This window comes from Numenius arquata, chromosome 10 (assembly GCF_964106895.1).
Source record: "Numenius arquata chromosome 10, bNumArq3.hap1.1, whole genome shotgun sequence".
Classification (NCBI taxonomy): domain Eukaryota; kingdom Metazoa; phylum Chordata; class Aves; order Charadriiformes; family Scolopacidae; genus Numenius; species Numenius arquata.
Genome location: NC_133585.1, coordinates 19,768,063 through 19,840,151, shown reverse-complemented (window position 1 = coordinate 19,840,151; position 72,089 = coordinate 19,768,063). Strand labels below are relative to the sequence as shown.

Below are 72,089 nucleotides of genomic sequence, written 5' to 3'. Positions count from 1 at the left end.
ATTCTTCCTGGGTCTTATCTGTGCCATTTCAGCTCTGGTGGCACTTCTGCTGAGCTAACTACTAACCATTGAAGAAAACAAGCTGAAACAGGCAAGCTTCATGTCTTGAGATAAAAAAAAAAAAGAAAATAATATACTGCTTAGTTGAAACACAGTGCTAAGCTCAGCATGTTGAATTTTACAAGGATTTTCAATTGGCATTTTACATTGCTTTAATATTGAGCCCCTTCTTTCATACGGATCACAAAGCCGTTAGTGTTCGGCAGGAATCTGTACTTCCAAAGAAATCACACTGCCTCTCAATTGTTTTAACAAGCAGTCATAAAAGCTAGCAAAATGAGAATAAGCATTACCAAAGGTTTGCTGACATGACACCATGACACACAGCAGCCTTCTTGCACTGAGATGCATAGACCCCATTCGGTGCAACATCTTTTCAGCAACAGCCTCTCAATATATCACATATACAATGTCAAAATGGCTGTCCCGATCACTACTACCCCTTTACAGACTATTTAATTTTTCTGTCAGTCATCATCTTCGTTAGGAGGTATGGCTGCATGCTCCTCAGTACACAGAGCTCCCCAATATATTGAGCAGAGGCTACAAGAGACATAATCACAGCAAGCCAGAGCTCCAGCAACATGTCCAGCTTGACCACGGGACAATAAAACAAAACACTACACAAAAATGAAGCACTGTTTTTTCCAGAGATTTGGGTTCATGAGCGCTTCTTGTACAGCAGAGTCTTGCATGCATGCAGGAACATGTGTGCATACATCCACATACAACAGGATGCATGCTCCACATGCAAAAGGCATCAGCATAACAAGGATGGACTTTTCGGGCTCATCCACCAAAGGGCTATCAGGGAAGTGAGAAGCCTGCAAATGGGCGTTTTCACTAAGCAACAAAAAGGCCTTCAGCTGCTGTAACCTACTTAATACCATCACAACAGCCATTTTCCACCCAAAATTATTTGGTCAATTCAGCCATAATTTACATATTGAGGTAAGCAACAGTATGGATGGGCATATTAAGTTGTCATATATACGCACATAGCATTTTGGATTGTCTGTGTGCCTCTGAAAGGCTGTGCAAGTGGAAACATGGAGAATCAGGGAAGAGAGAGAGGCTGGGAATCCTCATGCACTTACACACGGAGCAGAGAAAGCCCAGGGGGGACAACCCCCTGACACTTGGCATCCGAGACCCCCTTCTACAGTCACTGCAGGAAGGAGATAGGAGTGGGACTCCCTGCTGTCCCCACCTGCCACAGCACACAAATACCCTTTTAAAATAACCTTCATGAAAATACAGTTGCTGAAGACAAAAATCCATCAAGCTGTAGTATCTAACAGTACTCCAGCCCCAAGTTCCACCTTTTGGCATTCCAGCAAGAGAAATAGTTTCTAACACCAGCTCTGCTCTAAGAGCAGGATCCTAAATTTATGAGACGATTAGGTGTCAGCAGGTCCTACAAGACACTGTCCTACAAGAGAAACCTCTCAGTCTTAATACCTTAGCATCACATATTTAGTCCTCAACGTTAGATTATACATCTTTAAGTGAGAAAAAGTAATCAATCATTCCTGTTCCAGCCTCCGTAACACATTTGGCTCTTGAATCCCTTTTCTGTTTTTTTAACCCATTAGGTAAATTACTGAATTTATGAGAGTTAGGCTAAGCAAAAGCTAGTGATTGGTGAAACTAAGCGCAACCAGGTATAGGCTTTGCAGTGTAGAGAAGTCTAGCAAAAGGCAGCATCGCTCAAAGATTACAGAAATCTGCTGTGGTAACATGCCATATGTCATGAACTTAGATGCATCAAGGGCAAGGGTACAGGCCTTTAGGAAAAGAGTGAGATTTCTATGATACAGAGCAAAGCAGCACACAAAAAGCCCCGATGCGTTTATCAGGTAGTTTAGGGCCTTTTTAAAAGGCTCATCTATAGAGCCATCTCTGCTTTAAAGATCTGATCCCAAAGGCACTTTATGGCATTTTATTTTGTTACAATAAACGTTGCTAAATATTGCCCACTGTTTTAATATTCTTACAGTTTCACATTGTTTACATACACATGGCACTGCAGAAATATGAAATCTGAATCTGGGTAGCTCAATACTGATTGGCATCTAGATATTCACATCTAGTTTGAGGGGCATTTTCTTTACCCTGCTCCGCGTGGTAGGAGGGATGTTTTTGTTTGCTTGTTTTAAAGCAGATATGAATCTCACTGGCTCCTGCTTAAGTAGGCTGTGTATACTTCAAGTAAGGTATAGTAAGGACTTAAGTGTGCATGGCACATCCATTTGTAGCTTCTGAGCAGCAAGAAGCCAACACAAACCTGTGGCTCAGTAATGGCCCTTCCAGGGTGTATTTCAAATATACAAACACACAGAGTGCTCCATTAGCTGCTTGCACCAAACCACTGCACTGGAGAAGAGAAAGGCACACATGCTCCCCTGGCAAAGACCACAGCATACATCAGGGAGGAGGGCACCCCTCAAAAGGCTCTTAGAAGCACCAAAGCCAAACATGAGTCTGCAGGAATGCCGAAGCTCCACTGCAATGAGCAGAAGTGTCCAGCTCTCTTCTTGCAACAGCCATGCATGCAGTACGATCCTTATGCCACCTTAAAACAGGAAATTGTACAATATGTGTAAGGGCCACAACTTTCTGACAGTGACCCTGGGTTAGCTCACATAATAGCCTACTTGGTACTCTACCCAGGCAGCTCTCCTACTTGCATGCGCTGTAACAAGTCCTTCCAATCTACTTTCAGCTTTGGCCAGTTTTAAAGCAGGTCTGAATCCTCAGGGAGCATGCAGCTGCATAGGACTCTCACTTCCTCTTTTCAGAAGGGGAAGCGAGCCAACATAGCTACTCAAAAAGTGAGTAACAAAATATGAACTTCAGAAAGCAAGAAGAAAAAGCCCACAGTTACTAGCCTTGCAACCTTAGGAAATCATGCTTTGTGTTGCAGCCTGGATTGGATGAGAACCGCTGAAGGATTTTCAGCACTCTGGAAATAAAAAGTTCAGGTGTTAGTGCAATTCTAACATAACAAGGAAATTGCAGACCCCAGACAAAATGCCTGTAACCACCTGGTAAAGTTTCTAACACATGCACAAAAGCTATCTTGTATCAGTTTTTCACTTACTAATTAGTATGTGGAGCACTTTGATCTCCTCACATTAAAATAGAATACTTGAGCATAGCAGTACGCCTGATATAGCCTACAGCACAACCATGAGAGGGTAAAGTCTTCCATTTCAAAGTATCATTATTTTAAAATACATTCTTTGGCACAAACACTAAGTGCCAGCCACAGTCCCACCAGAATATCTGAAAATGTGATCGTGCCAAAAATAGTAGAAGTCTACACTTCCAACAGGTTCACACTGGGTGAACCTTTGCAGTGTTAACAGGCAATTCACTCTAACTGCTTCAAAGCACGCTTTATCATCACGATTTGTTGTGCTGTGACAACATGCAGCACTTGGATTCTAGAGTTTCCTGTGATTTTTTGAGGGTAGACACATAAAGAAGAAATAACCAATGCTCTACCCTGAAAGCACATATAAGCAAAGACTGAGCTAAAAGACACAGAAGCATGCATGAGGAGATGAGGACACTCCAGAATTCATGTTATTTGAGGGACAGAAATACTGAGCCTCCTGCTAGGAAGTACTTTTCTGACATTCCTGGCTCAGAGATTAGAGATCTTTCCTGAAACATGATATGAAAAGCATTTTCTTTGAGATCGCTTCCACAGGCAGATGCCTCACATAAGATTCGTGCCAACTTTGGGCTCTAAGCTGCTCCTTCGGTGCCATTGCAGTGGCTTGCCCAGCTGCAAGGCACAGCTGTGAATACAAGCCTCCCCATCCCAGGGAGGCTGCTGTAGGTCCCTTTCAGGGGGATGAAAGCCAGTTCCCAGGAGGTGACATGGCAGCAGCACGTTGGCTACCAACACATTCAGCCTTAGTCCTCAACTGAAAAAGCAGAGAGCTGGCACATGGCTCTCGTGTGTACTGCACTATAGCACAGTCCAAGGAAATGTTAATGAAGATCATTTTGTTTCTCCCTTGGGATTTCCACAGGGAGGCAAGGCTTAGCTGACAGATGAGCACTTAAGATAGATACTTTTTACAGCATACTATCAGCATAAATACCAGCATCTCCAAGTAACTAAACTGGACTTGCACCTTTCAGAATGGTTTGGGTTGAGGGTTTTTGTGGGTTTTGTTTCTGGGTTTTTTTTTTCCCTAATAAAAAGTACAACCATAAAAGGCATAAAGTTCCACTTAATCTTTATAGCAGGGTAATCAATGCCTGCTCGTTATTACAGGGCAAGAGAGAAAAAGGGAAATAAACACATTGTCTGCAGAGTCCTACCATTGACATTTAATTGATTTCTTTGAAAAAAAAGTCTCAGTGGTCAGTCTGCACAGATAGCCATTTACAGTAATGCATTTCAACCTAGGCATGTCTTAGCTTCCTAGCAACAAACTGACTTAAAATACTCATAGTGGAAAAGGTCTTCAACAGGTTGGGTTTTCTGAGCATCTTGATTTTTCTGTGGTTCTTTGCGAGGCAGAGAACAATTCAAGCAATATTCTGCTGAAGTTATTCTGAGGCTGCCTACATCTGCACGGAACCACAAATCGTATTATTAGTATAGAAGTTATGATTTCTGGTACAAAGTACATCTCCTGCTGCATGCAGTGACAGTTTCTTCACGTACTTCCAGCCCAAACACATTGGAGGGAGACTCCCCAATTTCCACCCAAACTCAACGAGACTTTAGGACACTAATGCAAATAAAAGTGCTTAGATATAGCCATAGTATAGGGAATAAAACCCACTCAAGCTCTAAATAAGCAACAGACATGTTGCTTATGGAACCGCTTTTACAAATCTTACTATCGAAAGTTGAACTTTCAGAACAATATCAATGTAATTAGGAATAACATTCTCATAGTCTTTTTTTCCTAATAGTTCTTTGACCTCCCTAACAGGTTGTTAAAGGAATTGTACCCAAGATCATCTTATTCAAGATATTACAGCAGTAATCTTCCTTACAAAGTTAATTAGCTTCTTATATCTATCTAAATATGGGACTGATACCTACCTTTAAATACCCCATTATAGTTACTCGTCTTTCAGCAAGAAGTTCTGTGAAAGCAACAAACACAGTTTCTCTGCCATCATTCTTTCCTTTAGCTAACCCATGAGATGCACTAAGGTACAGACAGCAGTAGCACACATACCCAGAAGTATTACTATAGAAGCATGTATCCAAATTTTAAGGAACAATATAAGATTGCTTGTTGGGAGAAAAAGAATTACAAGTCAGTACCTTGCAGGCAATCTTCCTTTAAACACCTAAAGCCGCAGCAGCCGTAACAGCAGCCACTTCACATCCATTACTGCCCACCTTAAGAACCAAATGACACCAAAGACCCACACTGCAACACTCCTGGGATACTAAATCTTCAAATCCAGCAGGTTCCCTGAGGCAGGCAAGCAGCACACCAGGCTGTAGACACTGCTTTTTCCTCAGCATAAGGGGAAGCTTGGAGTTGTTATTCACAGATCACAGGGAGCTCAAGAGTTGTCCAATGCGCCTCATACTAATTAGATTCCTGGGTATGCTTATGCAAAGTACAGAAGTGGCCAAGAAAAATCTCATCTGGCCTGTAGTATCCAGAGAAGGAAAAACTCTCTATTATAACATCCTCCCTTTACAGGTAAGGGCATAGGGCGAGTCTGCACCTAGTCATCCTTTTTACCTGGTAAGAGTAGCAGATGATGCAGCCCTGAAATGCTACTCCTCTGAAACACATATTCACTATTCCAACAGTGTTTTTCACCATTAATTTCGCTGGGTCAGTTTGTGGAACAGATATTCCAATAGTTTACGTATCCAGGAGCTGCAACACTAAAAATCACTAGGATTTACCTGTGGGATTTAGTGATTTTCAGTACCTAAATAACTTCTATGGCAATACAAATCCTGGTAAAACACAAAAGCATCTGGAGTATACATGCACCTTCAGAGGAAATAGTTTCAGTGAGGTATAGTTACTCATTTGACAAACTAACTCGGCACAAAAAAAAAAAAAACCTCTGACTTAATGCTATCATCTTCACTAGTAGGCACAGACTTGTGTCAAAGGGAAGACTATTCTGTTTGTAGTTTTGGAAGGAGATAGATTCATTCAGGCAATTGCATGAACTGGATAACTATCCCAAGCGTTGGGACTCAGATGTGATATAGCATCTTCCATCAAGACATACATCTAACACAGTGCTGTTCAGGAAGCACTTTCAGTACTTGCTACTGCTGTGGAGAGACTCAGATTTATAATAAACACCAGTTAGAGGGAACACCAATTTTGCTTCTCTCCAAAGGGCCACTCCATAACTTTGGAGTGAATCATCTCATTGCACTTTATGTGCAGACAGGATCCCACATTACTACCAAGAGCTGCAGTGAACGTCTGTAATGGCTCACTCAGAAAGAGTCAGAATACCAATTTAACTGGTTTTGTTAACCAAGGGAAATAGAGATCTAGCCTACTAGCACAACAGCTTGGAAAACTGAAATAAGGCAGGAACTTCTGATAATCATATTCTGGACTGTCAGTCTGATTAATACCTTTCAGTTTGTATTTAACTCTAACTGGGAAGCTACTTGGTGAACGGTTGGTGTAAATATGCCTTTGAGGTCACTATTTGTGAGCAATGGAGAAATCTTCAGTTATACCACTGAAATCTCATTACTTTTTCACAACATCCTGTGTTCAGTATGTGCCTGTTTGGGATTTCATTTTCTTTGCACTAAAAGTCTCCTAGGGAGTCCTTCAAAGACTTAAGAGATTATTTTTCGTCATTTTATTGATAACAAGCAAGCATTCAGTCTTCAAAAAAAAAAATTCCTGTTAGCAATGCTGCAATAAATGGATATGGGGTAGAGCTACAGTGGGCATTGCAAGGGCACACTCTCCTGTGCCAGCTAGAGTCACCTCCAGGGCCACTTGGCTTTGGCTGCAGCTCCTTAACCATGCACAGCAGGTACATATGGAAACAGCCTGCACTAAAAAAACATAGCCCAGCTCATCCCAAACACTTCTTCCTCCAGACAGAGGAAGACCCAGAAGGCCAGCAGAATAGTCTCAAAAGCAGCGTTTTTACAGCAAGTAAAGGAAAGTACCTATCTTCCTACCACGGCAAAAGAGTTTCACTGAGTTTGGAGGATCTCAGAAGATCACAATGGCTCCCACCAACTCAACAGAACCATGGTGTATGTGAGTGCACATCCTTTAGAAATAGTCAACTCGTTACAAACATCAAGGCACAAGCACTTCTGAATATATGCAAAGTACCCTTTCAGAGCACTTGCTACAATTCTCCACAGGTCTGTAGAACAATACAAATTACTTCTATACTTGCACTAATGGCTTAAAAGCCAAGAGCCCACCACTAAAATGAAAGCCAGCTTGATTCAGGCAGTGAAGATATAACTTTGCCAAGAAGTTCAAGATACAAGTCTTAAAATAGTTTCATTGCTTCAGGTTATGTGGGTTTTTTTTTTATGGATTGCTGCCCACATTTCCATGTGGATTAAAAAAAGGCAGAAGGACAACAGGAAAAAAAGCAAGCTCACAAAACGACACTGCACATGGCCTTTCCTTAACACACTCTGCCACGCAGACTGACTCAAAATCAGTAAGTGAAGTCCGCAAGGGCAGACAGAGCTGCACTTTTGTACTAATCAGCCCCAGGTGCCCTGACAGCTCCAGCACAGTCCCTTCACATCTGTCAGGCCACTCAGGGAAATTTAGAAATGAAAGAATTTGCACAAGAAGCAATTGTAAAAGTTCAGGGGAGGGGGGGGAAGGGGGAGGCTGGTCTTCCCTCCTGCTCATGGAGCTCCAAAAGCTTTTTAGTCCTTCCTTCCAGGTAGGGTGACACTTCCACCCATCAACACCCCCTACATATCCTTCATCAGGGATTTCACAGTGGGATTTCCTTACTGCCATCCTCAGCAGCTTCACTGCTGATGCTTATTTTTTAGCTCTTCCTTGCTTCCCAGCCTGACCACCTCAGCTTGATAACAGCAGGCAGCTCTACCACCTCATCACTAACTCTGTGCACTGTTTCACCTTTTTTCAGTCTTCTCAGGTTTTCCCTGCTGACCCTTCTTATCCCCTCTTATTCAATAGCACACTTTTCAAGGCATAAAATCTGCCTAATGAATATGAGCAGAGCCAAGAGCCAAAATTAGTAGCTTTATTCTGGAAATAATACTGCTACAAAAAACTCCCAGAGCACTCAGACCCTCAGGCTACATCTCCTAGTGATATTTCCTACAGTAGCTGTCAGAAAGGCTGCTCTGTGCTTTATGGAGAGCCTGTTCCGTGGTACAGAAAGACCCCAGCAGTAAAATGGCTTTTAAATCTCAGGCTCCCACAGCAGGAAAGGGCTGGTAACAAACAGTAGATGATAGCTAGCTCCTGAGTGGGCATCTTCTGTCTTAATACAAGAAACTGCATTAGTTTTTCCAGGGAACGTTTTCTCTCCTCCAAACTGGAGGCGACAATATCACTTCCATCTTGGTATAATATGAATTTCATAGAGGCTGGGGAACGACCAACATGCCCAAGTCACACAGCCCTTCCTAAAGCCACATCGCCTGCATTATGCTGGTCCCACGTAATAAAGCTCCATCTGGCCCAACTCACCACCAGAACATGGATTTATGTCTGCTGGCAGCAGATGCCAACACCAGGCTGGTCCAGTTCCCCCCTGCCCTGTTCCAAATAAAGCATTCTTTTCAAGTTAAAAATCTCCGCTTCAAGAAACTCAGATTCCAATTTTATTTTCACAACAGCACATAAGCTTGCTTAGTTCCTTACCCACAGTTATTTATTTGCTTTTTAAGTCACAACAAACCAGCTTTTAAAATTTATTTTTTTCAAAACCCACTTCTGATGAGGTATCTAGCTTTCTCTTGTCAATAACACAAAAGTGTCCAGATTTAGTTGTGCCAGTACGCAGTACATCATTATGGAGAGGTAGGCTTGAGTCTAACAGAGTCCCATCTTCTTCACTCATATCTAGCAATTAGCAAATCTAAAACTGTTAAAAACACCATCTTTTGTGAGTGAGCCTTTCCACACCTGCATTCATCCACAGGATGCTGCAGCACAGCTGAGTTTAACTATTAAACTTCTCTATTAGTACAGCCCCATAGCTCTCCTGGCTAATACCTGGTTAGTCCTGGCTGCAAGAACACTCAAGTTGGTTCCAAATGCTCTTTTGCAGGACACCACACCACCAAGCCTCTTCCAAATCTCTGCTGCTGCCCTTGACTCCCCCACTGCATAGCAGGCTGCTTTTCAAAAAATAATTCTTTATATGAAGAACACTACTGCCAGCTTATCAAAAATGGCACCAAAGAGTGTCACCTCCATCTTATCCTCTACAGCTTCCCTGTGCATTTTAAAGATTATTTATTTCTATGACAAAAGCGTCTGCAGTTCCCGGCCAACATCTTGAATGAATGCACACTCTCCAGCAGGCTGGCCCCAATACAAAGAAACACAGTCTAAATACACAAGGCACAGGATGAAAGGAGAAAGAAACACAGAGGTGTGAGGTCAACAGCAAAACCAGGGACAAAGCCATCTCTCTCGAGTCATGCACGAGTGCCCTTATCAGCATAGCACTCCTTTGCTTCGTGAATCAAAGGCCTCTCTGGACTGCATGTGTCCTGCTCAGGGAATTTAGTTATTTGTTTCTATATTCCATCCTGCCACAATTTGTATATCACTGACCTCTTCCTACCCTTCACTTCAAAACAAACACAATTTTCACGGTACCAAAATCTCCTCCTCCCACACTCACCTGATATCTTCCTACAAGGACAGTGACCTCTTGTCTCTGTTGTCTCTGTCAGTACTGTTAGATCATCCTCCTTCAGGAGGACTTGCATCTACTTTGTATTCCAGCAATTTTACTTTAACATTGCAGTTTATTTAATTCATATAGAATACTGGAATATTTTATGAAAAAAAGTTAATAAAAATAAATGTTCACAAAAACAATTGGAAATACTATTTGAAGGCTAATGAAAGGTTTCAGTTACTCTATGGTTTTCTACAGATTTGCCAACCAGCATTTAGAAACAGTCCTACCCGAGACCAGTCACAGGAGAAGGTCCCTGAAACTCTCAGCCCATTACCAACAAAACTCCTCCAGGTTTGGGAAGGAACACACACCATAGCACGTGTTGACACTGTGCTTAATCTTTCATCAGCATTAAGTTTGGACAACTACTAAATACTTCACGCTAACCTACCCCCCACCTTTTGCAGCAGACTGTGGGTGCTGATGGGCTATTTCTGGGACACCACTGGAAATTCATCTCTGAAACTACATGCAGGAAGTCACTGGCAAATTCACCATCTCCAGTGAAAGACGCACTCCGCCAGGGACAGAGATCCCACAACCTTTTGCGTAAGCAGAAGTGACAATGGAACTTTTTTGTGGCCCTTCTTGAAAACAGTCCCAAGCAGAGCTATGGGAAGGTCCCATTACTTGAGTACCTGCTCTTACTTCTGACATGGCTATAAGGAAAGCCCATCAGAAACAGGGAGGGACAAGGTGATGTGTAACAAAGCAGGAGGAATGGGGTACAGACAAGGGACCTGTGCCCAGAAGTGCCAGGGGCCCTAGGAATGACCTTGGAAATCACTGCCTACAGCGCCAGAGCAAGCTCACACACAGCCAGGTAACATTTAACTTCACCAGCCCTGTCTTCTTATAAATCGTACATAAAGCTGGATTCAGACTCATTTGCAGTTCCAGCACCCACACGAGGGTTTCTCAACAAGCTTTCTCCTATTTCATTCATGACCACTATTCATCACCACAGCACATCTCATTTCCCCAACGTGACAAAAAAAAAAAAGCACCAATTAGCAGTGGTAAGTAATCCACCACGGCAACAGGTGAGACAGGATCTCAAAAGTATATCACCATCAGGGAGACCTCGGTACTGGTACTAAGTAGGTACTGACTGCACCTGCCTAGACCATGAGTCCACAGTAGCCAGACCTGCCCATTGCAGGGTCAAGTTTTACCATCACAAATCTGAAAAGGTTCTTACCTTTGCAGTTATTTATTTTTCAAAAAAACAGAAATTGAGAAAAAAAAAACCACACCAACCAAACACAAAACTAACCACAATTCATTAAGAGATTTGAAATGAGAGAATTTAATCCTTTAAAATTCATAATCCTACTTTGGAGAACAGGATGAATCTCAGCTTTCAGAGAACAATTAAAAAAAAAAATTGTACAGGATCTTTACTTTCATTTTCTGTTAAAAAAAAAAAAATTGAACACTCTGGCTGCTTTAACTCCGGTTTGCCATTTAATATTTTTTCCTCTCAATGTATCCCTATATAAGTGAGAAGAATAAGCAAATAATTTCACTGAAATCACTTTCAGGTACATTAAATTCTTACTTACATAGCTACATTTATAGAATCTACTTTGTTAGCATCAAGCAAGCAGATTCTCAAGCCAGCAACCCATACAGCTAACAGTATCTTATTGTAAAACATAATTTTGCACGATTCAATTACAAAGCTGTTGGTATAGATTAATTCGAGTATATGATATCTCCTTCATTTCTGCAATGCTTGTCTGTCTTCATAAGCTTTTAACATCAATGTTATCCACATTATCATTAATATTATCCACATTATCATTTCACAACACTTTCTACTGTTATTAACTAGAAGTGCTACTATTTATTTTTGTGGACGATAGAGCCAGTCACTTTTATCTGTCTTTATTTCCTTAAAAGGAAAGCCAAAACTGGGAAGCCTTAGCTTAGCAGTAACACCCGACCCAATTCCCAGTGCTGGAAATAATCACACAGAAAAAGCAAATTGTACTTGTTTTAGATAAAGTCTCTGTACATAGAGTAACTACAGAGTTTTTATAGTTTTTTAAGAAATTACTTTCCTGTCCTTCAGCTGTAAAACTCAGTTCAGCTGATGCCACCAAGCAGAGCCACAGAATACACTCAGGTTTTCATGACAGCACCTTAAACGGAGCAACACCACATTATATTAAAAACAGTGGGATCCCAAAGCAGGCACTCCCTTGCAAAGGTTCACATTTGGACAGGCTTTTCTAACCTTTTTCTTTAGTTTTGGTTCGGCTTTGACAGAGGTTTGCAGGGGCTGGACAGCAACATTCATTGATAGGCAAAAGATAATATTGCACAAGTGTTTCCATCAACCAGATATAGCTGTCTTTCAAAGCAACAACACATCTCCTCACACTGTGACTAAGAGTACCCACCTTTGCTGCTGGGCAATAGCAGAGTACATCACTCCAGCTACTGCTCCCCCCGTGTCAACCTGAACCTTTTTGCAGGATGATGGTCACAGTTGTTCTCAGGTTGGGACAGGACAGCGACTCTGGGTAACAGCTGCCTCTCCTACATACACCTACTTGAATTGCAATGGATTGTGCATACAACATATAGAAACATACGTATGCATGCTGCATGTCACATGCATCCGTGTTACATACACCTGTCTGTAATGGACAACAGGCCTCATATTTCATTTAAGGTCATTTGATGAGTAGCTTATTCCAGCTACCTTACACAATTTATACTTTGTACTTTGCTTTTTCTTTCTCAGCTCTTCTCCACTACAAAAAAAAAAAATACTTCTCGTATTGTCTGCACAATCAGTATGTCTATAGGTAGACTCCTATAAACACAAGAAGTGTCCAGGTTCATAAGAACTGCACCAAGGAACATCACAAATTGCCTTCTCTGTCCCCCAGGAGACAGACTGCCTTTGTATCAGGTTTCAGCACAGAGAATGAAGCTAAAAGCTTCTCTTCTAGATCACAGAGTTTGTTGGTCTTAAAAGCAACAGCGGCTAGAAACAGCCCACTCGGCTGCCTTTGCCAAGAGACACAGACCTTGGCCCACAATTTAGACTGGGCAGAGTCACCCTTTTGTTACTGGCTAGCATAAAGGCCAGCAGAGCTGCTATACAACTGCAGTGCAAGCAGGCAGCAGCAAGATTTTGAAGTTTTAAAACATAATTTTGTGTAAGCCCTTGTAAGTCCCCCAGCAGTGACACAGCTCTGACGGGAAGCTGCAGATTTGAGCCCCCATACCACTTTCCCTTTGGGGAAAGAGGAGAGAAAAAAGGAAAAGAAAAGGAAAAAAGGGAAGTTACAGCTCCAGACATACTGTGTTTGCTCCACACCTGCCAGCTAACTATTTAATTGTTACATTCCCAGTTCTTGTATTAGAAGAAATGAGGAATGTCCTTCCATCTCATTAAATCCAATGCATGCATGAGGAGCATGGATTACTGGAAAGATTGCTGCTCTTGGTATTAGCAATTTTCAAAGTTTCATTCTGTGACTGAGATTCCTCTGGCATGTTTGATGAGTTTAGCAAACTCGCTCTATACAAAGCTTCCTTTTTTTCTGAGCTTACACAGTTTGTGAAGGAGAGATGCAAGTGCTGTGTCCAAGAGGCGCAGCCGAGATCTGAAGCCCATGCATTGCCCAGCACGTAACCACACAAGGACAGCACCTGCCCTAAGAGGCTACAGTGACTTCAAAGGAAGACAGCAAGAGTCAACATAAGACATATTTACTTTAACTTCATCCTGAAGCCAAACAGCACAACTATTTGATACAGGTTAAATTTTTACAACAGCTTACGCTCGAGAAATAACAATAGCCTCCAGGAACTCCTCCAATAACAGAAATTTGGTTTCAGAAATTTCACGTTAACGTATTAAATATTTCTTCAGAAGGAGAAGCAAGAAGTGACTGTACCATCTGGCTTCTGTCACAACACTAACTGTAGTATTTTTTATTACATATTATGAACCAGGAAACAGTCTGGGATCAACATGAAAATATGTCTTCTGCTTTATAGCAGTTTAAGAAGAGAAATCCAAGTCCTTTGGCCAATTATGCTACCTCCTTTTTATGTTTGCTTTCCTGAAGAGTGATAAAGGACACTTCATTAAACCATCTGGCTGATTGTGGTCCAGTTTAAGTTTAATAAAGGCATGCAGCTAAACCAGAACTTGTACACCTAGGGCATCTTTTTACTGATAAAAACATTATTTAGTAATGTTCAAACTGCTTTTGAAACTTTCACACCTGAATTTTAATGAGCAACTGCAACGAGAATGATATTTGCCAAGTTACAACTTTTATAGATTGACCACTAAGAACAAAAAAAGCCTATTTTTCTGACTAAAATGTCAGAAAACATGTAATTTTTGGAAGTCAGTGACCTAGGATGGTTATTCACCAAGGACAGCAAAGTAAAAGAAAATCTATTTTTGAAGGACAGCATATTTGTATGTGTTTATTCTGGGAAATACGGAATAAGGAGAGGGCATCCATGTGCTAAAAGCCAGCAGCAAATAAAGCCTGTAAGGTCTGACACAGAAACTGGTGAAGCACTACTGACATCTAGTGCTACACCACTGTTTGTTGTCATTGAACTGATACACTTCAGAAGTACCTATTTTTTTCTCATCCAAAAAACAACTCAAAACTAGCTTTGAGACAATCCTAAAATAAAATTTTATTATTTTTAATAGCAACAGGTAAGGGCTTTTCTTTTTCCGTCTTGGTACAGACCCGAAGAACCATTTCATAGTCATGCACTTACAAAGGAGTTGCAGTACCCACTAATATTTGGAAATCTTTCCTTCTGCAAGATGGTGTCACACCTGACATTTTTTCAGCTTGAAAGGTCACGAGGACAGCAGGTAGCAGCTTGCCCATGGTCCTGAACCCTAATTTTACTTGTGCTTGACCTGCCTCAGTCTCGAGCAACAGATGATAACCAGGAAGGTGGTGACAAAGTGCAGGCAAAGCCTGCCAGATCAACACCATGCACCAGTACAAATTAGGGGCTGACCTGCTGGAAAGCAGCTCTGCAGAGAGGAACCTGGAAGTCCTGGAGGACAACAAGTTGCCCATGAGCCAGCAATGTGCCCTTGTGGCCAAGAAGGCCGATGGTCTCCTGGGGTGCATTAAAAAGAGCATGGTTGAGGGAGGTCATCTTCCCCCTCTATTCTGCCCTTGTGGGGCAGCATCTGGAGTACTGTGTCCAGTTCTGAGCTCCCCAGTTCAAGAAAGACAAGGTACTACCAGAGAGAGTCCAGCGGAGGGCTATAAAGATGATACAGGGAATGGAGCATCCCTCTTATGAGGAAGGGCTAAGAGACCTGGAAAAGACTGAGGGGAGATCTCATCAATAATTATCAGTATCTAAGAAGTGGGTGTCAAAATGATGGGGTCAGACTCTTCTCAGTGGTGCCCAGCAACAGGCCAAGGGGCAACAGGCACAAACTGAAACACAGGGCATTCTGTCTCAACATGAGGAAAAACTTCTTTACTTGGAAAGTGACTGAGCACTGGAAGAGGCTGCTCAGAGAGGGTGTGGAGTCTCCTTCTCTGGAGATATTCAAAAGCCACCTGGATGCGTTCCTGTCAAGCCTGCTCTGGGTGACTCTGCTTTGGCTGGGGGACTAGATGACCTCTGAAGGTCCCTTCCAACCCCTACCATTCTGTGATCAGGTATCCCAAAGGTTACATATTTAACGGTGCATGTTCACTTCCCCTTCATTTCCAGCTGTGGAACAGATTTCTGCCACATTGGCCAAGATGAGCTGTACATACAGCATGCAATACACAATTTAATACAGCATATTACCCCTGCTGCTGCTCCCAGAGTGGGGTTCCTCAGGATCCCAAGGGCACTTTTCCCCCCAAATCCCTGCATGGCCAACCCTGCTGACTAGAGACAGTCATTCCCTATTGTCCTTCAGCTCAGCCCACAGCTCCCCTTCGCCAGGGGGAAAACAAACTCCCTGTGAACCAGCCTCAAAGACTGTGGTGAAGACACAGGCCTGAGCCTTGAGGAGCTTCAAATTTACCTCAGAGTAAAAGAGGGTGGCAGAGGCCTGTCCTGAGGAAAGCCTCACAGCTGCTCACCTCAGGTTTGCCTCAGGTACTGCCACTAAAGAACGGTGTGTTCTTCTCTCTCCCCACCCCCCCCCCCAATCGTCTTCCTCACACACCTCACAGGCAGAAAGTGGGTTTAAAACAGTAAGGTTTGGCTTACCTGCAGGGTCAGCTCCGTCCACACAGGGAACGCTGCGACCACCAGGGGCACCCCCCGCGTCCTCTCAGGCGGGCACCTCTGCAAGGAGGGGCCTAGCCACCGGGCGGGAGCCTGCCGGGCCCGGCCCGACCTCTGCGAAAACCTTCCTCAAAACCATTTTCTTCCCCAAAAAAAACAGCCGGAAGTTTTACCTAAAAGGTTTTTGGTGAGAAGTAGCACTACTTCACCAGAAGAAGTAGCAAATTTCTTAACCATGACGCATTTCTGATGGGAAATGGGGAGTCCAAAGCCCAGCTCCTCACAGGCAGGCCCATGCGTGACAGACAACCTGAACCATTCCCTCGCTCATGAGGAAAGAAGAGTCTTTCTGAGCAGACAGCGCACCCTGGAAGAAAGAGATGCCCCAAAATAGGCTCTCCTCAACTATACCAAAAACGCCAGCAGAGAGCAGGACGAGCTGCGGCCTCCCCACCTGCACGGAGAACCACCCAAACACCAGGTCAGCCTCTGACAAGGCCTTTTTTTCCATGTTTCTCACCCCACATTTGAGATTGTATAGCTTCTCAGCAGTTATTTGCCAAACAAAAAAATCCTCCCGGTAGTTTGTAAACATTGCACAGCTAAGAGCTGTCTTTTGTCAGCTTTGTTTTTAACCACGCATACATCTCGGGGGTTTGTGTCTAAGTTTACCCATCCCCTTCTGTAATCACCATCTCAAAAACAGCAGTAACATTCAAAAGCCATGAAAACCCTTTAACAAAAAACAAAACAAAAACAACAACAAAAAAATAAAAACCCCAAACCTGCTGTATACCCTTTTGATTCTCTATTCCAGAAGTTGTTGATATCTAGCACAGAAGACGGAACTGGCTTCATACACTCATGAAAATCACTTAAAGTTGACCAGCAAAGGCACAGGTGAATTCGTCTTGCAAAAACTGCATTTGCAGCTTATAGAAGCACAGGTGAGTAAAACAATTTATTACAGTATCACTCAAAACTACATCCACATTTAAATACCCAACACACAACCTCTTCAAAGCTCAATTTTGGCTGAGGGGAGAAAAAAAAACCCAAACAGAAAGCTATGCTGAAACATTGTACTGACAGCTCCTCCCAGAGTCTCTGTTGCTGGAGCCAACTTCGAAATCCTGCTGCAAGCACCAGCAGAGCTGTAAGTAGCTCTCTTAACTTTTCACCAGGAAGTAGAGGCTTTTCCCAGCTTTACTGATCCCTTACGTACTTTATTCACATATTTAATCCCCAAGACTAACGTTAGCTCCTTCAACCTCCCTCATACAAGAAGCAGAGCAAAAAGGTGTATTTTGCAAGGGAGGACCCACATCAGCTTTTCACCTGTGCGCTATCCAATCCCCACAGACTTCCTCTGGGTGGATTTTAAAGAGAAACCCCCATGCTAAATGCTTAAAGAAAATAAAAACACCTTGTAAGCATTAATCACCCTGCTGTTTCCAACTCCATCAGGAAAGCCAACAGAAAATTGTATTTATCACAAGATGAAAACTAAGTAACGTGAAATAGAAAAGGAAATATTTTGCTTTAAAGTTTTTCTTTTGTGTTTTGCTGTTCCCCCCTCCCCCCCCAAAAAAAAAGCCTAAACACAGGGAAGGCTTTGATGAGGCAGCTGGAGTGTGAAAGGGAGATGGGGAGGATGTAGGAAGATCTCACCTCTGCCAGACAGCACACATCTGTGCCAGGGCACTTTCTTACTTTAGCATTTTGTGCATCGTGGAGCTGCTTTCCTGATGAACTCAGACACTCCACTGCAACATGTCCTCTACAAAATACTTGGTCAGAGAGGATGGCTGACAAGCGACAGGGCATCTTCAGGGCCTCTGTAACCAGTGTAGGGAACCAAAGCAAAGAGAGGAAGTTATTTCATATTTTCCACAGACTTCCAGCAACTTCTTCCCAATAGATTAATAAACACTAAAGAACCAAACTGTAATACCTGCCTGGCTGAGGGCTCTGGAGATTTTAAAGGAGGGGGTTTCTGCTGGTTACTGGATGGGCCATTTGCAGCTGGATCTGAAGCAGCTGTAACCAATATTTGTGCCACTGAATCACCCTAATACAATTCCCTCAACTCAAAAAGAGCTGCCTCCCCCTCCTAGCTGGGAGAGCAGCCTGCCCTGCATGCTCAATGAAGGCAGTTATTGCCAAACAGGTTATTCAACTGCTTCCAGAATAATCCCAGGCATCAGTGCATTTGTGCGCAAAGAGTGGGAACAGGCTCTTCTGTCATTGGAAGCTGTATGTGTCCTGGTACTGACGTAGAAGGGTGCTCTGGAGAGTCTTTGCCTCTCCTCTATTTAATACAAAATAGGTGCTATGGCTATTTCAAGAACAACCGGGAAGGAGTGGTGGGAGGGAAAATAAGAGAGGATCAGAGAAGGAAAGAAAAACAGAAGGACTTTCCAAAGCTGCTTTCAAAAGTGGCCATAACCCAGCCAGGGCTGCTGTAAAGAAAGAAAATAATCAATCCTGTTATTTCAACTTCCACTATTATGCTACTAAATAAATAGAGGGATTTTGAAAAAACAGCATTTTCCTTCTTTTTCCAGAAGTCATCAGGTTAACGTGATGCTCTCAGGCACTTCAGTGAGGTTTCTAGTTGAAGTTGTTATGCACGGCAGGGCTGCTGTGCTTGCAAAGATCATTGCCACTGTCCTCGGAGGCAAGGGAACGTCGCAGGGAACAGCTGGGGCCTTCTTGCTCAAGACCCTCTCTCTCTTGACCCTGGCGGGGCTGCTGGCTATAAGCTTATCTCTAACCTACTTTTAAGGCCCAATGTGTTGAGAAAACTGTGATTAAGAAGCTTTAACAGGAGGGGTGAGAGGATGAAGGCTCAACCTTCATAACTGATGAAGGCTTAGCGATGTTATTTTGCAAAGTACAATAAGCCTCACAGGTTTTAATTTAAAAATACGTGTCTATTACAGCCATGCAGCTGAGGGAATCATGGACTGGTGTCCTTAAAACCACATTTTTTAAGAAAACGCATCGAGATTTGTCAGTAACACATTACACGAAGCCTGTGCAACAGCTTCCCTTGGGAAAGTGCTCCTGCATATTATCAGTAATTAATAATTAGTCCTAAGACTATTTACCACAGCTCCACTGATGGGAACTCTATTCCTTCTCTGCATCTTGTGAAATAATCCCATTAATGCATAGAATGGTTTCTCTAATACACATTTATAAAGCCAAGAGATACGCAGTAGTAAACCTGTCTGGGTCAGGTTTAATGCACTGTCTCTAGCATTTTATTGAGGCAGAGCAGCTCCCTTTATTGTCGGCAGTATCTCAGCTGCTACTGCCAAAGAAAATAGTTGTAGATCTCCAAGCAGGAGAGAGAAATTCAGGGAAGCTTTCGGCAGAGCCCCCATCCCTCCGGCACGAGACAGAGAGCACCTCTAGCACAATGCGAGCTCTGGTTCTCCACAAAATGCTCTCACAATTGACAGTCCAAAATTTTAGCCTTATTTAACCAAATCTCCACTTTAACCCAAATGCCGTGCATGGGACTGACAGCTGTTGTCACTGCCTCCCCAGGTAACCAGAACACTGTTGAAAGTTCCCACTGACATCCCTGAGATAAGCGGATCCAAACCATCTTTAGTAATACCAAACAAAATGCAACAGCTCAAGTTTTCTCTTTTAAAGACGGCTTTAAGGCCAAAGTGGCAGTTTTCCACTTTATCAGGAGTCACATGGAATACATGCAGTGATCCCTGCAGGGAGAGCCAGCATTGGGATTTAAGAACACAGATGAGGTTAAGGGAGCCCTTCTGCAATTCCCAGGCTCTGTTTTAGTGTGAATAAACCTATGATTTCTGTTACTAGCCCATTACGCTGGTATGCTTCACAAGCAACAAACCCTTACTTTTGTTAAACTTCTTTTATCACGATGCACTTTTCTTGAAGGGAAAACTCCCAGTTCCCTGCAAATGCATTCCTCCTCTTCTGCCTGGTTCCCTGCCTCCTTTCTTAAGTTGATTATCCGTTCTGTCTTGATTTCTGTCCCCTGGGAGCTACTTTCATTTAGACAAAGCTAACGTCATTGAGGACCAAGTGGCACCTTCCTTTCCTGCTGACAAAAACAAGTTTTGCATTCTGAAGACCTTCTGATTCACTTCTCAGCCTTCCCACAGCGACTGTCCCGCCAACCACTCTGACACACGGTGCAGGTGCTTTTCTATTGGCAAGTACCCGGTGAGATGGAAGCTTTGAAAATGAAAAAGGGTCAATAAAGAAAGGTAAATCAAGGGCGTACTAAGGACTTCTATGTCTTTGCTGTTCTCCTAGAGGCACGCCGACTTTTACAGCTCACGTGATTAATCGTTTTACTTCTCCAGACAGAGTTTTAATAGTGGTAAAACACTACTGCTTCTAGTCTTGCCCCGAGCAGATGTGAAAGCTGAGCTGTGACAGCCTGGCTGGTTATCAGCCCCCTCCAAGGTACCACCATGGCAGGGGAGAGACCTGGAGCCCTCTTGCTCTAAATGTTGGGTACCAATGTTGAAAATGGACCCAAAAAGCTGTCACGGAGGGGAAGAACTCCTCAATTCTAGCTGATTAAATGCCAACCCATGGTTACAGTCAGTGGGCTGAGGTCTGTAAAAGCCCTGACTAAGGAGGGATGCAGGGGCAGCGTAGCACCAGAGACTTGCTGCCTTCTTCCATTCTTCTCCTTTTTTACAATCATATTTCCCTCTGCAATTGTCCCTCTGCACAAAAGAAAAAGGCCACTGAACAAAAAGTTGACAGCCCTGGAAAGGAGCACGTTTTACATCCCCCAAGGATACCTCTCCCTCAGTGGCTGCACAAAGGTCTAATGCAAATAAAGGCTTCACAGTTAGATTACACTCAGCGGTGAGTAAGCAAATGCTCAATTTAGGTCAAACTTAGGAATTGCCATCAGCTCTAAAATCACTTACGTCAGATCCAAAATTTCAGAGAGCTCTCTAACCTGCTGAAAACCTTCAGGTTGTTTCAGAAGCACCTCCCACAAACTGTGTGAGCTGCTGGGCTTTAATTAGACCAAAAAATCCAGTTACATGCATTTTGATTAGCTTTAAGCATAACTAACGTAATGAAAAGCATGTGTATAGGCCATGATTCTGGTTTAACACACAAAAGCAAAGAGAAGTGCTTGTGCAAACTGCCCAGCTCTTAAGTTTCCTTATAATGCAGTCCATTTTACTAATTTGCAATGATAATTACAAACTCATAAAAATACATCTGTTCACTCAGACTGATTGTAACTCTTGCTTTGATACCTGGATTGCTCTTTTTCCATTTTATTGCTTCCATTTTTTCTCATACAGACCACAAAAACAGTTTAACTTATAAAAGCAATTATTATATGCCTCTTTATTAATTTTAAAACTATGGGTTTAATATTCAAGTTTATTAAAAATCAGATTTAAAAGAGAAGCTGAGGGCCATGCTGTCTATTCACAAGAACATTATTTTTCTTTACTAAGAAGGTTGTACAACACAGTATTAATAATTACTACTTTAGTCTGTGGCAACAACTGTAGTTGAATGGGTTATTCTGGACTTTTGCTACGTGCTGAGGAGGGCAGTGTACTGCTGGAAGAGAGCGTACAGCTGCCTACAATCCAGAGCATCGCGTGGCACTTTACAGGTTAAAAATACTGCTTTTTTTTTTTTTTTCCCCCGGATGGATTTTTGCAGAAAAAACTAAAGAAACAGTGAAGAACTTGAACTAAAACCTTGAAAGACAATAGGGAGTCCTTGAGCTCACCACTTAAAGGGTGGGTGTCAGGAGGATGGGGCCAGTCTTTTTTCAGTGGTGCCCAGGGACAGGACAAGAGGAAATGGGCACAAACTGGAACATAAGAAGTTCCATCTAAACATGAGGAGGAACTTCTTTCCTGTGAGGGTGGCAGAGCCCTGGAAGAGGCTGCCCAGAGAGGTGGTGGAGTCTCCTTCTCTGGAGACATTCCCAACCCGCCTGGACACGTTCCTGTGCAACCTGCTCTGGGTGGACCTGCTTTGGCAGGGGGTTGGACTAGATGATCTCCAGAGGTCCCTTCCAACCATTCTGTGATCTCATGGCATAGGCAGAGGAGAAAGGTGGAAGATGCTCTGACTGCCGGAGCTGGAAAGGAGACATGACCTGGGCGATCTGAGCAGGGTCCCGGGAGATGCATCATCACCAATGTTAAGGTAAAACCATAGTGACTTTAAATGGAGTAAGACCTAACAAAAGGCCGTGTGATTCTGCATGAGGGCCCATCCAGCTCCACTTTCCATCAATATTTTGAAAACCACATGGAGTATTCAAGCTACAGGAGAGCCATTGCTTTTATGGACTTACCTAGTAGCAAACACTCTTTTCTGCTTGGGTCGAATAGAGATCCAGTACAAATTCCCAATGGTTATTGAGTGCTACTGAACAGGATAGTTTTTCTACAGTTACCTCTCCTACCCACAAACTTACGTGAACTGGGATGGCTTTTTGTGTGCAAAAAGGATGCCACTACATCCTAGAGGAGATGCTACTCTAGTTGCAGTCTCTCAGCGTTTGAGAACAAATGGTTTGTGTTGACCAAAGTCCAAGAAGTCCATATTTTCTCTGTAGCTGTTCCTGGTTTGTTTCTGGCTTTTCTTTTAAAAAGCAATTTTGCAAAATTGGTACTTTGGCACAGTCTCCATTTGATAGCTTCCCATCTGCTCGCCCAATTTATATCCACTGAATTTGCTAACAAAATCAAGTTTTTATTGCTAGCCACATTGCAAAGCTGATACAGCTGTGGGAAAATGGGCTGCACTCAATTTCTCCTTACGCTTCATCAACCAAAGCGTGTGCCGATGCTGACTCTTTGCTGGCAGCAGTGGGGACAGACATTGCAGCAGGCGACAGGTTCCCCTCCAAACGCACTGCACAATTCATGGGTATATTTATTTGCTCTGCTGAGGGCCAGAGTAAAGCCTAGAGGTGACGCCAGGAAAATGTGTACTGACTGCAGATATTTTACAGTTTGCGTTCTAGATTACATTTATCCTCAAATCTTGTGGTGACTTAGTCCACAAACTAATATGTTACATTTAGTGGAAGTATACATTTGGGGATGGCAAGAGGGAAGAAAAGTACAAGCAAAGATAGCAGAGCAGCAACAGGAGATGAAGAGAAATGTCTGATATTAAAGGTAAGCCTCCTTAATGGCTCTCTAGCAATCCCATTCCCCTTCCGCAGCCACAATCTTTCACTGCTTCCACTGCGCCCAGAAGAGGCACTTGTCTCTCCCAAAATGAACCAAATCGAGGAAGTCAGGACAGCAGAAAATTAGTAATTTATGTGTCAGATTGGCTTCCAGTGAAGCCCACTTGCTGCAGAAAGCCTCGGCTGAGCTGGAGAGGGCACAGGAACAGATTGCCCAGGGCAAGGCGAGAGCAGAACCATAACGTTTAGCATCCGTTAGCCATTAGTCACGCTTTGTGCGACAGAGAGGGGAAAAAACAAACCTAAGTAGCCGTGGTAGCAAAGCCCCGGAAATAGGCTTTATGGTAAAAGAGCAGTAGGTTCGATCTTCACACAGGGCTGTATCCAAACAGCCGGAACTCCTGCATGGGATTTCCTTCCGGGGGTCTGTGCGGTTCCCCAGCTCCGCCCTGCACCACCCCACATGTAAGTTTTCAGCCAGGTCCACTCCCAGTTACACCAGTTTCCAGCCACATCAGCTCCCGGCCAGGCTTCACCGTGCAGCCGTTCAAACCCTCACCTCGGCACAAGGAAGGAGACAGCAAAGAGACGGGGTGACCCCCGGCTGGGCGATACCCCACTGACAAGTGACTGAGCAGGCAAGAAAGGAGCACGGTTCCGCCTTCACTCTAAACCAACAAGGAAATGGGGGTTTCTTTAGAGAATTCTTTCGTGCACAGCCACCGTTCAGATTTTTTTAAGTGTAAAACCCCCAAGCCCCTAGATCCTCACAAAACTATGCTTCTTGCCTCATTTAACCCATCAGTTGGTTAATTTAATTTAGGTTTTGCATCTGCAAAGCAGTAACTCTGTTGCCCACCTTAACATAGGCAGGAGATTCTTTCATACGCAGCTCAGATTGTGTCCTCTTTGAGGACAACTCACAGGATCCTGCTTTCCAACCCACAGCACAAAGGAAAAGCGTAGCTTTTCCACATTTTCAGGGCTGCCTTCCTTTTCCTGCCCAACTACTCACCCTTTTCTGAAAGGACAAACAGAAAAATCGAATCAGCTTCAACACCCTTAAGCTGTGATTTTCACAGCTTTCCATCAAACAAAATTTTCCTTTACCGTTAAAGGTAATCTTGAGGTTCGATTACTCTGGAGTAGAACCGCCATTTCTTAATTGTTCATCAAGGCCCAAACTGTCCCAAAATTTATGAACATCCCCCCTTTATTATTTTGTGTGTGTGTGTGTCTCAATGAGGAGGGATGGCTTTGTCTTTTCCAATCCCCCTTCCGTTCATAGAAGCGCTTCTTAGCAAGGAAGAAGGTTTTAGGAATAATCCTGGTGGACTGCTATGGAAATCAAATACACTGCTGACCAACAATTCCCATGCAACACACAAAGCATGGACGTGTGTTCAAAAAGCACATTCTGTTTGGGGTTTTGCGTGTGTGGATTTTTTATATTTTTTTTTTCATTTTATAGAGGCGACTCTTGTAGACTAAGTGTTATGGTTTGACAAAACCCATAACAATTTATTGTTGTTTAAACAATTATTCTATCACCCAAGAACCCCTCCCCACCCGGAAAGGGGAATTGGGGAACACAGAGAACCACGAGGGTTGAAATATAAATAGATTTAATAGAATAGGACTAAATAATTAATACTGAAGAACCAGTATTAATCCCGATACTGATATAAGATATACAGGAATTATACTCGGCCAATTCTCTCAGCAGGAAGCTGTGCACTCCCAGCAGGGACAGCAAATGGCCTGGACAACGGACACTGAGCACAACAGCTTCAGGAGGAAGGGAAGGGCTCAGGGCTCCGGCACCGGGGCAAGGAATTGTCTGGACCCGCCGCCATCAAGGGAGAGAGAGCTACGCAGCAAACTTTTCTAATTTATATTGAACGTGACGTTCCTGGTATGAAATAATCGTGTTGGCCAGCCTGGGTCAAGTGCCCAGGCCTCGCTCCTCCTTGTCCCTGCACCTGGCAAGGCTCGAAAACACCGAGACCTTGAATCCCACAGAGCCTGGCTGGCTATAAAGTAAATATTTTCATTAATTCAGACACTAGAGTCTTCTAAAAGTGCCTTTTCCCCCAGCATTAGAAGAAGAGTTAGTCCTGTGTCGTTCAACCCAGGACAACTACGGCAGGTATTCCCAACAAACAATGGCAATGGATGCCATGACAAAAATAAAGCAAAACTTGTAAATCCAAGGTCAACACCCAGTACAGAGCGCACAGAGAAGAAAGAAAGAGGGATTAATCAGTGCAGGGATATTCAAGAAAACTTTCTCAACAATCTTCTTGTATTAAAAAGAAAACAATTATACTTGCAAGTCACTTGCAGAAAATTTTAATAATTTGCCAAATATACAGCTATTAGAATTACCCTAAGTATCACTTATAATTACAAAAGTTGGTAGATAGCATAGTACAATGTTCTATAAAATAAACACATATAATATTAACAACACCCCCTGCAGTCCAATAATGGCAAAAAAATAGCAAATGAAACTACAGACACATACAAATTAGAGGAGATTGAGTGACAGCTTTAGACACTTGAATCAAAGAAAGTGAGACCAGACCAGACGAGATACAATCATCCATCAAGCATAAATCATGTAGAATTTTAGGTTTTAAAAACAATTTAACAACACAACAATCAGGTGCAATTTCACATGCTTTCATTTCGCTTCCAGTACAGTTCCCAGAGTATTAAAGTGCCTTTGTGCACTCTAGTTTCAGGTGCAACACACATCGTATTTGGAAGTTACTTCATAGGTCACTTTTTAAAAAAAAAAAAAAAAAAAAAAAGTATGATAGGTATTGGAACCAACGGACACGATCCAAACTAAGGTCTTTTTCAAGTACCTTTGTTCAGACTATTTGCTGTTTAATGTCATACAACGAACAAATTAAACTCCAATTACACAGGGCCCATCTCCACTAAAGAAAGGCTACAGTGAAAGATATTTCTTGAAGTGTGTTTTCTGCTGTACAACCCTCAGCTTTTCTCATTTTTTTCCCCCTTTCAGTTTCTCCTTTGGATGACGACCTTCTCTGCCGCTTTCATTTATCGACAGCCATGAGCATGGAAAACGGGCAGTATTTGGCCTGTTGCTATGCGGAGTCATGGACTTCACCGATAACATCCTACAACCCTCTGCTGTAACTCGATGAACGGGCACGGCATATTCTCCCTGTGAGGGAACTGAAAACTTGCAGCCTTCGGATCTTGTTCCCTAGCGATCACCTGCACTGCAGAACTGACCAGACCTCCTACTCGGGGCTCCTTAGGAACTTCCACCGCTCCCCGCTACGCTACCTCCTTAAACCCAAATATTCATTGCAGAAAGAAACAAGGAAAGCTTCACGCAGTTTGGCTGTCACTCACCTTTCCCCCAAAATGTCCTCTTCAAAACACAGATAAGGAAGATTTCATAAAACCTATGATCCAGTCTCCCATGGAAGTACGCTCTCCACTAACGTTCCATTCCTACTCTTTCACGGGAAAAAGCACAAGAGGGAAACGGCATTTCCCTCAGTAGTTGAGGCATTTTGCTGGTGTTTTTCAATATCTGCACTTCTAAGAGCAGTTATGGGGCATAAGTCTTTTCACTTTAAATCATTCCACAATGATGCTACAGGAGGTTACCAGCGGCCAGAGCTGAAGAGGGCACTCAGGAAGAAAGCTTACTTGGAGGGGGAAAAAAAAAAAATTAGAAGGGAGGATAAACAACTAGCGATGACTTCAAACAGCAGAAGTGGAAGAACAGAGATTCACATCCACCGTCCTCCTATACTTGATGACACTGCCCATTGTGAAGTGGGAAATTTCATTGGGAAATGGGAAAACAGTTACAGTGATCTGCAATCACTGTAAGCGCCCCCGCAGGTGACGCCTGCCTTTTGCCACTGCCGCTGCTGCCGCCGCACGGGAAAAGGCCCATTTTAAATGCTGCGTGATCCCGGCTCGGATCAGCAAGAGCTCTCTGCAGGTGAGGAAGTTTTACTGGGCCTCTAGATGTATATAATTCGCTCGAGTTACTTAAAATACCACGGGCACTGAAGTATTTCAGTATCAACTCTGCAATCAAACTAAAGGGAATCGGTGATTTCCTGATCTACCGAGTACTTTAGGAATTCTCCATGAAACTGTAGGGTTATAGAAAAGAACAATCGGAGTATGCATTACAGCAGGAAAAAAAAAACAGAAACCAGCACAAGTTTCATTTGAATCACAACTATATGTAAAGTCTCTGGTTTAGTTCATAAAATGATTTGATTAAAATATTTTAAACGTTTCATAATGGTATAATAATTTCCAACGTTACTTATGCAACAAGTTTCACCCATATCCAAAAATACCATATATGTAAATGCTTTTTTATAAAACTTTATACAATTCAAGCTCTCATTAGGTAAGCCTGTACACAATTCTCACAATCACCCAGGTAGAAAGTCTTCGGCAAAGTATATCCTCAGAGATACATGAACGACAACGCTTCCATCAATCTTCCCCTTTGACAATCCATTCTGCTAAATCAAACTCTTATTGCTTAAAATCGAAACAGACAGGTTTCATCAAGGACCGATACACCACACCCTTCTGGGGAAGGGACCCGCTTTCGGTTTTGTTTCACAAATACCTATTTCAGTTTGTTTCAGAAATACCTATAGGCCTTGTTACTGTAAAGATTTCCAGGTAACTGTCACCCGTCCTCTACACTTCATACAGAGAACGAGAGAGACCTCGCTGGGAGGCAGGAGATGGACAGCAAGACATGCCTTCAGTGACCAGCATCTCCCTCTTCATTTTCTAATTAATTCCCTCAGCTGTTTAATGATTTCCGTGAATGCATCTCCAGCTATCACTGAAAGCAATCTGATTAGATACAAGACACCAGAAACACCAATAAAAATGTGCAAGAACGATGTGAATGTAACGCCTTCGCAGGCAGAAATTCACAGTTGGTACTACGCCCAAACACCTCTACCGCAAGCTTTATTTACACAACTTCCAATTAAAAATATTGTTATCTCTCAAGCTACATTTTAAATTAACAGAAATACATCCATAATGACTACTGGTAAAAAAAAAAAAAAAAAAAACATGATAAAGTTATTTTATTTTTTTTTTATTCAAAATATTCTGACAGTTTAACAATATTCCAGGTGCGTTACAAACACTGCCGTAGTCAACACAACAATCAACACTCCAAGAGCATTCAAACACTGAAGACAAATATCTTAAAGCGGAGACAGGAGAATGCGTTTATACTAAGAGCAAACACATCATTTTCCAATAACTGACTTTGAGGCAGATGTCCGATTTCTCCGGCACAAAATGGATTAAAATCCAGAGGAGATGAATTACGGAGGACGAAAATTCAGACCTGTAAATGTTTTCTCCTATATTTTCTATAAAACATTGTGAATTTATCATACAAGGCCACTCCCAGCCTTGGGCTACTCTAGTGTTGACTATTCACGGGATAGAACAACAAAAATCATTAACAAAGAAACCGGCGTCCAAGCAAACAAAACCACAAACTCTTCCTAGAATATGGCTTAAATTAGTTCACAGAGCGTTGGGAATATATTAACTATACGGTGCAATGGAAATACCGGGGAGAAAAAAGAAACACTCTCTTCCTGGTATTTTCACGTCAGCCTTCACCACAATCTGCATAAAATTTTCAACCAAATGATACTGTCCCTCCTGGAAGCGTCTTTTCCCATGCTTCCAAAATACTACGTTACTAACAGATCGCTTTTCATTCTTGAACGTGTTGGCCAATATTAGCTCTAAAGTTTAAACAATATAGTTCTACGCATAATACCCTGTTTCTTTCAATTAACCCAGGTTCTCGAATAGAGCTAAAAATTCAGCTTTATTTAAAACGGGAATATTTGCTTGAAAAAGTATTTCTCTCTTCCCAATATAGAAACCAGATGCCGAATCGAGAACTTGCGAAGGTGTGTACCCAAAGGAGTGCGTAGTGCAGGACACCAGAGAGAGAGAGCAGCAAGGCCACGCCGTCACATTTAAGTCGTAAGTTCGTAAAAGAATTACGTTTCCAATTATCAAATCCATCCTAAAAAATTATACTTCTGGGGCTTGCTTAAAGCATTAAAATCTTGCTCCGTAGATGCCAAGAATCCTCCATCCCATCACTTTTCACAGGGCTGACCTTGCAGGCCTGGTAGGACAGCCGCGTACACGGTGTACAGAAGAGAAACATCAAAAAAACGCTTCGGATACATCATCCTGATCTCAAATATTCCATACGAAAGCTTAAATTTTGCCTGCGAGAAAGAAGGAAGTGGGACAACTTTCAAATTACACCGCTTGCCTGTGTGTCAGTAAAAAAAAATTAAATTTAAAAAAAAAAAAAAAAAAAGAGAGGTGGCTTTAGCCCCGGGTAGGAGAGCCCCAACTCCACTGCCACGAACGGAGGTACGTCTGGTCACTCCAGGGCTGAAGTAGATCTTCTCAGCAAAGGCTCCTTCACCTGTATTGCTCGTCCTTTCCAGTCGGTGCTCCCCAGCAGCGGAAACGTGGAACGCTTCTTGCGAAAACACAAGCGGCAGACAGCTAGAGGAGATCTCTGTAGGCTTACTCAAAATGCTTTGTTTCGATTAGTTTGCTTTTAAAAGCAATGTTTTTGGAGAAGGGCCATCAGAACAAAGGAGTGCGGCATTTCCCTCGGTCACAACATCAGACACTCCGTTAACAAATTGACTTAATCTCCTAAACCAAATTAGTTCCTGGAACATCTCGCGTTTGCATTCTTGCACTCTTTTCTTAGGAACAAACAGTTTCTCTAGTGGTTGTGCAGTTTAAGCCCGTTAACGGTATTTTACTCCAGCATTTTCTTAGCACCTCAACACAAATCACGTTGTAGCTTGTCCGTGGTGAACATCGGCTACAGACAACCACCACGAGGGGAAGTGCCCACAACCGGGGTTGAAAGAACAGCGACGTCATCCCGTGACGTTGAAAAGCACTTTTTCGATACACTGGCTTCCAGGTGAGACTACTGGCTCAGAGGGGGATTTCTCTCCAAGCAGGGTTAACTCCAGTTATTCAAATAAAGTCAACACAAGAGGGCAGTACTGAGGACATCAATCCCGCACCTCAGCGTTTTCAGTCCTTTTTCTAAAAACCTGTTAATGGAGATAACGGCTCAGTGTCAAGGCTAAGTGGGCGAGTGTTATCTACACTGAAGTCATGAGGGAAAACTAACATCACCCTTGCTTATAGTACAGCTGTCCTCCTTGGATTTAAGCCAACTATATACATTTCACCCTACTCATTCACCTCTCTGGCTTAATCTCCAGTATCCTCATCCTTTCACGCTCCCTATTATCAATTATCCCTAACTATCAATTATTTTCCTGAGTGAGATTATAAAAAGTTAAACCCTTCTACCAAAAGTACAAAGACAAATAAAATATAGAACAATACAAACCCAGTTATACAGCGTTACAAGTGCAGAAATTCGTCGGGTTGTTGCTCTTTTATCATTGGCCCCCAGTAAAAACCATAGCAAAGAATTTAGCTATCCAAAATATTTTGAAGTACTGTGATTAAATTCTTCAGCCCGTAAATGTAGCCCTCATCCTTTGTGTTGCTAGGAAACACATGAGCAAAATCAATCATTCGGACTTCCACATTCGCCTTTTCCTTCATCTCTGCTGGCATGTGACAGAAAACTTTTTCCAGTTGGGGTATAACGTTCCCGTTCAGATGCTCCTGCGTAATGCACGCGCTGCTTTTCCACACGTTGCCTTGCTCCAAGTTTTCGACTTTCAGCGAGAGTTGACTGTGGTGCCTCTTGGAATACGCCTTTTTGTGAAGTGCGTAAAATTTGGACAAGCCTTTACTCACAGAGGCCTCAATTTTTCCATTCTCGGTAGAATTTATTACATGAATATTATTATTATACTCCAGTATGTCTCCACCTGATAACAGTCCCTTGGGCACTCCTCTCTTCTCTGCCAAGGTGACGTCACTCAGCCGCACGGTTGTTGCCTGACATGAGCCTTCATAAACGAAGAGCAATGAGCTGGCATAAAAGTTGAGTTGCTTCTGGCCCTCAAACCACTCCAAAATTTTCTGAATCTTCTGAATGCTGGCAGCTATCGCATCTTTCCTCAAGCAGTACCCATTGTGGAAAAACTTGGAGATGCCTGCAAGAAATAGGCACGTTTGGGGATTATTTTCACCTCTGAAATCAAACATTTTTCATATTTCTTTTGGGATGACAACAGATCCCTTGAGATATTCAAGGTGAAGCTCGACGAGGCCCTGGGCAACCTGGTCTAGTTGGGGGTGTCCCTGCTGACTGCGGGGAGGTCGGACTAGATGACCTTTGGAGGTCCCTTCCGGCCTGGACCAATCTATGAATCTATGAATCTCGATTTGAAGAAATACACAGTATTCACACAGTTGCCTTTCAGGGAATTATTAACTAAATCAAAAGCGAATCAAGAAACTCTGATACCTTCAGTCGCCTCACCTGCGTAAGGCCTGCTGTGTAATACTACGCATTGGGCTTCCGATAGAAATGAACTAATCAAGGTATCAAACAGTAGACGAACACGGTTCGTCTGCTCTCCAGATCATTTTAGTAATTTTTGGGCGGGGACCCATTAAACGCTCCAAGGATAAACAAGCTCAAGCAGCTCTTTATCACCCGTGACGGAGCTGACATGTTAGTGCCAGCTCTGGAGAGGGGTGTGTTCGTGTCTGTGTACGTGTCCTTCTATCCCTTGGTGGGGAACAGATGAAGAGACGTCAATTAATGACTAATTTGAAATAGTTATCACCACCAAACAGCTGTATTTTTATTTGTTGTTCGTATCGATCACCGAATTCTGGCACACGAATTCCCTTACCGTCCTTTACTGTTTCCTTTGTCAAGCTCCTTCCGTAGTGCTGGTTTTGCGTCTCGTAGCTGTCAGAAGAGACGTGGTAAACCTGCAAGAAACAAAGAGGTCACTCCACTCATTTCGAACAACCAGTAGAGCTACCAGACACCTTACAGGGGGGCTACAAAATCTTTGGGACCCTTTAGCCCTCCCTTAGCTTTAAGTTCCTTGCCGCGGTCGGCGCTGCCCTCTAGTGCTCTGATCCGCAAAATCCTCCCCCTTCACGTCTTTGGGGCTAAGCTGCGGCTTTCCCGCGTTTCGGAAGACATCATTACGTTGGCAAAAATCAACATACCCATTAGAGGAAAACATTATTTTATTTTTTTTTTTACGGCACCTGAAACTATCGTGCTCCTGCTCGTGTTACTATGGATATTAAATCAGTACGACGTAACGAGCTAAAAAATTCAATGCAATTATTTGGAAGTTCTTAAAACTATAAAAATATTTAGCACGATGGCAAAACGATAAGAAATACTGTGATGTGGCCAGGAAGGCCCAGCTCCATGAGAGACACCTGAAACTATATTAAGATGTTTCAAACGAGGCTATACTCCATAAGTGACAACAGCCGGAGTGAAAGCTCTGTTCCAGCCTTGGTAACAGCACATCAGCTCTTGCCTGAAAGGGAGACAACTCCTACGGGTCCGGTTTTGTCCATAACAGGAATTGTTACCAGCTCAACAACTTAATTCAAAAATGTTTCACATAGAGAGAAAATGTGTCTCTAACTGAAATAATTTCCATAGCAGAAACATGCCAGCCTGCCAGGCCCGAGTCTAACTTGTTTATGAGAGCGCCGACAATTCTTATTTGCAGAAATAATGGTGTTACCAAGCAGGCAGTCGTCTCTGGCAGAAACTTTGTGCTTGGCACTCATTCAGACCACCCAACCCTGCGGCACCCACCCGGCTGCAGCGCCCTGCCCTCCCTTCACCACCCATAAAAAGAGAGGATCCCATGGAAAGCAGATCGGGGTGTGAGGCATCTGCCCCCCAATCCCTCCTTCGCGGTCTTTTTCTTGCTGGAACCCACAGAGACAGGTCCAGAACGGGGAAACATCAACACATAAAAAGGAGTGGTACATGAGCAATAATTAAAAAAAAAAAATCAGAATTCCCTGTTTCGATTACAGCCCCCCACCCTGAAACCTCTCTCTCACCCAAACCACGACGAGCACAATATGAAAACGTAGCTCCGTAACTCCTGCTTCCAAAGCAGCCGGGAAGTCACAGAAGCTTTATTTGAAAAACATAGAAGTCATTAATTTGCAGGTTCCGAAGGAACTTAGATCCTAGGTGTGCAATGAATTAGATGCCTTGCGTTGAAGAGGAGTTAATTCATCTCTGCGTTTAAGAGGCAGTAAATTATTCTGGTTATTCTAAGAAATAGTTGTAATCCTGAATGTTTCCACTCACTTGGTAGCGGAGACACTTCCCACTGTTACGTTACTTAAAGAAACTGATGCCCTGATGCCTGTTAAGTTGCAGAAGAGCACAGCAGAGGCGAGTTGTTCCAAACCAGCATCCAACAAGCGTGATTTCAGTTCCCACGAAGCCCATCGTTTCTCAACTTTTTAAATTTAAAGAGTCACAAGCCAAAGGTAATTAAATAAAGCAAGAATGAAATAAACACATTGCTTAGGAAGAGGATCAAAAGTCTGAGGATCACATCTCGGTTTTCACTGGCTGTGTCTTCCTTATAACAGTATCAAACCTCCTCGGTCGGTCAGTCGGTCCAGCGGCAGCTTCCTCCACGCACCAGCGCTGCGGGCACGCTCCTGAAAGAATCATCTTGTTTCCCAGAACCTTATCTCTTCCCCGTAGGAGCTAACAATTTTTGTGACACGGGCACTTGCACAAAAATACCGATGATTAAGATCTGCAAGCTCATTTTGTTTTCCAAAGAAAGGCTGGAGCAGCACGTAAGGTTCCTGTGCTTCTGAGCCGGGTTTCCCGGGAAGGCGCCCTACCTGTTAGGATTTGCCATCCCCTCCCAAATGGCTTTCGATATAGTCTGAAAATACCCAGGCAGATGGGCACGTTTTGCATTATCGGCGCCATTTTTAACGACACAAAACAGTTGGTGACAAACTACCAAGTCCCACACACGTACCTACGTGTAACGTATATATTTAACTATTTGTGAACAAGCGAGGACTCACAACAACCCGTGTTACCGCTGGGCTTGGCTGCAGACAACAGCGTTAAAAGGCAACACATACAGGTAATCATGAAAGTATTCTCCACGTTAGCCAAAGAGCTGTCTCTTAATACTGTTTCAAGCCTTTTCTCAACTGCGAGGAAGTGACTGTTTGAAACATTCCTGGAAAACCTCAACCAAATACAAACACCTTAAGCCCCATACCGAAAGCGGAAGAACAGAAAACCCGAGGTCAGAGATGATCTCTCATCAGTTCTTGCTTCACCCTCGCCTCTCCCTGCGAAACACGGGGATGGCTGTGCTGTAACACCGGAACACTAAATTTGCCTTGTCTGCAGACTTCTTGCTTCACCGCGCTTTTGTTCACACCGTCACCGCTACCGATTTGCTACTAACCCTTCCCAAAAGGGTATTTGCCTTGGAAGCAACCCTTTTCTGCATCCCCGTTGCTGCAGCCGTCTGTACTAGCCCATTTCTAGCAAAACGACGACAAGTCAAATCTGTAACCTTAAGAGCGGCCAAGAAACAGATAATACAGGAAAATCTCACTCCTTCTCCCCCTGCCACAGCTCGCTACGCGTTTGCTCTGGATTCACAAGGAATTCCACTGTATAGAAACCTCCTTCGATGATGTGCAAAACACCGCTTGCAGGAAAACTCCTGCTTCATCAGTGATTTTCACGTGTTCTTACTACCCCAGACCCGAGCTGTCGCAGCTGACTATGGGGAGGCTCCTCCTCGCGCCTACCAGCAGCCCCCATTCGGTGAGGTTTTTGCATCAGCAGAACTGGGATTCCGCACGCCAAAAAACCCAGCTCATTAACTGCCGAGGGAAATTATCTTCGGACTTTCTCAGCCTGCATTTGGCCTTTGTTTCCCCACCAGGTGTGAAGTTACTGCTGCTCACACACACACAGATTTCTGTACCCTTTTTGCGGTTACTGACAGTTCACCTGACGTCCTTGAAGACAGGGAAACCTCGAGCTAAAATAAAAACGTTGTTCCAGTGTGCTCTTTAAAAAATATAAAAAAAAAATAATAAAAAATCACAACCCTCGCAAGGTCTCCGTGGTGAGATACAGAGTTTGGAAGCCTCGCGACTGCAGCTCTGGGAGGTTAAGCTGAAGACTGGATTCAGAAAAACAAACCTCAAACCTTATGTAAGGTTATTTAGGGGGAATTCAGTCCTGACTTCCATGGTGAGGCAGAAAAATACACACGCTGTTCAAACACTTATCTGGGGCAACTCCCTAACTTCCAGCAAGTATAATTTAAATAGGTATTAATTAAGACCAGCCTGTTCGGGGGAGATACGGCTATCACAAAAATCTCTATTAAATAACTTGCAGACCTCCTTCACATCTGCAAAAAATATTATTAACTAATCCACGTGGATGAAACTGGAAAGAAAGTATTTTGAGGCAGGTCGTACAGCGGGGTACCTGCAGAGCGGAGGCTCACTCCATTGCACGCTCCGAGCTTCCCGAGCACCAGCCAGCGCCTGGGAAGCAGCTTCCCACGGAGCTCCCCGCACATCCCGCCAGGGCGGCCCCAGACCCGCTCTTCTAACAAGGACACGGAGATCAGAGATACACGCTCTGATGCTGAGACATCCAGACTTCATAGATTCATAGATTGGTCCAGGCCAGAAAGGACCTCCAAAGGTCATCTAGTCCGACCTCCCCGCAGTCAGCAGGGACACCCCCAACTAGACCAGGGTGCCCAGGGCCTCGTCGAGCTTCACCTTGACTATCTCAAGGGAAGGGGCCTCAACCACCTCCCTGGGCAACCTGTTCCAGTGTTCCACCACCCTCAGAGTAAAGAACTTGTTCCTAATATCCAATCTAAATCTCCCCTTCTCCAACTTAAAGCCATTGCCCCTCGTCCTGTCACTGCAGGCCTTTGTAAACAGACCCTCCCCAGCCTTCCTGTAGCCCCCCTCAGGTACTGGAAGGCCGCTATGAGGTCTCCCCGGAGCCTCCTTTTCTCCAAGCTGAACAACCCCAGCTCCCTCAGTCTGTCCTCATAGGAGAGGTGCTCCAACCCCCTGGTCATTTTGGTGGCCCTCCTCCGGACCCGCTCCATCAGGTCCATGTCCTTTCTATATTGAGGGCTCCAGACCTGCACACAGTACTCCAGGTGAGGTCTCACCAGAGCAGAGCAAAGTGGCAGAATCACCTCTCTGGATCTGCTGGCAACACTCCTTTGATGCAGCCCAGGATGCGATTGGCCTTATGGGCTGCGAGAGCACATTGCCTGCTCATGTCCAGCTTCTCCTCCATCAACACCCCCAAGTCCCTTCCCTCAGGGCTGCTTTCTGGTACCTCATCCCCCAGGCTGTATTTATACTGAGGATTGTTTCGGCCCAGGTGCAGAACCCTGCACTTGCTTTTGTTGAACCTCATGAGGTTCACCTGGGCCCACCTCTCCAGCCTGTCCAGGTCCCTCTGAATGACATCCCATCCCTCTGGTGTACTGACAACACCACACAGCTTGGTGTCATCTGCAAACTTGCTGATGGTGCTCTCAATCCCTCTGTCTATGTCTTTGATAAAAACCAACTTCAAAGGGCAAAGGGCCGAGCTGTCCGCCTCTCCTAATTTTTCCGTAAATAGACGTAACAGTGTGTTTTACGCTTACGCAGGTGAGAGCAAGCAAGTGTTTAAATATTACACGGAGTTTTCTGTTTACAGCGAGGCACCTCTGCGCTGGTAACTGGCGTCTGAAGGTCAGCACCCACCTGCAGCCGATGGGAGAACCCAGCTGAAAGGGGGGGGGGGGTAAGCAGGCAGCACCCCAGCTAACCCAAGGACACCCACCATCAGGCCACCACCTCGGCAGGGGACAACTCCAGCACCAGACCGAGACTCGCAACTGGGTACCTGTTGCCCAGACCTCATGATTGCCTCTATAGAAATAGATACAGGTTTCCTTCAGGTCTGAAGAACCCAGGTTTCTCTGTGGTCTTGTGATCGCTCCGGGAGCGATCCGCCACAGCAGAAGACTTAAACACTAAGTTTTAACAAGCCTTATTTTTTATTTTTCCAAAAGGAAGCACAACAAGGATTTGAAGAAAAAAAATAACAAAGGGAGAACTTAAATATATTCTCTTATTTGATACTGCTGCTTTACAGCAATGCTCTAATGCTATTACTGCTGCTGAGAGCATGCCCATTTATCTAAATCCATTTCTCTAAACACCCCCCCCCCCTTTTTTTTTTCTTCTGGTTAAAAAAACCCCACAAAAACCTTATGTTGTTGTTGCTAGACTGCGAGTGATAGAAGTACACACGTCCCTGCTTCTGCTGGCTAGGAAATTCAGCACAGGGTGGATGCATCCCTGCTCCCCTGTTTTTAAGACTATACTTATATATTATTCTATCTGTTGTTTCCGCCTCTTTCGCTTCTTTCTTTGTTCTTCTGCTAGTTGACAGAGTGCTTCGTATGATTAAGTATAGGTCCTTACATAAATAAGTTACAGAATGGAATCGTTTTGAAACTAATTCAGTGAAAAGACAGAAAAATAATCTCCTAAATAAAAGAAACGACACTGCACTTCAACGATGAACCATTTAAAAAAAATAGCTAAATACGTGATTTTTGGACTCCCAGAAGTTCCACAGAGCACCTCATTAGAACAGATTTCTTTTATGCCTCTTTTTATGTAATGGGGGGGAGGAGGGGGGGGGGGGCGGGGAAGGGCCACCTCTCATCTCATCCATCACCAGCTTTTTCCTAACATACAGGAAATCTTATCAGCCGTGAGGACACAAGCGGACCAGCTGTCGTACACACGACGAGTGTTTCGTGTAAGGAAAAACTGCTGGGAAAAAAAACCTGCCAGGGGAACCCATCTGCTAGAACTGCCCTAAGAGGATGCCACGAATCTCCTGAACTCTACAAAACAAAGCGCTTCCGAAACACACCCTTCAATCCACTGGTGGATACCGGACTCTGAGGAATTGCTGCCTTCAGTTCCGTCAGAGAGAGGAACAGATGAGCCCAACACGACGGCAAGAACACAAACCAGGGAGCCAAAGCGGGGAGAGAGGAAAGCTGAGGAGGCAGAAGAGCGGAGAGGTAACAGAAGCCAACGCAGAGAAACCAACCAGCGCCACGGTTTACTGCTCTTTTCAACCACTGCAGACATCGTTTCCAGACTTTTTTTTGGGGGTGGGTGTTCCTTATTTGGAGGTGGGGTTTTTTTTTCAGGGCTTTTGGTTGGTTTCTTTCATTCGCTGTAGGTTGTTTTGTTGGTGGTTTGTTTTTTGTTTTTTTTTAGTGTCCTGAGGATTTTCTTTTAGGTTTTGGTTTGTTTTGTCTTTCCTGTTTTCTTAGACATCAAAGCTTGAATTAGATTTACAACTGTAAAAAAAAAAACCCCAAACAGTTCTGGACATTTTTTACCATGGAAGAATATAAACACTAGATGCAGGATTTAATAGTTCGAATATTCCTCCTCTCCTAAATCTTATTAACGTATCAGAGCTTATGAAAATTACCACAATACTAAAAAGCGTTCATAAAGAACCCATAAAATGGACTCAGCTACACTCAATTTTAAAATATCTTGCAGGAACACGTGCTGTAGGTCAGGAAATTCACAGCTTTCACGAGGTACCTGCGTTACTGCATGCAATAGTTCAGAGGCACAAACAATGTATAGTAAACAATGGATTATACTGGTAAAGTTACATAACCACCAATTTGGGCTTTAAAACCACGTTTCGGAAATAATAGGGACTACGTGATATTCCAATCAAGATGTTCTGGAAGGAAAAAGAAAAAAAAAAAAAAAAACACACACACCTGCAGATATCAGGAATTGTGGATTCTGAGCAGATTGCAAATCCGAAAGGAGACCCCAACCCACACATCCTGCTTGTATTCAACAGCACACAAAATACTCTCACACCGCAAAGATATTTCTTATATATTTATACGTCTACTACTGAAACCACGTTGCAACTTACATTTTTGCTAGTGGAACCACACCTTAGTTTTCCAACTTACATCGAAGCTCTCGCTGCTTCCACACCAAATCTATGTCCTCACATCTGTTAAAGAAAGGAACCTCTCCACTAAATACGAAATTAGGGTTTTAACCAATGTTCTTGCAATGACTGTATTTGCTAAATGCATTTCCATGCCCTTTTTCTGTCTGTTCAGTGCATTAAGATGAATATAGTTTAGCACATGCCAAATGCCAGAACCACGTACATCAATCAAAGCTTTGCCAGATAGGAGGCTGGCTTCTTTTAAGGACAAATCATACACATTTTATTTATAAATAGATGACTGCTTATTTACAGCTTTTTTTTATGCACTGGTATCGATGGCTTTTGAGGTAAAAACCGACTATAAATAAATTCTGGGTTAAAAAAATAACCACCTATAACATTTTTGCTTGTGTCTCTTCATGACAGCTTATATGATGTGTGCTTTACAAAAAATAACATAGATAACTACGTTTTCTATTTTTCCTGGCCCTCTCTTGCTCTTCTAAAATAGAAACTTAATAAGCAAGCCCACCTCTGTATTAAAAATAACATTGAACGGGAAGATTAAAACCCAAATCCTCTACTTTCTGATTTGTGTCATCCCATGTTTTGTTCACCAAACACTAGCAAGCTTTATCCAGCAACTCTAACAGTTTAATACCCACCCAGGAGAGTGTTTTTCATCACAACCAGAACCTTGCAAAAATAAAGCAAGCAGACAGGCAGAGAGCACCCCATAATCAAGAGGCAGCAAGCTGAGCAGAGGAAATGCCTGGTGAAATTAAGCGTTTCTAAGTGTGAGAAAATGCCTGGTGAATTTAAGCTTTTCTAAGTGTTGCATGAGAGGAGGAGGAACCTTTTGAATTCTTTTTGGAAAATAAGTTCAACGTGCAATTTGGTACCGAAGGCACAAAACGAATCTCATCTAGTTTTAAACGCCAGCTGGGAAACAGCAATGCTGGGGGGAACCAGCATTATACATACAGTTGGAATTAGGGAATTGAAAGAATTTCTGCAACAGGATAAAGAAACCATTAAATGACAATGCCAGGAACAAGAGTCCCAAGCAAAAATACAGTGGAAGCAAGCACTCAGTCCTTTTGCGCTGTCATGAAACAAAAGAGATGAAGTACATTGTTTTACGCGAGATAAGAAAGGTTACGTGACGACATAAACCAAATCCAGAGCTATAATCTCCAGCCTTCCTTCTCCATCTAAACTGTTGGACTGGTTTTTGACTCGACTCCCACGTTCTCTCTCATAGGCTTACGTAATTACTGCTCATGACCACTATAATTTATAGCTGTAAAAGCTTATCTCAAGACAGAGTTAAGGCTGAGAGCCTAGACAATTAAGTACAAAACATTACAGAGATATTAGAATTATTTCAAACAATGGTGCAATCTGCGTGCCGTCGCTATCTAACGGCAGAGGGGAAGCTTATCAATGTCTTCAGCCATTTATGCTTGTTGATGCAGAGCTTAAGCAGCCCTGGCTTCGTGTGCGCGAGAAGGAAAACAAAAACCTCCTATCAAAAAGAAAATTATTCCTGCGCCAACCATAGCAGAAAAAAGTCCTTTAAATGCATTGCATCAGGAATTCATTACTGCCATCAACAAGTTTGTGTTACTGATCCACAAACATTCCGTGCGGCTTTTCTTTACGTGGAAGTTTAAGTAGCCAATAAACCAATATTGAATCTTCACCTAAGCCCAGGAAATGCAAGGATAGTACGGATGTCTGCAGGGCCTTATCCATCTCCAACTAAGCTTCCAATGGCAGCTGTTCCTCGAGCACGGAAGCATCGATGATGTTTTCTTCTGGTGGAAAGCTTTTTTACATGCAGAACGTAAGCATTTATAACTACACGCATCACCTCTAGGAGCTAACTTACTCTTCCCTAAATAGAAAAATTACATAAAAATTATTTTTATTTTTTAAAAAAAAAATCAAGATGAAAAATTTGGAGAGGATCCAGCTCGTTATTAAATCCTTGCAAAGCCTGGTTCAGCGAGGAAATCTCTGATACAAGCCTAAAGGTCAAAAAAATACTTTGATAATTTGCCATGTGAGAAGAATTAATTGCGGCTACATTCAGTGTTAAATAACTATGATCTGTCCTAACCCCCTTCTTGAACACATATACAGAACCCAGGTGGCAAATAAAATTCCCAGAAGGGACACAGAGAGAAGTTAAATGCTTGTTGTGAACGAGGGCAGTGTTTTGGAACATATTTCACACAATAGTAGATACCAGTACTACCAGCATATGCGGGCAACGCTTTATTTACATAAAACTTAAGAGGATTGTCATTTGCTAGAAAAAACAGACACTGTATCTGGTGGGGGAGAACAGGGCCAGAGAATGAATTGAATTTAAAAACAAAACAAGTCCTTACCCTCATGCCAAGTACCAAAAAGCCAATCTCTTCCATCAGCGGGTACTTGCTGACCTGCTGCTGTATCTTCTCAGCTGAAGCATACGGATCGTAACTTTTCTGACCTATTTTTACATCCATTATGCAAGGCTTATTAAACTTACGGGTCACATCTTCCAGTTTTAGATAGGTATCTGTTAAAAAGACAAAACTTTTATAAACAGTGGATCAAAGCAAAACAATCCTAGAGTTTCTGCTGAGCTTCTGTGGACGAAGGAGAATAATTTAAGGCTTAACATCACATGAGCTCTTTAAGGGTCAAATTTGTCTCTGAACACAGACTAAATCACCGTCACTGACACCCACAAATTCTGTTGGCATTAAATTCTAAATGCTTTATTGTTTAGAAAATTGTACACAATTAAAGTGTGTTAACATTGCACTTGAATTCAAATTATTGCCCAGATGAAATTAATGAGGAGCTTTTATTGAGCCATTAACATATTTCAAATAACATTAATAAGCACATACAAATGCAGGTTATTACGTAGCTGCTTTTGCAATGGAGACGGTGCTTTCTTTCGCTGTGTGAAAGGGCTAGAATTAAAACGGCAATTTTTCTTTGTGTCATTTTAAAAATCAAATTAACATTTCAGAGTCCTACCCTACCGGGGCCGAAACGCATCTCATTTTTCTTCTTTTTATCCCACTCCCCTCTGTACTCATTTCTCACGGCACACCTCTTGGTGAAGACACTCCTCAAATCCTAGGCTGCCTTTCATCCGTTTCCAAAAGTACCTTTGGGAGGGTGGGTGGACCAAAAAAAAACCCCCAAGCTCTTGGAGCGCCTGAAGATTTAAAGCAGTATCTAAAACCTGGTCAAACTGGTTTATGCGTTTCTCCAGTGCAGGCAAGAGACTATTACCAACATGATCTACGGCATTGATTGTCAGAACACAACAAAAAAACCCAAAAAACTTCAGTAACTGCTTGACTTGCAGACAACTCTGCTTGGAGGAAGCTCACACAGATCTCCAGCCCTTGCCAGGACATGGTACGCACCAAGACAACGCATGCCTCCTGCACACCCGCTTCTGCAAATCCACCCCTTCGTAGTCACAAACTTTCATGTAAAGTCTTTACATTAAAAGTTTAAAAACTTTACATTAAAAGTTAGTGACTTCACATTAAAGTTTGGTTTTCTTTTCTTTCAAGTACGGCCTATTCCATGAGTGTATTTCTTTGGCTTTAATATAATCTGAACAAACGAAAACACTGTGTTATTCCCCTGCTACTGCAGCATAATCTAAAACAGGATTGCCAAAGAAAGCAAAACCAGTTCAAGTTTAAAGAGAGAAGAGGGACAAAGCGCCTTGTTTTGATAGCTGCAGACAGGTAACAAAACCAGTTAGAGCCAAGAGAAAGGGAACAAGCAACGTCCCATTTCTACTTAACAAGTAGAAACACTATCTTAAGGATAAGAAATGAACTGAATTTTATTACTTTAGGAAGTCCTACTTAGAGCTTCAGTTTTTACACCATGATGATCGAATGTCCCAATTCCCCAAAGTACGTATGTGTCGGTCTGAAATAGGTTTGGTTTAATCCTTAGATGCCTGCTTTATGTATAAATGGGACTGAACGTGTTGTTAATGTAAAGTCGTTCTCAGGAGAGCATGTCAAACTAATACACTATTGAAAAAATACCCAGTCTTCCTTTAACTCACTGTATCAGCTTGCATTACTTTTCAGTGTCCTTTGGGCTACAGAATCAATCCAGCTACAGCGAAAAGAATTTTTATTATAGAGTAGCTCACCTATAAAACAGGTTCATTAACTACAACTGCAGGGATATCCAAGCTAAAATAACTCATGCTTAACTTTGAGAAGCTCAGAAAATGGCTGCAGTCCTTCACTACCAATTCCAAAATGCTTTGGGTTATGTTACAAGCACCTCCGGACTCAAACTGTTACAAAAACAAAATTATACAAATCGCAAGTTACAACAAACTGTTTAGATGCAATGTTTTTATCAACTGTATAGAGATGTATACAAAGTAGCGTAAAACATCTATTTCCAGAATACAACAAAGAGCAAACTCATAAAACCAACCAGCTTAAAAAGGAGAACTTTTCCCCAAACCCAGCATACTTCCCTTCAGACAACACGCAGGCAAGATCGTCATGCTCTTCCCACGTGAAGCATTTGTAGAGCACCCGTGGTTATCCCCTGTCCTCTGCTCCACTCCTCCAAATCTCTCTTTTTAAGCATACAGCACCAACATTCAGCACCTCCAAAATATTTCATGGTTCTAAATGACTGTCACTTTTTAGTTCACCATCCATTTCAGATCGGTTAAGCTAGAATATCTCCCTTACTGACCTCCTAAAAATGTAACAATTGCTATTTTTAAAAAATTAAGCATTAAAATAACTCAGGAGCTAATGCTAACCCTGGGAAATACTAATTACTTGGCAAAGTCTGAGAATTATCCAGAAATTACTCATCTCGTACTTTTTGGAATTATTATTTAAGCCTTCATGATTAGCTAACTACTAGATCAGAATTAAGACTACGTTGCATCTGTTCAATGCCCACCCCCACTCTCTGAAAGCTTTTTGTCCTTGCAGGGAAAGCAACACCACCATAAATAAAGCCTTACACCAAGTTTTTTTTTCTCATTACAGCTTCAGAAAAAATGCATCAAGCGCTTACACTTCGTTTTTCCTGGCAGTTTGGTTCTTATTTGAATTGGGCTCAAGATCTACGGTCTACTGAAACAGATCCCAAACCTGCAGTACCAGAAGCTATCACAACTTTCAACACTTAACCCCTACAATATCTCAAAGCATTAAGATTAAGGCAAACAAAGCAAGCTTCAGACTCAGGTGCTCTCAGTCTTTGAGGATCTGACCCCCGAGGTCATCAACAAGTCTGCAGCTGAGCCCAAAGAACTAGAGAGCCCTCCTTCCTCATTTTGTTGAGCACAGAAAAAAAAAAGGGGAAAAAAAAGGAAAAAAAAGGAAAAAAAAAACGAAAAAAAAGGAAAAAAAAGAAAAGAGAAAAGAGAAAAGAGAAAAGAGAAAAGAGAAAAGAGAAAAGAGAAAAGAGAAAAGAGAAAAGAGAAAAGAGAAAAGAGAAAAGAGAAAAGAGAAAAGAGAAAAGAGAAAAGAGAAAAGAGAAAAGAGAAAAGAGAAAAGAGAAAAGAGAAAAAAAAAAGAAAAAAAGAGCAGATTTTTCCAGCAGTTCAGATTTTCTAAATTATCATGGAGTACACTGCTAACCCAGCGTGCTTCTAAAAATCATGCCTTAAAATCCCCCGCAGAGAAAAGAATTCGTAAGGATTTTTCCATCTTAGCTTTGGGAGATAATCCTGACTATGTATTTCAAGGATTTAAACAAATCATTCCTCAGAGGCTTGCCCTCCCCTTCTTTATTTTTCAGTAGGAGGGAAGGAGGCTGAAGATGTGGCTGGACGTGTTATTTACATGTTTTATTACAGTCCTGAAGGAGACAAACCAAAAAGACCACCAAAATTTAGCAAGTATGCACGGCATGGACCACTTCAGACTCGGGCACGTACATTCAGTCCTCACTGGAATCAGAAGTGACAAAATAACTTGAGGCATCTGACTACTTCTCACGACGTACAAGACACCCCTCAAAACATACAAATAAGCGGGGAAAAGCCTCAGTTGCTGACCTAAGCCTCCAATTCTCTTCATGTCTACGTGAACCTACTCAAACTCTCAACCCTCTACCCAAGGTAATAAGTATGATGCCGCACATACAAGACACCACTTACCAAGGAGCTGCTCTTCTTCCTTATCTCCTAAATAAAAGAACTTTATATGAAACAAGGATACCAATGGCCATCTTCTCTCTGCCCTGGCAAACCAGGCAAGCTGATGTTCCTCCATACCAACGCTCTAAATATATATATATATAGTTCAGAACGTGCAGCAAGCATAGTCTGGTAACTGATAGATTCTTTAATTTAACTTTTGGTTTTTTAGAAGTCACCTACGTCCAATTTAACAACAATAAGGGATTACTGGGTTCACCACTCAGAGGCTGTCTGAAGCTGTGTCCCCAGAGTCTGTAGAGCAGTGACTGCCAAAGGAAAGATCGGGCTTCTGATGTCAAGACTGCAAAAACCCACAAATAGATCCTCCATCATAAACTTATGTCCTGGGTTGAGAGACACAGGACTAACTTTTCTTCTAATGCTGGGGAAAAGTGCACTTGTAGAAGACTCTAGTGTCTGAATTTGTGAAAATATTTACTTTATAGCCAGCCAGGCTCTCTGGGATTCAAGGTTTTAGTGTTTTCGAGCCTTGCCAGGTGCAGGGACGAGGAGGAGCAAGACCTGGGCATTTGACCCAGGCTGGCCAACAGGGTTATTTCATACCAGGAACGTCACATCCAATATAAATTAGAAAAGTTTGCTGCGGAGCTGGCTCTCTCCCTGATGGTGGCGGGTCCAGACAATTCCTTGCCCCGGTGCCAGAGCCCTGGGCCCTTCCCTTCCTCCTGAAGTCATTGCGCTCCCAGTGTCTGATACTTGCTATCCACTGCTGGAGCGCACGGCTTCCTGCTGATAGAGATGGCTGAGTGTAATTTCTGAATATCTTATATCAGTATCGGGATTAATACTGGTTCTTTAGTATTATTGTTAATTATTTAGTCTTAGTCTATTAAATCTATTTATACTTCAACCCTTGTGTTCCTTTGTGTTCCCCGATTCCCCTTTCCGGGTGGGGAGGGGTCATCAGGCGATAGAATAATTGTCTAACAGCAATAGATTGTTATGGGTTCTCTCAAACCATAACACTTAATAACTAGACACCTTTCTAGCAGCTGGACTCCTTCCTCTAATGTCACTGGAACACACCACAGCAGCTAAGCATATTGTTCCATCTTTTCACCTAGAGCTTAGTCCACAGCTAATCTGGGGACCCATCCCTGATTTCCCCAAAACAGCCTCCCCTTGATCTCCCCTCCTCTGTGCAGTTACTTCCCCTCTTCCTATTTTTCAAAACTTGATCCTCCGCTTTTTACGCGGTCTTAAATGCGGCACTGGTGATTCTTTTCACCTCCGGGGTCCTCTGGAGCCATGTACGGACGAACAAACACAGAGGTTTTCCCCCTCACACCTGGCATTAGCAAAACTGCATCTGGAAAAATACCCGCTAAACAACAGATGACTTCCAAGGTGACCGGCTGCCTCCTTAGCTTTGGATGGACCCAGCGTCCACACGTTCTGCTAAGCTCCGTTATCTCCGACGCACTTCGTTCCTATCCTACACAAAACTCATTAAACTGCAGGTAACAAGAGTTGGCCATGGAGCGTTTTGTTTGAACCCCCGCCACAGCTCTCCGTGAAGAGGGCTCGCAATAGCACGTAGTCGTGCCAAAAAGGAAAACAAAACTAAAAGTTACTCTTCCTTTTAAACAGTTATTCCTACTGGCTACGCCTGGACTACAGGTGGAGACCTGCCAAAATTCAGCCCCGTGGTGCACAGCGCTAGCTAGTGAATTCCCAAGGTAAAGGAGGGGGTGTGTTGAATTACAGTATCTTGGGTTGACCAGGTGTTTTTACATCTTAAGACCCTACTGTGAATAGAAAAAAAAAATAGCTTTGCAGTTTGGAGGGGACATTAAGTGAGGTCCATGACACATAAAATTATGAGGGAAGGAAGAAGACAGCTCCAATAGAGCTATTTGAGTTAGTGCCAAGTACGAAAGCGTGGAGGCAGATCTGAGCCAAGAAAGTGCTGGGTACTACCGCAATCCTGCCTGCATTTCTTTTCCCAGAGTGTAGACAGTATCTTTGGACACCGTCTTAGTCCTCTCTTTGGAAAACAAGTCTATCGAGTGGCAGCATAAGCAAAAGACAGCAGAGGTATATTAAAGGAGCACAGCATCTAGTTTTGGTGCATTTAAATAGATTGGACAGCATCCTTTTATTTCTGTATGTTCCCAAAACTCCATTTCCCCAACATGAGTAAGAAAGAGCAGAAGAAAAACTAGTTTCTGTTTTAAATACATCAATAATACCTGTTTTCTCTTGAAGAGAAAAATCTTCCAATTGTCCTCTAAAACCACCTTTTTCTTCCTGACTCCTAACACATTATACAAACACAAAGTTAAGATACCAGAGCTTTGTTCCATTCCAACCAGTAACAGAGGATGGCAAGCAGAGAGCTCCCCAGCAAGGTACCTGCTGAAAGAACTGCTTTCTCTAATGAAGCATGGCAATGGGATCCAACCTCTGGAGATCCAGCAGCAGATTGAACACCTTAGACCCCGACCTACCCATTTTTCATGGATTATGATGGAATTGTCGGAGTTGGAAGGGACCTCTAGAGATCATCCAGTCCAACTCCCCTGCCAAAGCAGGGTTGCCCAGAGCACATCACTCAGGACGGCATCCAGGCGGGTCTTGAAGATCTCCAGAGAAGGGGAATCCACACCCTCCCTGGGCAGCCTCTTCCAGGGCTCTGGCACCCTCACCGGAAAGAAGTTCTTCCTCATGTTTGAGTGGAACTTCCCATGTTCCAGCTTGTGCCCGTTGCCCCTCGTCCTGTCACTGGGAACCACTGAAAGGAGTCCGGCTCCATCATCCTTCAACCCACCCTTTAGATACTTGTAAGCATTAATTAGGTCTCCCCTCAGCCTTCTCTTCTCCAGGCTAAAGAGCCCCAGCTCTCTCAGCCTTTCCTCATCAGGAAGATGCTCCAATCCCTCCATCATCGCAACTCATACAAATGACTATGCTCCATCTGCCCTGGGAGGAAGAACCCAAGAATCTAATCCAGCCAGAGGACTGCAAACCAGTTGTTACAGGGAACATTATTGGGTTACAAAACAAAACAAAAAAAACCACCCCTATGGAGCTCACAACTGCCAAAAACCAGTCTCCAGAAGATTTTTCCAGGAGGTTTGGATTAACAGATAAAATTAGAACAGTACCATTTGGTGCAGTAGGTGGTGACCAGACACCGAAGTATTTTGGCAGATATTCCCGCAGTTCCAGAAGAATGCTGTCGCAACAGTCGGAGTCATAAACCTGAAATAAATTAGGGAGGGGTGGAGAGATCATCAGTTTAAAACATTCATTTTATACTTCTGATTGTCCCATATTTGTCATTTCTTACAGTCTTTGTTTTCATGTGTTTTAAGATTTCTACTTTACATTTGAAAAACATACAAGATGAAGATGATAATTATCACAGTCCGACAGGAGTGAATGGTATCCTTCCTTTCAAATTTTAAAGTGGAAAAGATGAATCAACTCTAACTAAGAATAATGTATGGCTTAACTTAAATCTAAACTGTAACTGTTAGCATTGAAGCCTATTTAGCAAAACGGGTGTTCTCCCATCCTGGATCCAAGACGGTATAGGATTACTACACTTCATGGTATAGCTTTTAAGTTACATCAGGTAAAGTATACAAGCTCAGACTGGCTAGTGTTTCCTCATTTCCTCCAAAGCTACTCGTCCTGTAACTACACCACACAGACAACATACAAGTCAAATCTATTTCTTTTCATTCTCTTCAATGCTTTCAACATTTTTTTCAACTTCCCTAAGAAAACCAAGAACATTTTGGGAACAGCAGCCGGCTTGTATTCCTGAAGGAGTAATTCTTTGCAGAGTTAAAACCCAGCCTTGGATACTATCTGCTACGGAATCGCATGACTGTCACCAGTCTGCCGCAATGTTGTTAAAAAGGGTTTCAAAACCATTCCCTCGACCAGATTCCCCCCATCCCGCCCCAAGATCTAGCTACAAACATCGGAGATCCGGCGTAGCTGAGCGTGCTCTGGCAGACTGAAAGATCTCCATCCACACAAGCAGAGGTCACGACGATTATTATTGCCTTTAGGAACCATCTCATCCCAATCCCCTTGCAGCTCTCCTGGTTCTGATGCTCTCAGACCCGTGTCCTGTCCCTCAGCCCCGCAGCAATACCCACGGAGGCTGCGTAGGAGTGACCAGGACAAGGGACCGGTGCTGCTTTCGTGTCAGCGGGCAGAGCACGGGACCGCTCTCGCAGCCCGCTGCAAAGTCGGAAGCGATGCAAAAAATTATTGAAGGTGTTAAGAGAGCTCTGCAGAGTTGGCTCAGCCCATTGCTTCACATTGAACCACCGTGGGGTCATATCTTGCGATAGAAACTACAAATACATGCCTTTAGCATTGTAATATTAACACGTTTAGGGAGGAAAAGAATCCCAGACCTGAAGCCCAGCTACTATTCTAGAGCATCAAGGCGAGCCTCGGCTACGATCACCGATGCCGTGTAACTCTAGACAGAGCCTCGTGCAGCAGCAGAATGTTAAAATTAGTCAGTGTGGGTTTGTGCTAAATTTAGGTTTCATCGCAGAAACCTCAAACTGGGCAAACTCAAATCACCAGTGTGCTTCAAACACACGGCGCTGCTCCACAGCCCTTCAGGCACATCCGTGCCGGGGCTCTCCCGGGCTCATACCGGCCGCTATTCCGACACCGTCACTGGGCAGTGACCCAAAAGGCGATACAACCAAATCCACACTGACTTTATGCTAGAGCATTTAATTTGGCCCATTCCTTTAACCAGCCCATAGCATTAACCCCATTTTAAAGATCCTAAGGAGGGGGGCTAAATCCCCAGAGCTCAAACCACACAAGCATGTGCACAGCACGAGGCACAACACAGAGGTACGCCTACCGCCGCACCCTCTACCACCGCTGTTGCTATCTTAAGCACACAAGAGTTGCTGGGTGTGTGTCTTACGAGTCACGCTGTCACATCACAGGGCACTGATCTCTTCCCACACGTCCTGCTTTTGACAAGCTGGCACCCCCTCCGAGGGCTACAGGTAATCATACGCCTAGATGTATTTTTCCTCCACGTTAACACAAGCCGGGACGCCGATATCCTCCTGCTCTAAGACAGAAAACCTTGCTTGTCCCTGGGATCAGCGGCCATCGTGTATTTTTACCTACGCAACGCTTCTTTGCTGAGCCTCAGATGTTGCCAGCAGAAGACACTGGTTTCCTTAGAAGCCTGCAGTGTAGTTTGACCTCGCTAGCTTAAGGAAAGAAATAAAAAAAAAAAAAAAAAAAAATTACAGGTGGGAGAGAAGAGAGAGTGAAAAATTAGCCCCATGCAGGTGCTGAGGCACAGATCCATCCCCTGCTGCCTTTTTAAGAGCTGGCTGTTCCCCACCGTACAGACGGCTGCTTCTGGGTCAGGACTCCAAGCACGGACCGGTGGAATCGCTTCACGCTGTGGGTACTTTCAGACAAGCAGCACAAACCCCAATTTTTGCTTGCTGTGGTAGTTTATTATCACAGCACCTCATAGCCAAGGCGGGGAATAGCATCACAACCAGCACAAATTCTCAACCAGCACAAATTCTCTTTTCCAAGGTGAATTTCAGCAGATCTGAGAGGTAGGGATCATCATACGCGGTATCACAGCCTTTCCATGGCAGCGAGTATATGTATTTAGGGCAAGACAAAGAGGAGAGAGATGGAAGCAAAAAGCGCAGCAGACAAGAAATAGAAACACTGAACGCAACTGAAAAGACAGGCAAACATAATAAGAACTTGTTTGCTTAATTTATTGGCAAAAAAAAAAGTACTCCGAGAAAGTGGCATGTCAGGAGACCACTTCCATTTTTTAAAACAAGACAGTACTCTTGCTTTAACTTGCTTTTTAATTATCAACGTTAGGGTCCAGTACTAAACACTTAACAAGTAACTTTGAGTATGCTCCCGTGTATTTCAAATGGTAGGATACAATAAAGATGTTCAGATAATTTATAATGGGGTATAATAGCCCAAAGTCCAGGGCAAACGGAGAAAAGAGCTCCAGGAGTCTTATCTTCCAAGTAGTCTATCCTTTAATACACTGATATAAGACATTTTAAATGGAGACAAAACTCACAGTAATGCATTGTTCAGTATCATTACCTCAGCCTAACAGAACTAAGTGCATTATTTCTGTCCCTCAAGAGTTATCTTGCTCCCAGAAACAGTAATAAACTCCCCTCCTAAGTTTGACGTAATATATACAAAGCACTTTATTTGACCTTAATACAGACCTCAATCTCAGCCTGTAATGTATTTGCATGTCAAACAAGAATAAGCACTCAGTTAATAAAGATCAGAGGAAGTCATTTGTTGTGGGCAAAGCAACAGAATCGGACATTTCAGGCATTATGCTCGTTAGAGAGGGGCCTCGTAAACAGCACCCACGCCATGGACACTTCTCCTTTCATACAACCTGGTAGCCAGCTACACATTTAAATGTCATTCAGAACGCCGAATATAAACACATATATGACAATACCATCCCTAAAATTACACAGGAAGTAATGCCCCAGAAGGTACTGCTACCGATATTGCTGGAAAACGCAAGGAAGAGACAGGTTATCCCTTACCCCAGAGCAACCTTCAGAAAGAAACCATTCTATTTTTACTTATATCAGCAATATTTCAATTTCATTTCAAGCAGCTGCGCTTTTTTGTTTTGTTTTGTTTTAATGCAAGAACCGGTCCATTTCTCCAGCATCCACTGACAAATTTAAGTTATTTCTGCTTTACTGGTAACTGTCCATAACGTTTTCATCCAACAAATCAAGAACTGCAAAACAATTCAGTGCCAGCTCAGCCAGGAGAGGTATCCATTCTACGTATCACAGGCTACGTTCTTCCAATAGCACAAACTGGAGACAGAAAATGTAATAACTGTTGGGCTTAAAAGCAAGTAAACAGGATGCTGACATTTGGAGGGCTCACAACAAGACCATTACAAATTACAGCAACTAAGTCATAGGAAGAATATGCCCCAGATACGGCCTGTGGAAGCTCAGATAGTCTAATAGACACCATGAAGTCATAATTTCCAGCTACTCAGGACTTTTTTAATACCGAGGCAAATTTACCATCCCTTAGTTTTTAATCCAAAGTACACTCTGTTTGTTTTGGTAAGTCTGATCCAAACAGATTCATCTGTTTTTTAATGCAAACAGGGGCTGCTTGGGAGAACGGGAAAGTTTTTTTCCTCGTTTAAAGCAGCGTGACATTCGGATATTTTTTTTTTGTTGTTGTTTTCTTAAGACTAGCTAATCACATAAACGAGAGAGGGAGGGCAAAACAAATGTTCAGATTTCAACAGGAATCTAGTTCTGGCAGTACAGACTCATCTTCAATTGTCCCGATGAAAAAATACCGCTTTGAGAGAAACGTGGTCTGAAGAGAACCTTCTAAAGCACACAAGAGTTGATTTAAAAGAACATACATTTTAAATTTGCATTTATTTTAAAGCCATTTGAGTAGGAAACTTTAAATGCCAGGGTAGGCACATCAGTCTGACGCAAGCCTAAAGGGACAGTGGCACTATGGCTTGCAGAGCCTCAGGATATACAGCCAGCTGCCAGTATCAGGCAGAGAATTTCCAACGTGGATTTTGGGGGGTTCTTGAGGGGTGCAGAGCAGTTAATAAATCATGTGCTCAAATTAGCAAATGCAAGATTTACAGATGATAGTGCAACCTTAATTCTGCCTGCTAATGTCTGTGCATTATATTACAGACTTTAATTACCCGAGCGCACACAGCCTTTCCCTCCGGACTCCTGCATCACCCAGTTACACCAGGCAATCACAAAGGCCAACAAAAATTGAGGTTGAAACAGCAGCTGTGAATTTAGCAACTAAGAACTTAGATAGCCCTTGCTTCTTTCTCAAAGTAGTACCATCCTGTTTTGACTTTTGAGCGTCTGCAGTATTTGTTTCCACAAGCACGACTGGAATTGAGCCAGCCCTGTTTATATTCCAAATGTCTGATATGAGAGTAATTCCAGAAGTTAAATATTTGTGAATGCTGTTATGCTACATGCTATTACGCTGCGTTGCTTATTTTACTATCCAACACATAGCAGTACTATACATGAGATCGTCATCGTTACTCTCACAGAAGATACCTACTGAAAGACCCAAAAAAGCTTAAAACAAATCAGGATATACTCCCACAACGTGATCACATAAATGGATTTTCAAATAAGAATGGTGCACACTTGTGACGATCGTATCCTTCTTCCAGGAGCCAGGGAAAAGAACAACATCACAGCAAGGAGTTAGGCATCTTGCCTTCTAAAAAATGAAGGCTGTGGAAATAACCTTCAAAAAATGTCCCAAAGAGATATTTATTTGGTGATGTTTATCAAACCAATCATTCTCCAACAACCCAAAAAAACCAGCAGGCCTTATTTTATCCACTTCCACAAGTTTTATATAGTCAAATTTAGGCTCACCCTAGCAAGATTCACAGCCTCAGGCACGGAATCATCTTTACAAGAGGCAAAGCGAATCCTGGGCAACTACAGATTAACAGCAAAGCAAGTTTAAATTATTTACGTTACCCACACACCCCTCTGTACAATTGCTGCAAGCCACCCGGCTGAGCACGGAGCAGGGCACTGGGCATCGGGGCCTTCTTGGTCAAAATTGCAAAATGAGAGACCACGTTTCGTCACAAATCTCTTGCCACAGAACTGAGCTTCCTCTTGCCCTTCAGCCTCTCCTCGGTTCACAACTTGCTAGCAGCACCGTCAGATGTTAACAGCTTTAACTGCTGAAGAGTTGAAGTCTGATGAACTTGAGAGCACTTTGAAGTCAAAAATAATTCTCTTTTCAGGATGTGCAACAAAGCCTGATCCCTCAGGCACCACAATCCCATTCATCTCTTTTTTTTTTTTTCCCCCAAAACCCCAACAAGCTCTTAAAGAAGATCCCCAGGAAAAAATGTAGGTGATTATATTTCATTAACAGCTCAGACACCTGTTAAGCAGCCTCCTAAAGTAGGTTATGAGACTCTTTGGTGAATATAGTCCTAAAGTACATGGTGAATTGCACATCAAGGTCTCTACTTCAGAACCTACATTCCTTTGGTCCAAGTTATATCAATTTGCACGTACGACAGACTGGAGCGGAGTTCACACTAGGTACCCTCCACTAGAGGCCAAAATAAAGAGAACATAGCCTAAAAAGAGTGGTTAAGACATATTACCATTGGTCATCTGGTAAAGAAGTTTCAGTTTTAACACACCGAATACTTCTTCCCCCGTTCTTACTTACTCTTCCTCCTCAGTTTGACGCCACTCACCATTCACCCAACAGAGCTGTAGCAACCCTGTCCTGACATTACCCGCTTGCAAAACACTCAAGCTACCAGCGGACGGAGAAATCCAGCAAATTTCAAGGCAAAAAGTCAAGTCGCTTTGCCAATTCACACCTCCCTTGAAGAAGGACGGTACAACCGGTTTTGTCATCTACCTGGACAGCTCTTGTGCCAAAAGACAGCTCTGCAGTGCTGCGACATGAAACTGTTTAGCATTTTAAGGCAAGACACAGACCTGGTCAGAAACCACCACCTTGACACATCCAAACCCTCACGGGCACAAAAGCAGGTTGAACAAAGACAGCAACTGAAGTATTTTCATACAAGCTTTCTGCTCCAAGACTTTTTTTTTTTTTTTTTTTTTTTTAAGCAACTCCAACTATTTAAGAGTTCAAGCTTAAGGTATCACTGGAATTACTGAAAGAAAAGTAAAATGGTAGACCAGCAGGACAAAAGGGGAAAATAAGCCAATATTGCTGTCCCACTTTGGGAGAACTTTAATAAGCGTTACCCTTTGTTTCTGGAAAGCTATCTGATCACAGCTGAAGATTCAAGCTAGGGACTGAGAGAGACCAAGGGGTGGGAGGAACCCTGAAGCAGTTATACTCAGATAGGTAACATTTAATTTTACATTTCTAAGTGGAGGCAAGTCCCGACAGACAGAAGTTAGGTTTGGTTTTCTCCCAATACTGCAAGAGACAGCCCTCACACAGAATTTCCTGCAGCGTTACCCTAAAGATGCAGTTTCATGGTAGTTTAAGTCAATCCAAGCCAGGGCTACCACAGTCCCACACACGTTTTCATCCCATCCCCTGCAGCAACGTCAGCATCCAGCTGGTCCTACAGCCTGCTGAGCACCTTGAGCTGGCTCACCACCCAAGTGACTGGCCAAGGCCCTCTGCTTAAACTGCTCTTTCAGTACATCTATCATCAATACCTCTGAAATGCTTAAAACAACGTTTTTTACCATCCTTTAAAAAAACTGTTTGTGTTCCCCTTAATTTTGACAATTTCATTCATCTAAATTATTTGCATTTTACCAGCAACTATGTATTTTACCACCTCCTAGTACACCTTACCCCTTCTTCCACAATATTCAGCCCCCACCTGCAGCCACTTGTCAAAACTGATCATTTCACGGGCTAGCCTGCAAGCATTACATCAGATTTATAGTCTCCTTTTCCACACCAAAAGCTCCTCTGCCAGCAACAGGCTCTACTTTGCGATGAGAACACTCGCCAAGGAGGAGGGAGCTAGTAATACTCTTTTTATTTTATTATTTTTACTATTTTTTTTGTAACGGACAGCGAAGAATGGCACCTACTAACAGGAATTTTAGTTGATGGCTTACGATTCTGGGAAAGTATGCAACAGCTCCTTCCACAACAACTAAAAATAACAGCCCAAAAGCTGTTCTGATGTTTTCGACGCAAGAGGGGTTATCAGTAGTCAGAGAAGATACACTAACATCAAAACAGTTGTTTTGTGATAACTAGTAATATTCTTCTGTTTGCTTTGAACAACTCCTTGGAGTCCCACTTACATATAATCTATGGAAAACCTGCGAGCAGCCCCCCTGCTCACCATTGCCAAGAAAGGAGAGGAGCGGCGCTAACTTGTGCTAGAACACAGGGAGGGGGCGCAAAACAAAAAAGAAGAACAGTAATAACAATCCTAAGAAACCTTAGGAAGCTTTCAATCATTGTCTGTTCCAGTAAGACAGGAAAAAAAATTAAAGTCTGGTTAAGTGGATTCTGTTACACTCAGGCATGGTGAGGCAAGTCATTTGATCTGCTTCATCTTCAATAAGATTTATATATATAATAATATATGTATGTGTGTGTGCATATATATATAAAACACACACTTAGAAAAATAAATGCTCAAAGACTGAAAAAAAAAATAATTGCTACCAAATTGCTCCCTAAGTATTGGATATTACGGGAATTTTAACAAGGATGTTACACACACAGTGGGATATTTGACATGATACTTTATGGACTTTTTAATTTACTTATGGTTAACCCAGTACCTGCATGACCAAGAACACACCAAAACATTACATTATTTTCCACCATATGCACCAGTGATTCACATATCTTTCCACACATACAGAGGCCTGGCTTTATGCAATATTCTTATACTACAAACCTTTTAACCTTTTTTTTTTTTTCTTCTTCCAATCTGGAGCTGGAATTCTTATTTTCAGAGACTGAATTTCTTTTTCCTTTTTTCTTCCTTTTCTTTCAAGGAGGCAAGCTACACTTTCCCCAATCTCACACTGGCAGCCCACCAACCATATCTTATTTTTAAATAAACTTAGAATGCACAGAGTGCAGTATTTTCTGTAGAACACCAACACACCTTCAGTAAGCTTATCCATAGTCTGAAACATTCATAACTAAACTGATGTTTAAACAACATTTGATCTAGTCTGAAAAAGTCAGTGCTTGCATGACCTTCTAGCACAGCAAGAGCACTGTACTGTAACTTAATCCCATTCAACGTGCTATGGATATGCACACTCAAAACTATGCGTTTTTGCTCTACTTTCAGCCATATCTACTCTTGGGAAGGAACTTTCCTCAAAATCAGGTTGAAAAGAGAACTAGATTATTATTTTTTACTGCTTACTTACGTAACACGGACTGTAGGCTACTCAGTCCGTTACCAACTCCACCCAGTAGTTCCCCGATAGCATCAAACTGCAATAATGGCTTTTTACTGTCTCCTTTTATGAGGTTTTCTTAGATTTATTAAAGCAGGCTGTAGTTTATTCTGTAGCACGCAAGGAGCAGAGGGAACAGATTCTCACCAGACCCTTCTAGGTTAAGCTTCGGCTGCGTGGTGCGTCCCTTTCAAACTTGTTTTTTGCTGCAGAGTGCAAGAATCACAAAAATCTGCCGTACTTTCTAAGTCTCACTGTCCTGGTACAGCAGTCATTTCATAGCCATCTGAAGTACAAAACTCATTGAGTGTTTGTAGGACAGTAGTAGGAACTCAGCAGATTCTTAAGCCTACACTTCATCCTTTGTCTCTCTTAGACGACTGCTAATGTGAAAAAGATCGGAATACAAGCCGCCAGTATTTCAATTTGGTCAAAAAGATGTTTTTTTTTTTTTCTCATTAGCTGAGGAGTACTGCGTGTCCTTCCTTTTATTACAATACTTCTGTCCAAGCTCATGGTTTGAAGCATAAGAGCGTGAGGCAAGTTTACATGCTGGTTTGGTGCTTAATTTTGCTTATTTCCCCAGGAAAACAGAATCGCTCCCGGAGAGCTGCTCAGCAGGAGGAACAGCGCCAAGGGCAGAAATGGACTGTATCGGAACGTGCTCACTGTGTTTGCGAACAGGTAATTTGTATACTTCAGTACCGATACTTCTTCTGGAGACGCAGCAGATCCGGATGTACCGGAACAAGACGGGGCCAAAGGTAACTTTTCAGGATATTGAGCTACAGCCATGAATGCAGGAGCGATGAAAGGTTTGGGCAAGGCATTGCGCCCCCAGAATAAGAGGTTAAGAGAACGCTACATCCTATTTCTCCAATCTTTGTCCATACAAGACTGAAAATGAGAACCTTAGCTGGAGGCTTGATGGCGGGATAGGGATATTTTAGTAGACGACAGCAGCACGATGGCCATCATCAACTCCTTTTTCAGTCAATGATAAGCATCTAAATCAAGACTATAAAACCAGTTAACTGAGTTTACAGAAGAGGGTAGTTCATCCTGAAGCAAGACACGCTTCGCTTCCCCGATTCCCTTCCTTCCCCGTCACCAGCAGAGAACAGTTTACAGAACACAGGCTGCCTTATCGTGATCTGCGCTATATGGGCTGAGCCTTATGAGTCAGTTCTTGCAACTCTACGCAAAAGCTTCCAGGCCAAAACACATCTTTCAGCCTGCCAGCTTGATTTCATGCCACGGAGGAGGAGGGAAGTCATCAGAAGTCTTCTGCACTGCCTGAAGCTGCTTGAATGCTAATTAAAATTAGACAATGCAAAAAAAAGCAGCAAGCGTCAGGCAGCAATGAAAAGCCACAGCACCGAAGTAGCAGCAGGTTATTGAGAATGAAATAAATAAAACAGTAAGGAGAAAATTATTGGTAATGGTCCAAAGGGGCATATTTACTGCTCGATTTTTCTCAGTAACCACAGAAGCACAAGGAACTATGCCTTCAAGAGTATCAACGTCATTGGGTCTTCACTAACACGTCACCCTCTGGTCACAAACTCAGAGACTGTAACCAGAGAGACCGCAGAAGCTGCACAAATGATATTAATTCTGCCTTACTTCAAGTTGAAAAATGGGTTAGTAAGTTCTTCAGGGGAAACAAAACAGAAAGACAGGTCGTTCTCCCGTTGAAAGCTGCAGTATAATGCATCCAGCGAAAGTTCAGAACAACAATTGTGCGGGCAACCATGAAGCCATGACTTCCTAGCTTTCAAGTGCCTGACTCTCACCTAACTAATGTAAATCTCTTTTACATGCTGGAGCTATTTGTGTCTCTTACATCCTGGCTTTGTTTTCAGGACATGTAACAAGAGTGAAAAACAATTTCTATTATCTACAGTGGTAACAGCTTCCTTGCATTCATATTATTATGTCAGCAGGGCTTGAACCCTGAACTTTCAGACTACTGCTACAGCAGTTAACGGAGACATCGTTAACTGGCGATGGGTGGGAGATCTGTTATCCAGAAAGGCCAGATGACTAGCCCGATTATCTGTTCCCAATGCTACGTGGGGTGAATCGGCTCCCTCGGTTCCCAAGCGCAGGGGTAGAGGTAGAAGGTGGCCAGAGCCGAGTTGCCAAGGGGAGAACCTCGACCGCCTCTTCATTCCAACTCCCCAAACCACCCTTGCCCTTTGGGACAAGGGTACCTGAGAATTAGGGTACAACTTGCATCGCAACAGCCTTGGAAACCCTGGAGTATTGCGGGTAAATTATTTGGAGCCATGACTTGGCAACATCAGCAGAACCAGCTATGACAATTCTGACACGCAGCCACTAGCAAACAGGAAAAAAGGAATAAAACCAAAGGCAAGCGCTAGCAGTTGTCCGTGCTGCAAGAGCTTTCTCAGGACCATTTTCGGCAGACAGGATGAGGGGGGAAGGTGCACTGCTCACATCCCAAGTATCACGCAGTCACCGAAGGAGAACAGAAGGCAGGCAATTCAAATAAAATTCTACAGGAACATTTATTGATCTGTTAAGCGTAAAATCGCAGTTTATTAGCTACTGCATTAGCAACATTTAAAACCTCAGTATGCCATGCTCAGAACAGGTACAGACAGCAAGAGAAGTTTACAGCCCCACCGAGGGAATGCCAGACATCAGAAGTGACAGAGCTGCCATTTCAAAATAGCCCAGTGACTTTCATTCTGTTGAACATCAGAAACGCTCCACCTCTTAAACGCACAGCTTGTAGGAAACTGCACTCGTGAGGGTAACCTCAACAACTGTAAATTCTCCTCTACTCAGTCTCAAATATTTGCAGCCCAAGCTCTATTTTTTTTTGTGCCCACAAAAGCAGCTGCCCTATTTAAAGCCTGACATTCCAGCTTCCTCTGCCTCTTCGGGGCACCAACAGGACACCGGTTTCTGCAATGCTACATATTCTTGATGTGACAAATCATGAAAAACCCTGCAGAGGAAGAGAGAGTCACGCTAGCATGCAGTACTCCTGGGTACAGCCTGGCACGTTTGAGACAAGTACCCAGCTAAGCAGGGAGGTTTTACCTCATACAGTGACTACACCAACCTTTGCAAAGGATGCTTTTCTCACAGTTCCCAACTCACCTGCCAGAAGAGATCGCCGCAGGAGGGCCGATAGGCTTCTTCCCTTCCCTCTCCCAACGCTGCTGAATTAAATCAGACTGTTTCAGCACGCATAAAGGCATCCTGCCATAAAGCAGGCTGAAGTCAAACACTAAAACACACCGGGTAGTAGCCTGTTTTTATGGATTTCTTAGCATGCAGCCTATTATAAATACATACTGCCTTTTACCAATTTACTCTCTTTAATGGAAATGGGTCACTACTACGTAATATATTATACTACATTTTCAAACAAAACTATTTGCCTGTTTCCAGATCTCTGTATACTGCTCCCTCCTGAAACTCCTTTAAAAGCCGTCCTTTAGAGTGCCTCCGCCTACACGTTCTCACCGAGTATTTCCATTAGATGGAAACAACTGATCATCAGTGTAGATAGTCCTTAAAAAAACCACATCCCTTCAATTTTTTTTTCATTCTCTTGCTGCTCATACCTATTGAAAACAAAGTATTTTGTAGCTATTGGAGGTTAAAAAACTCTGTTTTTTTTTTCTTTTTACCCAGGTAAGGGTACCAGAAGACATGGTAAAACACTCTGTAGTTATGCAGCCAATGTTTGTAAGAAGTTCATGGCCCCAGATACTGGAAGGGAGTTTGCAGGAACAAAATTAAAATGTTATTATTTTGATTTATTATTTTTGAATCTGATACTCAGATTTACAGAGCTCAATAGAAAAAGGTCACTACCACTGGAAAGTCACACCCCAGTGATAGTTTAAGCAATATATAGTAAGTTATTAACAATGACAACAAACAGTGCATTGTTCTACTACATTTTATCATAGAAGGCATTCATGATAATCTTGTCATGCTCTATTTTTCCCCTCCCTCATAACACAGAGTTACAGCAAGCCATTTCCCCATCAGTAGAGAATGACACATACCGCTGTAGCAGAGATAAAAGTTTGGTTTACTTAGTGAAATAATCTTTTAAGAAGGAAGACCTGTATTTGGACAGTGGGCTGCTTTGTTTTTTTTTTTTAACTGGTAAACTGAAAATACACCGTCAGGAAAACAGAACGGTAACCTCATGGCAATCTGAGTAGGAATTACTTGAGAGGTTTTCCAGTTTTCCACTTTGACAGAGACCTGTGAAATTCTTGAAAACTTCCCAGTTGCCACCCACTCCTGAGCAGATTTCAGATCACTATTAGAATTTTGCACTAGAGCATCTTGCCCGAGTTTGCATTCCAAAATGGAAGCCCATTTTGTTTGGGCTCTACCAGTCAGCACTCAGCTTCCTGCTCAACAGAAAATAACCCACCAATAAGCCGGGGAAAAAACTTCTGGTGATTCACTGATGCAGCCTGTGGCCCTCTGTCATGTTCACATACCCAGCAGAAGGCAAATCCAGCAGTTTCAAAAGAGATGACATGTCTTTTCCAGATAGAAGATAGTATCTACCCAATATCACACTGACATCAAGTTAAATATATCAGGATAATATTCAAACTTGTCTCATTATCTTCTATCATGACACGTTCCCTATAACCTTCAGCTCACAAGCACTCAGATCGCGTGCTGAAATACTGCTTCCTGGTCACTGCTGCTTATTGGAAGACACTTCTGCCTCAGATTTGCAATAGCTGCTGAGATTTGTTTTACCCATAAGTGAAAAACCCCCACTTGTTTCTGGCCCAGGAACTGGGGTACTAATCTTAATTCAGGCCAGGGTACGGTAGCATGCAAAGAAAGCAATAACTGATTTATCGCTACAGACAAAACAAGCACATATGAAAAAATAGGTGCAGAATAGTACAAAAAAAGAAAAAGAAAAAAGGTCATGATTAATCCACATATACTAGCGGGTAACTTTCTGGTTTCATCTTATAAACCCATTTGCTGTCTAGTCCTGGCAAAGTGACAGTCTGGGATTCATCAGTTTTATTTCACTTGTTTCATTTCTGCACGGTTTCTCACCATCTCCTGTACCTGACTACCTTGTAAACAACCCCTTGTCTCAAGGAGTGGTAAAATTCTCCTTCCTCCATTCTCAGGAGGCTCATTAGCCTAGTTCAAGGTGATGATGTCTCTTCGATTATAGACCACAAGATGCTCTGAGCTCCATCACCAAAACCAGGGCAGTCTTGCTGTTGTTCCCACTGCTTGTAAGTTTAACCACTAAAGCTGACAGAAGACTGGAAAAACCAACAAGGAAGTTTTGCCGTCTTTTAAATAAGTCAAAGCAGCTCATTGATGTCCAAAAAATACCAGCACAGCACAAGGTAAATGGCAAGAACGGGAAGAAAGGCCTTTCCCTCCTGGCAGCAATGAGCTATTGTATGAGCTCAAGCTGTACGTGAAACTGTACCTTACACTGAACCTCACAATCCGCGGTAATCCTCATCTTGTAACAACCATATGTAGTGCTTAGGTGTCTATATCCTGCATCACGTGGTTCTCGCCTGAGAGCAAACATGATAGTAGTTAATCATTGAGAAGCAACAAATCCCCAAGACCTTTCTCCTGTACTTTCACCTACGCGACGTACATGCATTTCCTCTCCTTCCCTTCTCCCACAAAAAGCCATTCCAGTCCATGCACAACTAATTGTGTACACACCTTTCCCTTTCTCCATTATTTTTCAAGAACTGAACAACCCCTTTCCCAAATGGCTTGTTAAAAAAAAAATTCAGTGTCAGAAGCGACCCGGCAAGGCCCTGGAAGACATAACCGGAGCTAACTTTGCAAGTTATCGGCATTGAGACCTGACTTCTCCCATTGCGACAGGGCAGAGTAACAAGGGCACTGATATGGACCTCTTCTTCTCGAAGATTTTGCCCAGGGCTTGTCACGTAAATCTACGCAATAGGCCAAGTGCCTGTGCTGTGAACAGTTAACGTCTAAGCTTAACCCCTGGCTTCAGACAGTGACAGCACGTTACTGTCCTGTCCGTCCCTCAGGATTTCACGGAAGAGTAAGCAGCCTGGCACTCAAAGGAATTCTGTTCAAGCTTTCTCCTTCTACTGAAGAGTTACTGCTCAGGCTGGACTGCATCTTTCTTAACCTCATGTAAAGAGCAGTCACTGAGAAACCTCAGAAAAATATTTACATTTAGATTTAACTGGCTCCTGCTGAGCTCCTACTAACTGTTTTGTCTAGCAGTCCCATCATGAGAATTATCGAGTAATGCTACTATGCAAACACATTGTTCTCTTACAGCACGTCGCTTAGTCTGTTGTGATGTGGGACATTTCCACAAAAGACATAAATTCTTTTGGTAACTTAAATTAATACCCTTCGGGGCACAGGAGGGAGGGAGGAGGGGAAGAAAACCAAACCAAACACAACAAAAAGAGGGTCTCAAGACTCCTCTCTCATCCTGCATGAAGACTTCTACAGTTTCTTGTACCTAATAAGCCATGAAAAGGGATGACAGATCAAGCCGATAGAGAAAAAACACACGACAGACTGTCACGGGCAGTTAACGTTGGTAAGGGAAAGGGGCTCTAAAAACAGTCTACCCTCCTAAGACAACAACAAGCAACAGCTTTCCTGTTTTGTGTTATTAAAGTTACTGATAAGCAAACTGAAGATCAGCGATAGGAAAAACACAACAAACCAAAGTTAAAAACAACTGGAGAGTTCCACTTTTTTATTGACTTTTTAAAGGTGCTGAGTTTTAATACAACGAATATTTTTAATGCAGTGAACAGATCAATACTTCTCGCACTAACCCAGACTAGACGGAGGTGTAAGACGTGCTAAATCCCATTTCTGGGACACTTAGCAACATGAGGAAGATGGGATCAAACGTACCACCACCCTTTACTCATAGATGGAGACAACACAAGGCTTTTCAATAACATCTTAGATGCTGTGAATACCCCGCTGCCCCATGAGCAAGTAAGTAAATAAGTGAACAAATAAGTAAGCTTAAATCCTGAGTGAACTATGTCTGGCATAGGGACAGACATTCAGAGAGGAGAAAGCTCTCGACAGCACACAGGTGCCACAGCAGGACTGTCAGTGACCTACCATTCAGGTGTTTCGGTTGCACCAAAAAGGACGTACTTCTACCATCACACACACCATTCCACCCGCAGCAAGGCAGCTCCCTCCACGCTGCCCGGCCCTCACCTTGTTGTAGAACTCCTGCTCCCTGGGACCGCGAGGTGGTGGCTGCAACTGCTTCAGGACAGTCCCATCTGGATGCTGCAGTATACCTAGAAGAGAAGCGTTTCCTTCAGGGCTCAGTTTTAAGAGATAAAGCTTTTTTTTTTTCCTTTCTAAACTGGCAGCTCCTACACAAACCCCTGAGAAGAGGTTGGTTTGGTTGCATTCCTCTTTTTCTAGCCATCAGATGATTTGCTGGGTCTAGTTCTGCTCAAGGACAACACAGTTCTGGGATTTGACATTAGAAGTTCTACCCCAAAAAAACCCCTCCATTCAACTATGGAAGATTACATAGACGCTCCCTTTTTAAATAACTGATGTTATTTTTCCAACAATGCCAAAAAGTTAAAGCAGTTAGTACCAAGTTTAATGCATTTCTCACTAATTAAAACAGACATACATATCCTGTGAACTTATTTCTATAGTAGAGGCATAGAAAGAACACTTTTATATTACTAGAAGTAGCACCCCTATAGCACTCCATGCTAATCAGGTGCTACTATTTGTATCACCCATAATCATAACACAGTAAAGAGTTTCACCTCAGCCAGGCAACCACCTTCATCATGCCTGCACCAAAAAAAGAAATAATATATGCTCCCGAAACAGCCTTAATGACTTCCCAGTCAGCAGATTGCTGAGTAGCTGCATGAGAAATGCAACCGAGTATCTGAGGGCACTCAAGAGGTGGATATGGGCAAAAATGGAGAAAAACAACTGCATCCCTGTGAAATGCACTCTAAATTTCAAGATCATCAGTTGCAAGAGAAAAAGAAAAACCCACTTCTGGCAAAGAAATTTTCTCCTAGGGTTTATTCGTGGTTTTTCAGATAGTAATTTATTTTGTTTAGAAGTGAAGCAAAAATGTCAACTGTATCCAAAACAGGTTCCATCTTCAGATTACCCCTTGAGGAAACATGGTAAAACGAGCCAAGAGCTCGGAGTCCCAAAAAGAGTTTGGAGTTGTAACAGCAACTGCGTTTTCACCTTTTAGAAAGCATTATCTCTGAAGGGGCTTTGTTGTGCAGTCTTGGAAACTAAACAAAATCTTTAGAGCCTGAGATACTCACTTTAAAACCACCACCAGACTTCGAAAAGCTCTTTCATTAGTTGGCTGTGCCAATGAGCAAAGAGGGGGGTTTAAAAATGCGCATGGAACACCCCTGGAGTCAAGCTGCTTGCTAAAGGCTGGATTTGGTATACCTTCCAGAACTAGAAAAATACTGCCACACAACCAGGGGCAGACTACCACAACATCTACAAGACACAACAGGTCCTCACCACCCCTTTTTACAACTTAGCAAAGAGCACAAAATACCTGAATGGCACCTGTTCTGAATGTGTATCGCTACCAAGCACAACATTAAAAAAAAACCCAAAAACAAACCCAAAGGTTTTTATAACACATACTCCTCAAAATCTGCATGTTGGCTTTGATGATGGCCAGCAGTGTGTCCAGGTGGCCAAGAAGGCCAACAGCATCCTGGCCTGTCTCAGGAACAGCGTGGGGAGGAGGACTCAGGAGGTGATGGCCCCCCTGTACTGGGCACTGGTGAGGCCCCACCTCGAGGGCTGTGTCCAGTTTTGGGCCCCTTCCCACAAAAAAGACATTGAGGGGCTGGATCGGGTCCAGAGAAGGGCAACGGAGCTGGTGAGGGGTCTGGAGAACAAGTCTCCTGAGGAGAGGCTGAGGGAGCTGGGGGTGTTCAGCCTGGAGAAAAGGAGGCTGAGGGGAGACCTTCCCGCTCTCTCCAACTCCCTGAGAGGAGGGTGTAGCCAGGGGGGGTCGGTCTCTGCTCCCAAGTCCCAGGCGATGGGACAAGAGGAAATGGCCTCAAGTTGCGCCAGGGGAGGTTCCGATTGGATATTGGGAAAAATGTTGACAGGGAAAGGGTTCTTAAGCCTTGGAATGGGCTGCCCAGGGAAGGGGTTGAGGCCCCATCCCTGGAGGGATTTAAAAGCCGGGTTGACCTAGTGCTTAGAGACATGGTTTAGTGATGGTTTTTATGAGAGTTAGGTTGATGGTTGGACTAGATGATCTGAAAGGTCCCTTCCAACCTGGACAATTCTATGATGATTCTACGCTATTACTTGAAGAGTTTAACATAACCTGATATTGTCTAAAGTTCCCTCATCCTCTAGATTTCTTGACAGACTAGAGCACCTCCTCTGTACCTGTGACTGGGGCAGGCCTGGAAACCAAAGAGATTGACATTTCAACACTCACCACAAAGATGAAAACTCCATAACCTTCCATCTGATCTACAACAACCACCAGAGATACCATCGCCTGCAGATCATGCTAAACTATGGATGTCGGTCATGGTTTTGTCCTGGGGTTCCTGAGGCTTTTCAGCACAGACAGGGAGTAGTATTGTTTTAATGTAGGAATAAGCAATTTAACATTTCTGAAGAAGCAGCAGAACCATACCAGAATTAAAATTCTGAACTATCTCACAGACATTTCTCTACGTCTCTGCATGCAAAGCTTGTCAGCATTCTGAAATTCAAACCTACTGCAAAAATAACAAATGCAGATGTATGCGCTCTGCTAAACAAAAATTATCGCATCCAATCCACACGCTTCACTGAACTACAGACAAAACCTGTTCCACGCAAACATCCTGAACATCTACTTTAGAAGAGATCCTCTGTCCTCTGAAGGTATCTAATAAGGACTGACCGGTACATATGCGCCACCTTAACCCGTGCATCGGGAAAACAGCAGCCAGAGTGAGAAGTTTTGCGATTTGCACGACCGAGCGTGTCACGCTGAAAGAGAACGGCTCCTTTAGCTACAGGATTCACCAGTGGCTTGGGGACCTCCAGCGCTTTGCAGGCACGGGCACCAAACCACACTCTATAAGGTGGCATATCCCATCAGCTCCTGTGGAATAAAGCCACAAACTGAGGTGGTCATCTTACTTACTGCACATGATTTACGCTGCTCCGGGGGGAGCACTACTGAACAGTCACAGGGAACAAAGGGAAAATGGGAAGGTTTTTCAGGAACCCTACGGCAAAGAAATTTTAAGGCATACTTTAACAAAAAAAAAACCAAAACCCAACAGTTAAAAAATACTTTGAATACCTTCATGTCCTCTGCATGTTTGTATGTGGGGACAGAAGGGAAGTTGAACACAGGGAACAGAGGTGATATGCTGGAGGAAGCTGGGCAGAACAAGGCAGGCTCTGAGCCTGAATCGGTAAACAGCTCAGATACTAACACCAGCTGAGCACAACCTTCAAGGTACCTTTGCCATATTGTATGCATAGCAACAGAGGTATCCCGACAAAAAGGCGTACTAGTTTTATAGATGTAAGCTTTTAAAATGCTAGAAGTTCGATGGGGTAGAAAAAGGCAGAACAGAAAATAGCAGGAAGGGTGACTACTGTAGGAAAAGGCAGAAAAGGCAATGGAGAAGGTAGAAGACATGCTGGTCTCCTCGCACATGCTTAATTAAAGTTCTCACAGATTCTGGCACACAGATTGTCTGTGATATTCCTTACCAGTGCTATTAGCAACTACATATATCCAAACATCTGGCCACTAGCTTCACAACAAAGACACCATGGGGAGCAGCACTGCAGAATTATACATGACCCTGTATCTTTAGCATCTCCACTGCCTGCACTCCTACATACAACATCTGTAAAGAAATAAAACGAGAAGATTCAGTTACAGAAAAACGAGAGAGCTGTGACTGCCAGAGCAGCTTTGGTCTTCACTTAAATGTAAAACTCAGTTTCTAAGATGAGATCATCAACCGTGGTGGTAACTCTGCAGGAAAATCGTGGTCTTGCTCATGAGATGTCGTGGAGCCAGCTTTACCTAATCCGTTTGAGCTGCACCCACAATACGAACGGTGTGTCACCTGGGTTGTCTTGATCCAACTGCGATAAAATTGACATGCCAAAGGTGAGGCTCTCCCCGAAGTGAGCCTTTTTTGCCTGATCCCACCCTGTACTATGATAGATGAACAACGAGGCAGACCTCCAGCTCCAAGGATCCAACGTACCTCCCTCGACATTTTATTGCACCGGTTGCAGCAGGAGCAAGGGACAAGAATTGCTTTGCTGTGGAGATTATCAGCGGCACGACATGCCACAGACGCAGGCTGTAGATAAGACGAACTCAGAGTGCCATTAGCGCTGTAATTCCACTCACCGAGGGTGGAAGGGGTTATGAAGTTCAGCCCTTGGCCCATTCGGCAGAGGCAGTTCCTACCGACGGGGTTCAACGGCGCTATGACAGCAGGTACTTGTTATAGCTACTCTCAAAGGGCACGCTAGGAGCTGAATGGACATATATACCTTACATTTGGCTGAGAGGCAGGAGTTACACCAAATGTGAGGGCCCGGAAGGGTGAGGAACGCCATTTAGCAACCTTAACTTGGCTGCTGACTCTGGCATCCACCACTGCCTATGTTAAAAGGCACCTTCACCAGAAGGGCCAACACCTCACTCCTCAACCTGGAAATAAAACAGGAGTTTAAAGCTCGTGGAGGCACGCTTCAAAAATGCAGTATCCTTACGGTATTTGTATTATTAGACCCCTTGCAAGCCACTGGGTTGAACATACCCTTACCACCAAATAAACAAGCAACCAAGAGGTTACCCCAGGTTGGTAAATCGCTTACTAACGTTTTCCAGAAGTTTTTGCTTTGAGGGTTCCCTTTAGATAAAGCACAGTTTCAACATATGTTCTCCGAGGGTACCGGCACGTCATTACCTAAATTCCCGTGTCTTTTTTTTTTTTCAAAAAGCTGCCTGTTACAATGCAGCTGAACCGCAGCCTCCCTCTGCCCGTTAAACACCCCGTCCCGATGCCCCGTCACCCTCTATGAAAACCACCAAAACCTCAGACTTTCAGCAGCGGCGACACCTCACACCGGCTGAGCTCCTCCAGCCCCGCAGGAGGGCACGGACCCTGCCCGGGGAGGCCACCCGACCCCAGCACGGACCCCGGGGGCGAGAAGGTACCGGTACCTCAGCCGGGGAAGCGGCGGGGGCCCAGCCCTCAGGTGCCATGTCCCCCTCCCGCCACCGGCCAGCGCCTCCCGCCTCTCACCGACACCCCCCCCACCGCCGACACCGGGGCTACCGGCCGCCGCCAGCGGGACGTGAGGAGAATCGAAGCTCAACCCACCCCGCCACAACCGGCTTTAGAGAGGGATAAGCCCCCTCACGGGCGGCCCGGCCCGACGCGCCGTTCCCTTCCCCCCCCCTCCCCGGCCGCCGCGCCGCGCCCCGCCGCCGCTCACCGCCTTTATCCTTGCCGTACATGTGCCCGGCCACCTGGTGCGACAGCGGCACGCAGCCGTTCAGCCCCCGCCGCCGGCCACCCGCCGCCGCCGCCGCGGGGCCCGGGGAGGCGCCGAGCGCCGGCTGGGCCGCCGCGGCCTCCTCCGCCTCGCCGCGCCCGCCGCCCGCGCAGCGCCCGCGCCCGCCCTCGGGGCGTCCCGCCGCGGGCGGCGCCGGCTGCGGGGGCTCCGTGGCCATTTCCCGGGGGTGGCGGCGGCGGGAGGCGAGGGGGCGGCGGGGCACGGCCGCGCTGTGGCGGCGGCGGGCGGGCCTCAGCGGGCGCTGCGTGCCGGGGCGCGGGCGGCGAGGGCCCGCGGCTCCATCACCCCGCGTCCGCACCGCGCCGCGCCGCTGAGGCGGCGACTGGCCCCGGCACCGCCCCGCCCCGGAGGCGGCTCCGCCTCCGCCGCCCGGTACGGCCCGAGGCGGGGAGGGGGCCGCCGGCGCCCAGCCAGGCGCGGTCCCGGGGGTAGGCCGCGCTCGGGGCCCGGTGCCGCGGTGAGGGCGGGGCGGGCAGCGACGGGTCTGCGCGGCCAGCCGCGGAGGCAGCGGGGCCTAGCGCACCCGCGGAACCCGCGCCGCGACCCGCGGAGGGGCCGGGGACACCCGCCCCCCTGGGCATCCCTGCCCCGCTCTCCCGGCCCGGGGCAGCGAGGGGCGTGCGGTGGCGGGCAGGGACCGATCTCCCTTCCGCCGGTCCTCGGTAACCAGAAATATGCCCCAAATCCGCTTCAGTTTTACACCCAACATCCCCAGTTTTGTCCCTTTTCTCCCTAGCGGATCGGAGGGAGGGCGAGCAGGAGCCAAGCCAAGCGTGTCAATAGCTTCGGGGCGGGTAAGGACCTTCAGAGCAGCCTAACACCGAGCCTGGCCCTGCTCTGTGGGCGCTGGCCTTGGGTTTGAGGTGGGGGCGCCCGGCCTGGCCCAAGGTCCAGTCCCTGGGTAAGAAATTAATCTCTAATCCAAATCGTAACCCCCTACAGGTAGAGGACGAGCCCTGCGTTCACCCACAGGACCCCGGAGCCCACCGCCTGGGTAGGAGACTTATCAGCGTTTCTTTCCTTTAGGGCATATTTGTCAGCCTGTAACTAACAGCCTTTTTGCTGTTTCTTTCCTTTATAAAACGAGCGGATCTCTGTGAGTATCAGACCCGCCGCGGTACCCACCAGTATCAAGCTGTGTTTAGCATTAGTAGGATGCGGGAACAGCAAAACAAGAACGGAGAGAGGAACGTGAATTTTAGCAGATAGACGATGTTCCCACAGGGTTTATAAAAGTGGGCTGATGTATATCAGGAATCGGCATTGATGTCATGGCGGGGAGAAACGGTGTGGTGAGCTCAGCTATTACGTGCCCCATCCCATCGCGTGGAGATATGGCAGGTGGTTGGGAGAACTGGATGGCCGTCTGAGGGATTTACTGGGGAAATTAAAGTATCAAACAGGAAGGTCACAGGGAAAATGAGGGCATTGAAAATTGAGAGGAAGGAGCAGAGCATATAAATCTATCATCTGAACTGAGTTTCCTTAGTTCTCTGCTCACAGAACAATTTGATTCGCTCTTTCAATTGGGTAAGATGGCAAAGATAGCGGTAACAACTCAGCAAGATCCTTTCTGAAGTAACAAGGCTGGTCGGAAAAGTTAACATTCCTCCCTCACAATATCCTCTTCTCATCATTCATCACTGGACAGCCCTAAAAATTAGGAGTCAGATGGTTGCAAGCGTGAGCTCCTCTCTTCAG

The 72,089-nt window shown here is 43.8% G+C and overlaps 1 protein-coding gene across 1 annotated transcript; it reads right to left on the bottom strand.

The window, feature by feature from the left end:
• Positions 1-25,775: 25,775 nt before the first annotated feature.
• On the bottom strand, positions 25,776-70,545 carry IPMK (inositol polyphosphate multikinase). The gene is made up of 6 exons (XM_074154854.1): positions 70,308-70,545; positions 65,007-65,092; positions 48,888-48,984; positions 41,933-42,105; positions 32,338-32,419; positions 25,776-31,629 (listed from the first exon to the last, which is right to left on the bottom strand). Exons 1-6 carry the CDS (start codon positions 70,543-70,545, stop codon positions 30,995-30,997), a joined length of 1,311 nt encoding a protein of 436 aa, XP_074010955.1. The 3' UTR covers positions 25,776-30,994.
• Between the last annotated feature and the right edge of the window lie 1,544 nt (positions 70,546-72,089).

What these genes read in the sequence shown, in the direction of transcription:
- IPMK (XM_074154854.1), bottom strand. Translation starts at nt 70,545, where the DNA reads ATGGCCACGGAGCCCCCGCAGCCGGCGCCGCCCGCGGCGGGACGCCCC. An exon ending in AGCAGGAGTTCTACAACAAG is followed by an intron (nt 48,985 to 65,006) that starts GTGAGGGCCGGG and finishes AATTTATTTCAG; the next exon opens with GTTTATGACTCCGACTGTTG. An exon ending in TTTTGGTACTTGGCATGAGG is followed by an intron (nt 32,420 to 41,932) that starts GTAAGGACTTGT and finishes TGTTTCTTGCAG; the next exon opens with GTTTACCACGTCTCTTCTGA.